The sequence below is a fragment of the Equus caballus genome, chromosome 28 (genome assembly GCF_041296265.1).
Source record: "Equus caballus isolate H_3958 breed thoroughbred chromosome 28, TB-T2T, whole genome shotgun sequence".
Taxonomy (NCBI): Eukaryota; Metazoa; Chordata; class Mammalia; order Perissodactyla; family Equidae; genus Equus; species Equus caballus.
The window spans coordinates 9,714,535-9,775,883 of record NC_091711.1 but is presented as its reverse complement, the minus strand read 5'-3'; the positions used below and the strand labels follow the sequence as shown (position 1 = coordinate 9,775,883).

At 46.4% G+C, this 61,349-nt stretch overlaps 1 long non-coding RNA gene across 2 annotated transcripts; it reads right to left on the bottom strand.

The window, feature by feature from the left end:
• Positions 1-15,851: 15,851 nt before the first annotated feature.
• Positions 15,852-18,851, bottom strand: LOC138921231 (uncharacterized). 2 transcript variants are annotated; one of them, XR_011433649.1, is made up of 2 exons: positions 17,743-18,851; positions 15,852-16,379 (listed from the first exon to the last, which is right to left on the bottom strand). It is a non-coding gene; the product is annotated as an uncharacterized lncRNA (long non-coding RNA). The 2 variants fall into 2 exon arrangements; XR_011433648.1 differs by having other exon boundaries at positions 17,757-18,433.
• Between the last annotated feature and the right edge of the window lie 42,498 nt (positions 18,852-61,349).

The window sequence follows — 61,349 nt, the reverse complement described above, 5'->3', positions numbered from 1 at the left end:
GCATAGGAGGGAGAAGAGGGCAAATGCGTATTAGCTTCTAGGCTGAGTTCTTCACATGTCAATCTACCTCCCACAGGCGTGTTTTCCCCAATAAACTTTATGAGCTTCCTCACTTTTTCTCATTGAGTCAGCATAAGCCATTTTTATCCCCTAAGCAAAAGGCAGTAAGGAGTTGAACTTGACCATTTCTGAGCTGCTTTAGCCAGGGGAGCTATGTAATCATGGAAGTATCACGGTGTCCATGTTTCAGACTAAAGGGGAGGGGGAGAGGAATACAGTTTGAGCCTGAACTTCTATCAGCAATTACCCATCTCATCCCAAAAGTAGAATGTGTCTTTCCCATCATCACAGCACAGCAGAAACCGTCCATGTATATGGTTCACGTATGTATGATATACATATATTCATTGCAGCTTTGTAATAGGAAGAGACTGATAACAGCCTAAACCCTATATGGACACACAAACGAAAGGGGTGGGGACAGTGATGGGGGGAACATACATAAGGAAGAGATGGAAAGGCGATTTCTCAGTGTGTATGTCCTTTTGATTTTTGAACCATTTGAATACTACCTATCCAAAAATTAAATAAAAATTTTAAGGTAGATTTAGAGCAGGCACACAGAGAATGCTCCCCAAGCAGTAATAAAGTAATGAGGTTCCTGATCTAAGAGAATGCGAGATCAACATGAAAGGAAAACTATGTGAGAGAGACAGTGACAAATCAATAGAATGTTGACAAAAGAAAAGAGATACAACCCAGAGGGAAGACTCTCTTGGCTATACCTAGTTTGGGATTTTCGCACCAGTCTGAAGACATTCTTCCTTAGCAGACTGCTGCAAACCAGGGATGAATGCCAGCCAGCAGCAGGGCGTGCATTTCCTCGGGGAGTTTCCACAGCCTGGCTCACTCTTATGCAGACTCACCATCAGATATTGTCAGCATATTGAGAATGGCTTTGTCTCAGGGGCTGACTCAAACCAAACTTTTGAGAGTTATCAATTTATTTACAATGAGAACTGTCCCAGGAACTAGAATATTCCACGTTTATATGACCAATCTTTCCTTGATGGGTGGACCTGTATGGAAAGTCAAATAATAATCAGGTGGTTGCCCCGTAAGCATGGAATCAGAACAAGAGAAATCAGGTGCATGATGCTCCTCTCAGTCCGTTCACGCTCCAGTTCCCCAGAACTCAGTCCTGCCCCCGTTCTCCACCTGCCCTTACTTCCTACGCGGTTGTATCCAGGTCCACGACTTGGGTGCCACCACATACTGATAAGTCCAAATTTTATATTTTTAGCCAACCTCCTCTCTGAATTCCCAACTCGTTTATCCAGCTGCCAATCCAGTCTCCACTTGGCTGCTCACTCCTAACATGTCCAAAACAGGATTGCCATTTCCCATCCCCTAAACCTGGCTCTCCCAAGCTGTCCCCGCTCAGTCAATGGTGTCACCAATCTCCCACTTGCCCAGGACAAAAACTGAGAGACGCTTTGAGTCCTCCACATCCCACAGCTGATATATCAGCGAATCCTGCTGTCTTCATAAAAAATAGACGTCAAATTCACCTGTTTCTCACCATTGCCACTCAGCCCAAACCACAGCATCTCTCCCCGACAGGAGCTTCCTGATGGTCTTTGCTTCTCTCTCCTTGTACTTCTCTAGAGTGATTTACCCCCAGCTTTTTGTTTAGAAAAATTTTAAACCCACAAAAAAGTTGAAAAAAGAGTACAACAAACACCCATAGACCCTTCATCTCAATTCGCCAACGACCATTTTACTCCCTTTGCCATGTGCACACACACACATGAACATACACTTTAGTGAACCATTTGAAAGTAAGTTGTAGACATTATACTTTACCCCTAAATACCTCAGTATGTATTTCCCATGAACAAGGACTTTCCCCTACCTTCCTGAGTGATTCTTTTTAAATGCAAATCATATCATTCCATTCCCCTGTTCGAAGTCCTTCAAAGGTTTTTCCTTCACACAGAACGAAATCTAAATTTATCAGTGTCTACAACGCTCTGCATGGACTGTCCCCTGCCTGTCCCTTAGATCAGCCCAAGTCGTTCCTGGGCCTCGGAAAACTCCGGAACTGTGAACTGGCGAGATCTCTCTCCGTCTCTCGTCTGTGATTCCATCTTCATGTCTGAGAAGGAGGTTTAATTGAAGAATCTCTATTCAGTGGCAAAGAATATGGACTACTTTGGTTCTCCCAATAACTTTGTTTTTTAGAGTCTCAGTTCACCCTGGAGCTGGAAAAAAAATTAGCAATGCCAAGTAACACCACGTGGGTCTTTTTTGGCTAAATTAAGCCCATTCCAGTGACTGCTTCTAGAGCTGATTATGAAAATCTCAGTCTCCTGTGCAGTTCACAGCCCCTCCCCCAGAGGGCAGCTCAGCTGTTGTGACGTGGAGCCATTGGCCTCTCTTCTCTTGCCTTTTCCACACCATTCTCCTACCCCTCCCGTCGGCAGCTGCTTTGGAAATCCAGAAGCAGCCCCGAACCTGCAGCGACCCAGCCTGCAACACCGCGCGGGCCCCCAGCCGCCTCTGCGTCAGCGCGAAGCCCCTTTAGGAGGCAGCACGCCGTGGCGCAGAGAACACGGCCTTTAGGGCCACACGCCGCGTTTGCATCCTGGATGTGCCGTTTACTAGTTGCATGACCTCAGACAAGTCGCTTAAACCGACTGTACTTTGCTTCCCTGGTCAGCTGCGTGTTCCTGAAATGCAGTTATCTGTTGTAACAAATTGTCCTCAAGCTCAGCAGCTGGAAGCGGCAAGCACGTTCTCTCACACAGCTCCCGGGTCGCGAGCCCGGGAGCAGCTTGGCCCTGGGCTTCTGGCTCAGGTCTGTCCTAGGGATCAGGGAAGGGTTGGCTGGGCCGCAGTCCTGGAGAACTGACTGGGGCTGAAGGGTCCGCTTCATTCGCTGACGTGGCTGTCGGCAGGAGGGCTCCGCTGCTCACTGCATGGGGCCCGCCAGAAGGCTGCTGCTGTCGCTGACCGCATGGCAGCGGGCTTCCCCCAGCGGGTGATCCAGAGGGAGCAAAGGGAAGGTTCCGTGCCTCTTACAGTACTGTCACTTCTGCCGCGTTCACTTCGTTAGGAGTGAATCCCTGAGTCAGCTCATGTTCAGGGGGAGGGGAACTAGGCTCCACACTTTGGAGCCAGGAATGTCAAAGAATTCCTAGTTTACGATCATCACGTCAGGGGCTGGGCCCACAGCCTAGTGGTTAAGTTCAGTGCACCCAGCTTTGGCAGCCCAAGTCGTTCCTGGGTGTGGACTTATACCACTGGTTGGTGGCCATGCTGTGGTGGCAACCCACATGCAAAGTGGAGGAAGATTGGCACAGATGTTAGCTCAGGGCAAATTTTACTCAGCAAAAAAAAAAAAAAGATCATCACATAAGTAATACAGCAATGAGAATATTGATCTTAACATTTCAAGGGTGATCTTCACCCTTGAAAGAATCAAAAGTAAACATCTAGAACAGTATCAGCTTCAAAGTACGTATCATTTACTGAGTCTTTATTGAGTAAATATATTCATGTACTGAGTCTTTACTACCGTGCTGTATGCTCAGCTTACGACCGTGAGCAAAACCCAGTCCCCGCCTTCATGAAGCTCACAGTTTAGTGGGACGATGGACGCTAATCAAATAACACACACACAAATGTACAATCTGTACTTTGCGTACACAACACAGCGCAGAGGGATGGAACTAGTTAGGAAAGGCTTCTCTGAGGACTTGACGTTGAGGCTGAGATCTCAGGGATAAGTAGGAGTTGGCTGGGTGCAGAAGAAAGAGAAGAGGGTCCAGGCCAAAGGGACGACGGGGTAAGGCTTATGGGTGGAAGCGAGGGGAGGACAGGGCGCCAGGCGAGGCTGTGCGGTCGGGGCGGGGGACGCACTGCGGGCGAGGGCGGGAGAAGCGGCCGGGAGCCAGCCTCTGTCTGCTTATCTGTCTCTGACAAAAGACGAGAAAAGAAGACATTTTATCCACTTTTGCGGGATTGGCAATTGCCAGGGAGTAGAGTAGGGGGCAGGAGTTGACTCCAAATGGGCGTGGAGGAACTTTCTGGAGAGATGGACTGACTGTTCTGTACCTTTATTGTGGAATTGGTGACAAGACAGTATGCATTTGTTGGAACTCATAGAACTGTGGACTAAAGAAGGTGAATTCCATTCTATGTAAATTATACCTCAATGAACCTGAGTTGAAAAAAATACACTTTGATGCAGGCACTTTTATGGAGGGGTCCCGCAACATCGTGATTCTTCCTGCAATATGGGTGTGGGATTTCTTCCAAACAGTGTTACGTCCTGAGGTATTGACGGAGAGCTGTCCTAATGACGTTTAACCTCCGCTGGGTGCGCTGCAGCTAACACCCTCGATTGATGAGCGTGAGCTGTGTGTGTGCGTGTGTTTTGTGGGGAAATACACACATCTCAAAGTAAACTAAATATACTACAAAGTAAACTTAAATAAACTAAAATTACAAAGTAAACTAAGTATACTAAATATATAAAGTTGGCATTAAAAGTAACTTGTTTCCACAACTATTTAAAGCATGAAGGGAGGGAAAGTTTCAGAGGTAATAAATCAAGTTACTTTAATGCAAATGCTGACTTTTTGGTTGCTCTATTTTTACTCTGAAAAATGCTGCTATATGAATACAGTTCTAAGATCAACAATGATGCTTAACAATGGAATTTAAGAGACTATTATTTTGTTACAAAACCACTAACAGATATGAAGCAAAACAGGTTTTCCCTGCTCAGGGGCTAATCCAGGGCCGTGGTCTCATCCTCAGGCAGACGCTGGTGCTGGTGCCGTTAAGCTTTCATGAGATCAAAGATTCGAGAACAACACTGTGTTCATTGCAGCTTGGGCTTCACCTGAAACAGCTGAGCCCCTGAGAGTCCCAATATAAGATGTGAATGAAAACACAATGGTCATGTTCCATTGTATAAATATACTCAGTTTATTTATTCTTTACAAAGCAAGAGGAAGGAACAGCCTACCACTCACACGACACTGTGGATGAATCTCACAGACGACAGAAGCCAGTACAAAAGTGCATCTTGCAGGACTCCATTTGTATAAAGTAGAAAACCTGGCAGAACTAGTCACTGGCACCTCAGTCAGTATGGCCGTCCCCTCGCAGAGGGACGGGGAGCTCATGACTGAAAGAAAGCTCACGCGATAGGGATTTCCTGGTCCAGATAATGTTCTGTTTCTTGATCTGGGAGCTGGGTACACAGGTGTGTTCAGTGTGATATTCACTGAGCTGCACATTTATGATATGTGCACTTTTATGTATGTATTTATACTTCAATAAAAAATTTTTTAATAAAAAAGAAACATATGGAACAACCACAGGAGATGTGTGCCCTAAAACAGAAAACTAGAATGTCACCACACTCGCCACGATCATGGATGGTTTGAACAGAAGGCTGCTAACACGTGAGCGCAGAACTGTCCTCCTGAGGACAGCCACTTCTTTGAGCAGGGGCTTCAGGAGGCCACACGCAGGGAGAGGTTAAGGAGCAAAGGAACCCCAAATCAAACCTCGCCCGCCATCAACGAGGTGACACACATCACAGCCCCATCACCCTTGCATTCTCGTGACAGGGTCTGAAGTTTTACAAAACAAATCCAGTTGCTTAAAAACTGCCCCACACACTAGCGTGTGAAAATGTTTGAGCATAGCATCTCTCATTGGAAGTTGGAAAATCTGTTTTCTAGTATTTCTCATGATTTCACTATTTATAAGCAAATTTACCAAATGTAATTTTATTCATGTCGATGAAAATAATCCATAACCAATCTATAAATGAAAATTTGGGTGAGTTTATTCTGAGCTTAAATCTGAGGATTATAACCTGGGGCCTTTCTTCCCAAAGGAAGAAAGGGCACCAAAGAAGTGGGGTGCACAGACTGGTTATATACCCCCAGAGAGGATGTTTCACATAGGATTGAAATGTCCCTTTTACAATAGTCGAGAGACTGCTCTGTCGGCACAGCGACTTATGGAAATAGCAGGTAGGTCTTCTGTCTCAGTGAACACAGCAGGGTGGCAGTCTGTTGTCTCCAGCTGAGTGGTCACAGGTGAGCTGGGTGGTCAAAGGTGAGTGCAGCAATCAGTTCCTAGCCTAAGGAAAGATGCTTATCCCTAAGGAAATGCTAATGTGGGGGGAAGTTGCACCTTTATCTCAAGGGCCTTTGTTCTGGCCATAGGAAATGTCTCAGCAGATATGCAATGCGTGCTCAATAGCCACAGTCAGGCCCTTTTGGAAAAAACAAAGTCAGGCTGAATTAGGTTTATACCAAAGGGCTTCCTCATATACTCCAGTATATCCTATTGCTTGCCATTTTTATTTGTCATTCAAATTCCTTTGCCAGAAGCTGTGTGGGCTAAAAAGACACATAAGACACAGTGTTTGACCTGTGATCTACTGGGGAGATAGCCCCACAGCAGGAGCAGATGAGGGTTGAATGGGGGGAGCCCGGAGGAAACGCAGCTGTGGGCATGCCAGGTGAAGCTGCCCTGCTCAGTAAGGGACGGGAAAGCTCATCAAAGCAGACAGAACTTGGGTTGGAATTGGAAGGAAGGAATTTAAAGGAATAAAGTGGACATGAAAATATGAGAGAATTTCAGGAGAGAGATTAACAGTGTAAACGAAGATGCTAAGTTTCAATACAAAAAGAGGATTTAATTGGGATTGCCTGTGGCTCTGTCTCTGAGAAGACATATTCAAAGAACTAGTCCAGCATTAAGACTGGAATCTTACAAAGGCTGTCCACAGGGATCTCTCCAATCGGCAATCTTTAGCATCACTTCTTGAAATATCCTTTTCTACATTCCTTGACATCGAATATGTCTCACATATTGCAGCTACAACTAGACTAGGGGTTGGCAAACTTTTTCGGTGAAGGGCCAGATGGTAAACATTTTAGGCTTTGCGGGCCAGAAAGTCTCTGTTGCAACCACTCAACATTGCGCTTGTTGCGGAAAAGCAGCCGTAGACAATCCAGCAATGACAGGTGTGGCTGCGTCCCAAGAGAACTCCACTTACAATAACAGGGGGCAGGCTCGATTGGGCCCCAAGGCCACACCTCGCTTACCCCTGAACAGACTCATCCAACACCCCACAAAGAGGACTCCTCCTCACGACCTAAGTACGTCCTTTTCACTTTTCTCCCTCCCCCTCCCCGTCTACATCCTCCCTCTGTAGTTAAATTTTATCCCTTAGGATGCCAATTCCTGTTCTGTGATAAGAACCGGGGTCAATCACTAGAGAGAAAACAGGAATCCCAGACATGGTGCAGAAATGGACTGTTTCTAACTAGGGAGAGTGCGTCTACCCAAGTGATATTTTAAGAAAATTAGTCTGGCAGCACTGTGTGGGATGGCTTGTCATGGGTGTAACAGAAAGCAAAGAGATGAGTTAGGAGGTTATTGCAAAGAATTTATGCAACGATGTGGAGTCTAAACTAGAACGTCAGCTAGAAAGGAAAAGAAGGGGTTGCTGTGGGACAGTGTGTGATTCAAAGACTAACTGCATTTGACAGCCGATTCGATGCAGGAGAAGGTGTTAGTGCCTACAAACGTAGGTTCTTTCCCTGCCACACAAGAGGGGCCAAACAAAAACTGGAACACCAGGCTTATGGCAAGGAAAGGGTTTTTATTTCTGATGACATCAGCCAGGAGACAAGAGTGAGCCCTCAAATTTGTCTCCTTTCATTTCATCTCCCCAAAAGAGGGGAGGGGACCGGTTTTAAAGGCTTGTGAGGAATGTGGCTGCTCGCAGATGGCGGGGAGTCAGTGGCCTTGCTGCTCGGAGCTTCCCCACCAGCCTGCGATCGGCCTTAGGAGGAGGAGGAGGTGATAAGGAATCCAAGTGGCTGTCCTTGGCCGTCTGTCTCCGAGGCAGATGGTGGATTCCGGAGCCAGGGAGCAAGCAGGAAATGAGTGCTTTGGTTTTAACCCCACATATGCTGGGTTTAATGCAGGGGAACTTATGTTGGGGCCGGCATGAAAGGCAGAGGAAGGAGTCAAAGATAATCAGTAAAAGACTACTAAGACACAGAGGCTGAGTAAGTAGGAAAAGATTTGCATCATTTTTGTCACTTTTTGAGGTCTCCTTCTCCTTGCCCCATAAATGTCAGTATTCCTCAGGTTTCTGTCCTTAGCTCTCTCTTTCTTTTCCTTCTCTTCCATTCCCACTTCATAAGATTTTCCTGGGTGACATGATTCAGAGTCATAGCTTTGACTATGACTTCTCAGCTGATGATTTCCAAATCTGTTACTCTAGCCCAAATGTCTCTGGTGAGCTTCAGACTCATTTATTCAACTCCCAATTCGGTGCTTCCAGGAGGACCCACAGACCCCCAACTCAGGGTCGGGTTTGAGTCAGTAAGTTAGCCTGTTACTGTTTCATGGATGCAGGCAAAAGAAACAAGACTTGCTTCAGAGACGAAGGTCCTTCCTTGTTACTCAGAGCACAGCAAGCAGCATGAGCACCAGCGTGCTGACATCAGTCAGCCTTGCACCCAAGTCCCGCAACGGTGAAACAGAGGCCCAGAGGGATGACTGCAGCAGTGAATTATGTTACAGGAAAGGGACACTGAGCTTGAGTAACCTGCTGTCTCATTGCAAGCAGTGAGCAAGCCTGCTCTTTGTCCTGGAAGGAGTCCCTCAAGGTTACTTGTTGCAAAAACCAGCCTGAAAAATGGCCCAGGTAAGAGCAGTCATGGCCTTGCATTCATAGTACATTCAGGAAGACGTGTAGGAGTGGAAGAAACCTATGGAAGAGTGTCTGTTCCAACAGTCAGGATTTCCAAGACTGAACTCACCGGCTTCTTCCTTGGACCTGCTTTTCTGTTTCCAGTCTTGGTGAAGGGCGCCCAGCTTCTGGAGGCTCCAGGAGCTCCCTGGTTTGTGGCCACGTTACTCCAGTCTCTGCCTCCAGCGTCACATCGCCTCCTCCTCCTCTTCAATCTAACTATCCCTCTGCCTCGCTCTTATAAGGACACTTGTCATAGGATTTAGAGCCCATGTTCGTAAGCCTGGATAAGCACCTTCTCCAAAAATCCTTGACGTAATCACATCATTTGTGATTAGAAGGTAATATTCCGTGGTTTTTGTTTTTTGCTGTCTAAGGAAATATTCACAGGTCCTGGGGTTGGAATGTGGACATATCTTTTTGGCTCAGCCTACCACAGTCACCGAGTTCTCTAAAGGTTCCAGCATAGTCATTTTCACACAAGAAATACAAGTTGAATTTAGGAGTTATCTGCATAGCAGTAGTGGTTAAAGCTATGAACAGTTATGCCAGATTCAAACCCAGGCTGTACGACTCTAAAGTTCATGCTTTTAATCACTAACCAGGGCTATTGCCTTCTTATCCCATTTTTATGTTAGTCGTCAATATACTCAAAAGTCAACAGCTACAGAAGTGAAGCACGAATTCAGTTGCACCAATTTCCCCCACGTCCTTGAGTTATCAAGGGTCTATGGACATAAAAAGCCCTTTGCACGTACCCCATCCACCCAAAAAGATTCCCTCTTCTGAAAAGTCAATGTGGTGCATGGATGCCCTACAACCGAGCAACCAGGAGGCCAAATTCCCTTCCTTGCCAATTCCTTTAGATTTGCAGTTGTTTGCTCAGAGTTTCGGCTCAACAGTCTGCCTGCCCAGTGAGTTCTCCGAGGCGGGTTGGTGCACTCTAATGAGAACCAGCCCTGATGAGGGGCGTTCACAGTCAGCTTCTCATTTCACAGAGAATCTCTGCCTGACAGGCCTAATGAGAACCCGGGAGCATCAATCCTTAAGACTTATGAAGCACTTTATATTTCGTAAGCACTTAGCTAAAATTAATTGTCCAATTAATCTCCAAAGATGATAACCAAATGATTTCTTTTAACAATTATCATTACTTATTAACAGATTAGAAAGCTGATGAAGATATTTTGCATGAGTTTCTACAGAGGAAACTGGAGTTGCTGAGGAACCAACTTCCAGTGGCTTCAAGGTCTCTCAGCGGAAAAGCTGCAGAACCTAAACTCACGGCGGCAAGCGGGGCCCCAGAGGCGGGACGCTGGAATCTGCCCGATCTCCGGGTGTGAAAGTCACGAGGCAACTAAACTCCTCGAGGCGTCTAGTTTTTTGTCAACCACAACACTAGAATTCTGCTGCTGCTTCCCTTGCTGAACTGACAAGGTGTTGAAGTCTTCATGGAAATGAAAATGTTTTCTTCTGGGAATGTCGATTGACTTGCATATTAACCTAATTTGAAATAAATCATAATTGACCAAGAATGTTTTTGAATCATGGATCCCTTAACTGTTGTTTACTATGGAACTGGCTTTGCTGGTGATATGTTGTGGGTGAGCACACAGGATCTGGAGCCGGCTGGCAAGGTTGGAATCTCACTTGCTCCCTGGGTGACTCTGGGTGAGCTACCTGCCTCAGGTTCTTAGTATGGGCCTAGTGATAGCACCTGCCAGATAGTGTCGCTCTGGGGACTGACCGAGTCAACTTAGGTAGAAGCACTTACCCTGGATCCGGGTACATGGTAGGTGCCTAATAAATGATCACATCTACACAGCCCATTAAGGACGTGGGAATTTTGTCACAACAAAAAGAGGACATGAATGTGTCCACCCACATTTCTGTTTCCACTGCCTTAACCAGATGAGTCCTGACCGAGAGTCCAGCAGACTCACTAACCCTCTCACATCCCTCTTCTCTTTCCCCGACCCCTCTGTGTCTGTCTGTCTTCCCCCATCTCTCTGTCTTTCTGTTGCTCTGTCTCCTTCTCTTCTCTCTACCTTCACTTTTCTTTTCATCCCCCTCTTCTTGTGTCCTCGCTGTCCTGGGCAATGAGGAGCCCTACAATTGGCTGGCTCTGCTTGTGGGAACTATTTTGTCTCATGAAGCAGCAGAGAAGAACAACTCGCCCCTTGAAGGTCTCTGACTTCACTTTCCTGCTGAATTGACTGTGTGCCTCCACCCTACTTTTTATATCTGCCTTTCTATCTACTTGCCTGCCTCTGTCTCCACCTCTGCCTCCCTCTCAGAAGCCCTTTGTCTCTTTCTGACTCTCTCCTTGTCTCTTGGTCTGCATGTCTTTCTCTATTTCTCACTGTGTCTATCACTATCTCTTGTTCTGTGTGTCTGTGTGTGTGTGTGAGCGTGTGCATGCGTGTGTCCCTTCAGCTGTGAGAGATGAGCTCCCGGGGCCCTCTGAAGACCTTCTTGTGGGAAAGAAGAGGGCAAAAGGCCTCAGATCCTTTGTGCCTCCTCCTATCTGGGGGTGTGATTGAAAAGACTGTTTTCTCAAACCAGAATAGCTGTCAGTACAACCTGGCAGGCAGTGCCGGGACTCCAAGGAGTCAGGTCCCTCTTGACAACCCCTGAAGTAGCAGGGACTTTAAGCAATGTGTCTCCGAGCAGGTGTCTAAGTAAAGCAGAGATGACGATTTTAATCAAGACAACTTACATGAAAGTTAACTGGGCACATATTCAATGACACACATGATTATGATTGTGCTGCATGGTAATTAAGCATAAATGGTGAGAGGCTCATGGAAATGACTGTAATTAGTATTACTCTTTCACAGCTAAGCCAAATTTCATTTCCCCGGCCTACACTGCTCATTCACCAGCATCTGTAATCAGTGTCAATGTTGATAAATTCTTGATGTCACATTCTATTTAATCATCACATCCCATGAACATACGCAGATCCAGATATGCAGACCCACTTGAATACACACACACACACAGACACACGCACACACACAAAAACAAAGCGTCAGCCAACTCTCTAAAGCAGAGCCAGCCCTCTAAAATGAGGATTCCTTGGTCCCTGGCTCGCTCACCCCCTTCTCTGCGCAGAGCTTTACTCTGCTGCACCCAGGAACCCCCACTCTGTTTCCCTCCTTACTGGCCCCAGAGCGATTGAGATGTCTTTAGAGAGGCTTGACCACTGCCTGAGGCATCCATGACTTCCCTTCTAGTTCTAAGATTCTATTTTAAAAATAATAATGGGGGGTGCAAACACATAGATGAGTAGGTTTCAGTACCTCCATGATCATCACCATCATCTTCATCATCACAAAAAAGATAACTATTGGATTTTAATATACTTTAAATACAATGATGTGTTTTTTACACGTATAATCCCTTTAAATTTTCAGGTATGTTATTCTTCATTTCCCAAATGAGAAAACAGGGGCTTACTGAGGTTAAGTAAGGTCATGGTGCCCAAGGTCATGGAGTAAGTAAGTGGGAAGTCAAGATTCAAATTCTGGGGATTTTCACTTTCAAGTTCATGATGTATAAGCAACTTGTTCTAACCGAATATAAATGATAAGGACAGATATTTCCTTCCCCTCCATCTTAATTTTTTTCACTGGTGACCATGATCTCAGGGCAGATCTGGCTTATTTTTGCAGGAAAGAAGGGGTAACGGGCACTGGATACCTGGCAGGGGTTTTGCTGCCACAAATGGGAGTGAGAAAAGAATGAAGAGGCAGGAGCACAGCCAATGTTGAGAGTTTGTTAAAGCCAAACTTGTTTATCTTCCCTAAGTGACCATGGTGAGCGTTTAGAAAGCTCTAAAGATTTTCAAAGAAGAAATCTGGGCGTTAGAGGTGTGCCCATCCTTTCAGCAGTTGGAGTTAGGGGCAGTTCCTCGAAAGAAGAGCCTTTCACCTCCGCTGGGTTTGCTCTCCACACTCTACAGGCAAAAAATTCTCTGAGTGGCCTGCTCCTAGGCAGTGTCCGCTCAAGGCAAAATTGAGCCATTCACCTGGAAGAAGGCAAAGGAGGGTTTCACGGACACCAACGGGGAGGAGGGGCGGGGCTGCCCTCAGGGCCCGGGTCTGGGTTCCTTTCAAGAGCTCCTCCTCCCCCTGCTCCAGCCTTTGAGTCCGCCTGGAAGCGGACTGCTTCCTTGACCACAGGGAGTGGCCCATGTGAACCCCCGACACGTTCCGAGTGAGACCAATTAAACCCTTCCCTGAGATTCAGCCAGCTGCATGTGGGAGAGGGTCCCTATGGTCTGAGAACCGTAGGGTGTAAGAGATGCTGAGGAACTGAAAAGTTTCCACTGTGGCCCTCCGTGTCCTTGTCCTCTGTAGCCTGCACATGACCTCAGCCCCTCACTGTTCCTCCCACTCCTCTTGGCAAAATCCAAATTGTCCAAATGATGGTTGCTAGTCAGAGTAATTCCTCCCTTCCCTGAGCACCATCTTTGAACAAATCTTCTTGAAACTAGCTGAACTTCAGCTGACCCTGCCTGCTGAAGCCCTATAAAAAATTCCACCCGCCTTCCCAAGTTAGAATGCTCCTTCTCCTGCCGACAGTTTTGAAAAAAGACTTATGCTAATGGTGCTCTTCTTTTTTTCCACAAAAGATATGAGTAAGAGATGCTGAGATGCTAGCAGCCAGTTCACAGCTTGTGAGGAGCCAGCCGGCTGGGAGGATGAAGTTAACATGGGAACAGGTGAAGAGACAAGTGCTGGAGGGCGAGGGAGAGCGAGGCGGAGGCAGAGACGGCAGGCAGGGGTAGCCCACGGTGTTCAATTTTCCATCCTGTTTCTCGAAGGCCAGCGCAACATCGTTATTACCATTTCTTCGTTATATAAGTGAACTAGTTAAAAATGTAGGATCAAAAAAGAAAAAAGGAGGATCACAGCAGTCCTCCAATTTGGCTGTGCAAACATAAGTTTTTAATAACTCTCGACAGAAATAAACTCAATCTAGAGCCTCTTTGCCCAGGAATGAGGGTAAATATTATTTTGCCTTTTTAAGTAGCTCATTCAAATAGTCTTTTCCAGGTAAATGCTCAGTCAGAAACTTGGGGTTCTCCCCTTATCCCTTTCCAAGCCCACTTTTGGGGATGAACCAGGTTGCTGGAGAATCAGGGAGCTAAAAGGTAACTTTAAAAAAATTGTGACTCTCATACAAATATAAAGTGAATATGTGTCACAGATTTTATCTCACTCGTTATTTAATGAGGAAACCAGTAGGAAGTATCAAGTGGTTCAAAGGAGAATCCACAGGAAGAACACGCATAGGAATCAGGAACGCTGAGTTGATTTTACTGACAGATGCAAAACTGGCCTCTTCCATAGGATGGAAACCGATACACCTTCACCTGACAAAGCGCATTTGCATCTCTGAGAATGGGAGTTACTTCCATCACTCTCAGCTTCCCACAAGTTAACTTCAGTCTCTACAGAATTGCAAAATAGTCAAGGACCATGAAAGACACATGCCCCCATAGAATCAGATAATCCTGAAAAGGTCCTTTCTCCAGAGATTTTGCCAAGAATTCTGTCTGCACAGTCTGATCCTCTACACAGGGTCTACAGACTGGCTTAAACAGAAGTGAGATTTGAATAACCGAATTTGAGAAACTTCCTGCCAAACATGACACATAAATTGCTGCCAAACTAAAAATATTTTTCTATTTTCATACAGGCCTGCAATCCGGTTCACAGTCACTGTGACAACCCAGTAACCATCTAAATTTCTAGTTTTCCCCATTAATTTTAATTCAGGCGGGTTATCCAGGCACCTTGGGGAACCCTGTCACAAGCCCTTGGCATCCCACCTTGAGAAGCACGGACAAATGGAGAGCTGTCTCAGAACCCGGGATTTCTGTAAGAGGAGGGAACAGGTTTAACATTTCAAAATCAGAAAAAACAGAACATCTGAATACGGACTTGTAGCCTCACTTAGGAAAGCTTGCAAATCGTGATGAAAAACTTAAAAACCAGCACCCTTGTTCTCTGGCCCCTGCCTGCCTCGGGGACACCTTGTGCTTTCATTGGGGTATTTCATCCTGACCATGGTAACCGGAAGCATGATGCACGCTTTCTGTTCAGTAAGGGGTCAAGAAGTAAAAATCCTCATGGTCTGGTGGGGCTGCTTCTCAGAGCTGCTGCTGGATTTGTTTTTTCCTCACTGGGAGAAAAAATGGTCAAACAAGGCAAATTGAACACCTCACAAGCAGGTGGAAGATCAGACTCTTAGATAGCTTCCCCCTTCACAGTTGTGAGAAAGGTGGAGCCAAGAGCTGAGAGTCAATAACTGCAAAGCCAAGGCCAAGAGAAGGTTCATTGCGAGCTCAGTCGGAGGAGCAGCAGGTAAAATTCTCGATTAAGGGTCTGAAGACTGAGAGGAGTCGCACAGCCGTGGCCTGTTTATTTTGCTTTCCTCTTGGTCTGGGACGGCCCTCTGGGGTTTAAACACCAAAGCTACTGTACCCAGTAGTACAGTGCTAGGCTCATTCTCTCATCCACCTCTTCATTCACATATATACTCAACACACACTGACTGTCATCTTGGTGTTGCTAAGTCCTCTGGTCTGTGTAGTTGCTTTTATATTTAATGTTTAAACAAAAATGGTTTGAGGACCTAGCCTGCACACTGCAGAGAGTTCAGCACCTCTCTCAAGATTTCTGCAGACCCCAAGGTGCTTGACTCTGTGCTCCCTCCTTGCTCAGACTTCCTGGTCCCACTAAACTCAATCCACTTCCCATCCCACTTCCTGTGCTTCTTCTCTTTTCTCCATCCATTGCCACCTGGCAAGGGAAAAACAACACATTTTTCTATGATTTCCTCACCTATGCAAGAAGTTTATGTGTAGCAAACATTTACTGAAGATTGAAATAACTTTTGAAATAGTTTTACGATGCCAAGCGGTACAGAAGACAGTTTAAAATAAAGCATTTCTCTTCTTAAAGCCTCTTCAAAAAAAATATGAAGTAAATGTGGTGAAAGTTGATGAAGTCTAAAACTAGATGGTTACATAGGATTATTTATTCCATTTTTGCTATTTTTATTTAAGTTATAAAGTTTTCATAACAAGAGTTTTTTAAAAAATACACTAGTCATGGGGCCATGGAAGCTATCTTGCCGTCTGTATGAGGGTAAAAGCAGAACTGCCATGATGAAGAGCCTTCAGAATACAGAGATGACCGATGTAGGCCTTTATTTCGTTCTCGCATTATTTCGCTCTTGAGGTGAGTAGCCGGACGGATGAGATGACTCCACATGGTCATGCAGGGATCCGAGCTCCTTCCATCTTGTTTCACCGCCTTCCCCCAGGGCCTTACCCTCAACTGCACCGTCAGAGCTGGGCTGCGGGTAAGTCTCAGTTCCCATTCACAGATGAGACAGAGTGGAAATGCAGGGCAGTCACATTTCTTTCTAAGCAAGTGAACAGAAGTTGCATACATCACTTCCACTCACATACCATAGTCCACGACCACCTGACCACCAAGGTGACTGGGAAATGCAGCCTCTGGCTAGGTGGCCATGTGTCCCGCTAAAGGCTATTCTTCTGGAAGAAAGGAAAAGGCTTCTGGAGCACACCTAGCAGGCCCCACCACACCGTCTCCCTCCCTCCACAGGATCCCCAGCTTCCCTCCACGGGATGGGGTTTCTGTGTTCCCTCAGCCGTGTCTTATTCCAAACTTCCCAATTTCTATGTGATACCTGTTTGTTATGGGCTGAATTGTGTCCTCCCAAAATTCCTATGTTGAAGTCCTGAGCCCCACTACCTCAGAATGTGACTGTATTTGGAGATAGAGTCTTTTTTTTAAGCAGTTTTACTGAGGTACAATTGATATACAAAAAAAACCTGCACATATTTAACGTATATAAGTTGATGGGTTTGAATATATGCATATGTGTGTGAAACCATTGTCACAATCAAGGTAATAAACCTGTCCATCACTTCCAAAAATGTCCGCCTTGTCCTCTCCTTTTGTGTGTGTGTGTGCTAAGAATACTTAACTTGAGGACTGCCCTCTTAACTAATTTCTCAGGGAACATTACGATAGTGTTAATTACAGGCACTATGCTGTACAGCGGATCTCTAGAATTTACTCATCTTTATAACTGAAACTATATACCCATTAAACAACAACTGTCCTTTTCCCCTCCCCCAGCCCCCGGTAACCACCATTCTCCGCTCTGCTTCTATGAGTGTGACTATTTTAGATGCTTTATATAAGTGGGATCATAATGAGATACCGCCTCACACCTGTTAGGATGGCTATCACCAAAAAAACACAAAAGACAAGTGTTGGCAACGATGTGGAGAAATTGAAACCCTGTATGTTGTTGATGGGAATGTAAAATGGTGCAGCTGTTATGGGAAACAGCATGGAGGTTCCCCCCAAAAATAAAAATAGAACTACCATGGGATCCAGCAACCCTACTTCTGGGTATGCACCCAAAAGAACTGATATCAGGATCTCACAGAGATATCTGCTGGCCCATATTCACTAAAGCATTATTCACAATAGTCAAAATATAGAAACAACCTAAAGGTCCACTGAGGCATGAATGCATAAAGGAAACGTGGCACATACACAGAATGGAATTATTCAGCCTGTAAAAAGAAGGAAATCATACCACACGTGACAACCAAATTCCGGTTCATATGGATGAACCCGGAGAACATCATGCTAAGTGACATCAGCCAGACACAGAAGAAGATGGGGTCTTTGAAGGAGTAATTAAGTAAACACGAGGTCACCGCAGTGGGCCCTAATCCAATATTAATGGCGTCCTTATAAGAAAAGGAGAGTAGGACACAGACACACACAAAAGAAAAGCCACGGGAAGACACAGGGAGAAGGTGGCCTCTATGAGCCAAAGAGAGGCCTCAAAAACACCCGCCGCGCCAGCACCCTGACCTCGGACTGCTAACCTCTCCAACGGTGAGAAAGTAGATCTCGGTTGATTAAGGCGCCCAGGCTGCTTTACTCGGGGTGGCAGCCCTGGCAAACGAAACCACCGCTCATTTTAATGCAGAACAGCCTTATTCTCCCCTCCACCGCGCCAGCTCCTGACAGCCCCGCTTGGTAAATCCTTAACCTCATTAAGGCTCTCCTCTGAACAAAGGGCCGTTGTCTCCGGACGTCTGCCCGTGAGCGGCACAGGGTCCCCTCAGAGGCTGGGAAATTCGTTTTTCTTTGAACAAGATCAAACTCTTTGGCGCACCAGTCTCCGTGAGCTGGAAGGTAACAGGAGAAAGGTCTATTCTTCCTTCCTAAGAAACGTCACCTCTTAGGAAGCTGGAAGCGTCTACAGCCAGATTTTCCTTTGTTCGCGTCAAACGGCGGTTTCCGCCTTCCCAGCGTCTCCGCACGCGGTCCTCGGCGGTCCCCTCGGGGTCACGGAGAGCCTCCTGCGCCGGCCCCCGGGCCGCCTTCCAGCGGGGAGACAGGCATTAAAATGTAAGCAGAATACAGTATACACTGCTAATTATAAAAGACCGTAAGGGAAGAAACAGGCACTGTGGCAGGAACAGGGCGGGCGGGATTAGGCCCCACGGTTCCCTGAGGAGGGAACGCCACGCAAACGCGCAGGCCGAGGAGCCAGCAGGCCCGGCGGCACCTCGGGCGGCGCTTCCCGCAGGGCTTCGGGGGCTTTCCGGGGCCATTTTTCTCGGTTCAAAAGAAATGAGGCCCCACGTTGGTGTGGGCCCCGGGCACACGGCGGCGGAGGGAGAAATGAAACCGCTCGGCGCGCTCACGGTCCAGCGGAAAGAGAGAGAAGCCCACGTGAAGCAGCGAAGGCCCGCGGCGGCCGCGGGAAGAGCCGCCGCGGCGGGGAGGCGCTCCTCCGTCTCGGGCAGGGAAGGCTTTGCTGAGGAAATAACATTTGAAGATGTTTTCCCTTCTTTTCCTTTTTTTAAAAAAAGACGGGCAGATATCTTCTCTCGGAGAGCCTGAGGGGAGCCGTGTGGCGTCTGCGGACGGGCGCAGCCGAGGGCGCCGCCGAGCGGCCATCGCGGGGATCCGGTCCTCCGGGAGACGGCGTGTCACTGAGGGTTCTGAGCAGAGGAGGGATGTGCTGGATTTATGTTCTACTGCGCGGAAAATAGTGTATGGGCGGCTGGCGTGGAGGCGGGGAGAGCCCCGGGAGCCTCGCGATGAGCCGGGGCAGGGGCGCGGGTGGGCGGCGTGGGGCTGCTGTGCAGGGGAAGCTGCCGGCTCTCCACACCTTCTGGCGCTGACGCTGGAAGGACTCGTCGAAGGGATGCGTGTAGGATGTGAGTGAGACGGATCCACGATGACTTCGAGGTTTGGCCTGAGTGACTAAAGGATGGAGTCGCCGTGTACGGAGCTGGACGGGGCCGCGGGTCTCCTGCAGTCTTGTGTGCGTTCAGTGCTGCTCGTCTCCGCGGGAACCACTGCGGACAGGTCCGGGCGGAAGACAGCGCCATGAACTTTGTGAAGGGTTTAGTAGGTACCACTGTATTGGGTGTTTTATATACATGATCTCATTTCTTCTCCACTAAAAAACCTACTAATTTCTTTTTCTTTAATTAAAAGAAATTATTTTTTTAGGTAATGAAACTGAGACCGAGTGGACCAAGAAGCGGTCCCAGGTCCACCGAGTCGAAAGTGGCGGAGACTTTCCAGACTCAGGGAGTCCATTCGGCTCTCAGGTGTGTACTCATCCCGTTTCTGAGAAAAGTCCGTGGAACAGGAAGCTTGAAAGGTGCCGGAAAGACTCAGGGAGGGACCCAAGGCTAAAGAAAGCACTGGGGAAAATGGGAGAAAGTCCCACGTAAACCAGGAAATTCTTTAAAACCAGTTCTTTTCAGGTTCGGTGTCTGCGCTGAGCCACATTCTTTGCCCAGCTGTGTTCTCTGTGCTTCCATGGCCCAGCCCAGCCCCTCCCTGCTGTCCCCAGATCATTGTGAGACATACGCGGAGGCACAGCCTGCTGTGGAGGAGGCAACCGCCAACTCTTCATCTCCAGGCCCTTCCGGTCTCTTGACATCTCTACCGAGTTGTAAACTCAGGTATCAGGTTAAACTTCAAGTTTAGAATTTATCAACTGTAGACTAGCTCCTCTCCCACTCTTTCCCATTTCTGCGATGGCATGATGATTGTCCCCATCAGCTGGGCTTGGCGCTTAGAAGTCTCTCTTGTCTCACACCCACGGCGGTCTAAGATCTTCGTCCCTAATGTCTTCCACAGCCTTTCCTACAATCCAAGGTCACTGCTCTGTCAGGGCCTTCATGACCTCTCTCCTCGCTCCTGGATTCCAGCAGTAACCTCCTGTTTCCCATCCCATCTCAATCACCCTCCTATCCATCCCGTGTCTCTCTCCCAGATTAATTTTTTCTAAAGCTCAGCTCTAGTCATGTCACATTACTCCTTAAAAACTGTCAGTGTTTTCCTGGTGCTGACAAAATAAATGCAAATCCTCACTCTCCCGTTGAACCCCCACCCAATTTTGCTTCTCATCCCCAGTCGCCCTGTGGAATCCATAGAAGACTCTGTGCATACGAACAGTAAAGTGCTCCTATACACTACTTCCTTTGACTTTTCCATCTCAGGAGTTTTCCGTGTCCGTGCATTTGCTGACCTGGATGCCTTACTCTTACCCCTCCACCTCTGCTGCCATTTGGAATCCTACGTATCATCCAAGATTTATCTCAAATCCTATCTCCTCCATGAAGGAATTTGCCGGGGACCCCCAGCTTGAAGGCTCTCTTCTTCTTTTCAGCCTCTTAACATATACCTCTCTTGTGGTATTTATCAGGACACTTATAGTTTGGTTATTTCTCTTCTTATGTAGTGGATATGAGTTTACAACTACAAATTCAGATGGTCAATAAATGTCAACTCAAAAACCATATATCTGACTCTGAGTCCCGGTACCTCCAGATTAGTGGAAAAGTCAATCTTCCGTAGGGATGAATGAGAATTTGAGAAGCCTACATGGTGACCCACGGGGGGATAGGAAAGAGTGTCACGAGCCTTGAGTTTCTAGCCTGTTGTTTGGTCTCATTATCCAAGCCTTCACTGTTCCTTGAAGGGAGCCCGCTGGCTGGGACGTCGCCTCTCTTCATGGTCCGCTCTTCCCGTTGAAGTTCTGTCCTCCTGTTTATGGCACTGTTGGAAGCAGGGACAAGCTCCTGCTACTCCTGGATTCAGCTGAATTCTATTCCCTTTCCATTGGGTGAAATTTTTCCCCTCTTTTGGCTCTGAAAGACACTCCTTTTTCCCTGCATCTTCTTACCAGATAACTAATATTTTCACAAAAGTCACAAAGCCTTCTGCAAAAGATAGGAGAGATTGTCGTCCTGTATTTCTGCCTTCTGCCCTGAGAGACAAACCTTCCTGGGGCAAAGGAGCCAAATGAGCCCGGCAATCTTCTTAGCCTGCAGGAGGCTGAAAAATCACGGGGAACAGAAAACAAGTTCTTATCTGGGTCAGGACTCCTGCTACACTCGTCTAAGTCACCTGATGACAGCAGGAGCTTCTCTCTTGTTCCTATCATTGCAGCCTGTGCACACTGCACAGGTGTCCGCTTTAATAAATGGGCAGAACTCAGGAGGACTCGTTCAGGAAACGTGCATTGTTTGCCTTGTTTTGTTTTTCCTCTACTGCTACCCTCAAACCTCCCGTTGGTTTTCCCTTCTCTGCCCTTGGACAGTATCTCAGGCTAATCCCTTGGCTTTACCTGTCACTTCCAAGTAGTAGAAGAACACTCTTCTCTCCAGTAATTAGGAAACGACTCACGTCAGACTTGCTCTCTCATCTGGTTCGAAGCCTCTTCCGTTTCCTTTGCTCATGCCTAACCTGTGCTCAGAACCCTGGCTTCAGGAAGGGAACTATGGTCTCTTCTTACTCCACGTCCTCTCCTGTCCCCCAGGATGCTGTTGACTCCTTCACCTTCGGAGCAAGGCGTGAAGAGGAGGAAAGATGACAGGAAAAGGAGCAAAATGTGCTTATTCCGCCCGTGCTGTCTGAACATCTTTCTTGGCTGTTGAGTGCCTCCTCTCATGGAAGAAGCCCACATGCTGGCTTGTTTTTCTTGTGAGGAATGTTGGAGGGTTCTTTGAAGGACACTCTCAATCCTGCCCCCAGACTTCCCTCTGCTCTCTGCTCTGCCGTGTGTAACGCACTCTTTGGGTAGTTCCCACGCAGCTCTTTCTCCTGTGCCCACCTTCCTTCCCTAGTGTCCACTTGTCCCGTAGAAGACACTGTGCAGGCTTGCCTCCCTCGCTCCCCACCAAAACCTAGGAAGATCAAGCCAGTGTCCTTGTCCTGCCATCAGGGGCTATCAGGGGCAGCCTCTGTCTTCACTGTGTATGCCTCCAAACTCCTGCGGCCACATGTAGATTCTCCAGTCTGGTAGGAGAACTGGTGCACCTCAGTGAACGTCTGTCTGGGGACTAGACGAGCTGTCTTTTTCCCCTCGTGGCAGACACCACACCCCTGGCTCTGAGAGGGTCTCTGGCTGCTTCCTTCACTTGGCTTGGGTAGAGGGACATTCCAGAGCCCTCTCTCCTGACTGACAACTCTCTTTGAAGAGAGCCTCTTTCTTCCACCAAATCCCCGGCCTCCACTTAGACAGGCTGGAGGTGGGTGATGTTAAGGGCCCTGTGATCAGATTTGGCCACTCCTAACAAGTCCTGGGGAGGTGTGTCCAGCATCTCTCTCTTTAGACCTCATAGTTCTCCTTAGCTGTTGTTCTCGGCTTTGGATTTCCACTGAAATTCCGAGACAACAGGAGATACCTGTTGAATTAAATAACCTCCAAACCCATTCATTTCTTCGGGCATGTAAACATGGAATCGTAATTAAAGAAAATTACTTGTAACAAAAAAAGGAAAATGGACTTCATTCTTATAAACATATTCAGAGCACCAGTTGGATCAGGCAGGTTGCTGTCTCCCACCTGCCTCAGGACTGGCAAGGGCCATTTGTATGTCTGCAGTCTCTTGAACAGCCTTTCTTTACCGATTGCGGTAGACCTTTTCTTCACCATTTTCATTTATTACATGGCGCATGTTGGTGTAAGTAATTAAATCTTGACTGCTTGGGGAAAGTATTTTTTTAATGTTTTTTAAAAGTTGTGGGGCCGGCCCCATGGCCGAGTGGTTAAGTTCGTGCGCTCTGCTGCGGTGGCCCAGGGTTTCGCTGGTTCAGATCCTGGGTGTGGATATGGCATCACTCTTCAGGCCATGCTGAGGTGGCGTCCCACAGGCCACAGCTAGAAGGACTCACAACTAAAATGCACAACTATGCACCAGGGGGCTTTGGGGAGAAAAAGGAAAAATAAAATCTTTAAAAAAGTTGCAGCGCACGTGCAGAAATGAAGCTGCTTCTTATACTCAAGTGCTGGTCAACTGCTTTCTTCCTTCCGAAACCCAGAAAAGGGACTACCACATTCACTATTTCCTACTCCTCCATGGAAAAAACAGTTACACAGTCTTCTAGAACTGTCTACATGATAGAAAATAACCTTTGGATTCAGACACAGGCTTTCTTACCATCCAAGCAGCTTGTGGGCTTGGGAAGCCCATAAAAGGAGAGGGTCGAGACTTCAGTTTGCAGGGATGGGCAGAGAGTTATGGATGGAACTGAAAGGTGGGCTCTGCAGAGGCCTGGAATTTAGCCTTGTGACCTGTGACCCGGAGGAAGTGCTCGTGCTGCGTTTGCAACGTGTTTTTCTTTTGATCATTAAAAAAGAATCTTGACTTTATGCCTGTGTTTCTCAGAGTGTGGTCTAAAGGCCCTCTGTATCAGGGTCAGCTGGAGAACTGTTCCAGCGCAGATGCCTGGGCCCCAGGTAAGACTACCAGGCAGGACCGATGCTTCGGGAAGCTGGAATTTACCTTTTCAACAAGCCACTCACCTCTCAAGTTTGAGAATCCCTGTAGGCTGTGCTCTCCTCATTGGCACAGACACTCCAGAAAGGTATCGGGCCAAGGGTGTTCCTCCCCTTGTAACACAACCACCGAAGCTCCCAATTTCAACTTCCTGCCCTTTCTAACAACCTGTCTTCCCAAAATATGGGCATGTTTCATCTTCTATGAATCCCTCATTTTTTTCTCTCCTTCTCCCTCATTTTCTTCTGCCTTCTATTCTTTCCACTTCCTACTCATTGAGATCATAAATAGTTTTATTCAGTCAATCAGAGTCCTTAGGTTTCCATTTTTAGGGGAATTTTGCAATTTGTCTCTCACGTCTCTCTCCAAATCAGTTGTACTCTGGCCAAGATTGATGTAAGATATACTCCACAACTTGAATATTTTCTATGCAAAATTCCAGAATTCTTTTTGCCCCAAACTTGAGGTATACTTCTTGAGTCCTACGATGTCATCTGGAAAATGTGGTCTGTTTAGTTCAATAATTCTTTATCCAGCCGGTTAGGTAGACTTTCCTCTGCCTTCCTTCTTTCTTGGGAATAACATGATTGTGGAAGAGCAGAACTAGAAGGTAGGCCACCCCGAGTATGCGTGGGGCCCCGTCTGTATAAAAATTGGAGCCTCCCCAAATCAGCTTGTCAGTATCACTCTGGTGGACCAATCTCATGTGATCCCTTGAAAGAACATCTACTCACCAAGCTGCCCTTTTGGCATCGAGGCCTGGCAAGAAGGTGCCAGGATGTCCCCAGAAGTATGAGTCTAGTCCAGGCTTGCTGCAGCCTGCCCAGATGGCATTGCTAGCCCTGGCTCATCTTAGTCACCACAAGGAGACTTAAAGAAATTCAAGGAAGATGCTCCAAACCCCAGGCCACCCTGAGGCACAGGCCCCGTTGGTCAAGGTCTAAGGGCAATACCGCCAGAATACCAGGTATATCTTCCCACCATGGTGCCCAGGTGAATCCAGTGTGTCACACCCACAGGCAGCTGGGAGGTGTGGTTTTTTTAACCTTTATGGAGTTGTTGTTTTATTTTGTTTTGAAAGCTTCTACTGCTTCTAGTGATAATGAAAAAAGTCCTATTCTAATGCTAGGTCCTATATAAATTGTGCCTTTTCCCCTCCCTTCCCCCTCCTCCTTTCCTTCCTTCCTTCTTCCCTTCCTTCCTTCCTCTCTAACTTTCTGTTTCTCTCTTTGTCTCTGACACAACTCAGTTTGTCTTTGGTTCTCATGCAAGCTGCCTCTCTCAGTTCCAAGCTGACTCGTTCTTCTCTCTCACACACACCCTCACATTTGTTCTCAGCCTCTCTTCCACACTCTGTATTCTTCCTTTCAAAAACATTTGATAGGCAAGGTGTCATCTTGAATACTTTTTTTACTCTACCTGAGCTGTGAAAAAAGAGAGAAAGTCCCTCTCAACAGGTCCATGTGTATTTGATCCTGAAAGTCAGTGGCCTGGTCTTCCTCCTCCTCCCTCCCTGCCTCTTTCTCACTCTCTTTGTTTCATTAATATTATTATTATTATTATTTTATGTTTGCTGAGGAAGATTCACCCTGAGCTAACATCTCTGCCAGTCTTCCTCTGTTTTGTATATGGGTCACTGCCACAGCATGGCTACAAGTGGTGTAGGTCTGTACCTGGGATCTGAACCCATGAACCTGGGCCGCTGAAGCAGAATGTGCTGAACTTAACCACTAGGTCAGATGGCCGGCCGCTCATTAATATTATTTTTAATCTCCACGATCCTAGGACCAGGGCAGCAGGTCATAAAATTAGAGTGATCACCACACCTGATCTTGGTGCTCTGGACTCCTGTGCCCTGCAGGGTCTCAGCTTGTGAAGGCTGAAGTACAAGGTGTAGAAAGCCTGTTCTTTGGGACGCTACACGCAGTGTTTCTTCATTTATTCAACAGACATTTATTAAATGTACACTATATGTATGCAAAATACTGGGGTACAATGATCTCAGCTCTCAAGGGCCAAGTGTCACGGAAAAAGGAAAATACATAAACAAAGAGAGTAAAACGTGTTGAGCTACACAGGAGCGTGTCCAAAGTACAAGGCTGGTTCAGTGTAAAGCCTGGACTGGAGATCCATGTACCTGGCCAACCCACCTGGACCACTCAGAGTGAGGTTAAAATGCCTGTAGTTTCCTTACAACCTCTTGTCCCGGCTGCCAAGGCTACATGCACAGCGGTGAAAATGGGCCTGGCCTAATACAATCTCTACGACCCACCAAAGCCGAAGACCCTCACCGCACATCGAGGCCAGACCCCAAGTGACAGGTCATGGCATCGCCCATCCTCCCACGGAGGAGGATTGTAAGACGTACATTAAATATAATTTTTCTCAACTGAAATTCCCCTGTTTTAATTTCTTGATGTTCCCAGCCAGGGACTAACACTGGAATCTCAAAGGAGTCGGGCCTCTTCTCTGAGTTTTTAACCCATCAAGAAACAAAACAAAGGGTGGCAGGTGGACGCCAAAATATCATCATCAATAAAAATAATCATCATAAATTCTGAGGCTGAAATAGGGGTGGTGACTTCATTAGGTGGAGGTCCCAAGCAAAGCAGAACACATGCCCCCTCCCAAGAGCACAATGGGCGGAGCTGAGTGGAGCAGCCCGAGTTATTTTTCCCAGTTACCCATCAGGCTTGCTCCCGCACACGCCCCCATCCACGCGCACCACACACGCACGCCGAGGCTGAGTGTGGGGCCCTAGGGAAAGAGGCCAGAAGTGGAACTAGCAGGACTCCATTCATTTGGAAGGACACATAAAATGGAAGAGTTGTTTCCCCTGCAAATTATTTTATGAACCAAATTGTTATTACAAGTCCATAATCCTACATCAGCAATTCTAAAGTCAAAAAAGCTGTGAAACATTTTCTTCTAAATTTGTGGAAAACTCATGTGATGGGACCTGAAATGACATGAGATTATTTATGGTCTTTATTTATTATTGTTAAGTATTCATATGTCTTGATACTAAAATATAAATGTCTTTAATTATGGGTGTGTTATTTAAAATACAGTATATGTGCCATCATACCTTCTAAAATCCAGACAATTCTGAATTCTGAAACATATTAGACCTCAAAAGCTTTAGGTGCAGAATTCTGTTCGGTGTGGGAGACAATGAGCCGGCTGAAGAGAAATCCGCAGACGTCTTGGGCACGTGAGGAAAGCACGGGCTGGAGGAAGAGGCCTCGCTCCCCTTCTAAGCTCTTGGTCGGGGCCCTGCAACAAATGACAGCGTAACACGAGGAAAGCAGACGCACTCCCTTAATGCGAGTTTTACGTGTCATGGGAGCCTCCGTAAGGAAATGGAGACCTGAAGAAGCGGCCAGACCTGAATGTTTTATGCTGGGTTTGAAGAAGAGTGGAGAGTCGTGGGAATGTGGTGGGATGAAAAGGGGTCTGAGCTGAGGGTAGGAAAGGCGGGAACGAGCAAGGCCTGTTTGCTCAGACCCCTCTCGGTGTCTTAGAAATGAGGGTGCTCCTGTCCTCCAGGTCTAGGGAGGGCACCTCTCGCAAGAGCGTTTTATGTTCTGCTTCGGGGGAAGGTCAGAAAATCGTTCTGTACCTGCTGTTTCTCAAACTCCTTCAGCTTAAAATAGTCAGTGTGTCAAGGTGCTGTGCTTGGGGTAGTGTGTCCTGAACCCTGTCAGCAGGGAGGGGAGAGTTTGTCTAGGCTCTGGGCTGTGAAAGACAAGGTGAGGGTTTATAGTAAATAGTATTTCCTTGATACGGGATTATATAGAATTTATTTATTTTTGGACAATTATACAAAAAAGGGCACCTAAATAAGAGGGAGTGGTTCCATCAGGAACGGCAGACGCTAATGCAGGAGTGCTGCTGGCCGTGGCGCAAGGGAGTCACAGCGCTGGGGCGTCGCCAGTCCCCTGGAGTGAGTCGGAGGCCAAGCAAGACCATTCCAGTTTTCTATAGAAGGGCCCAGATTGGAGTGTGCAAATTGCAAGGCTATGAAAAGAAGGATTTGAATTCTCTTTTCTCTGGCTGAAAATGTCCTGATTCAGTGCTGATGACATAGTTCCTCAGCTGGTTGGTTCCGTGTGAATAGCCAGAACCATCTGGCCGTAGTCAGGGTGTTCGTGAACCTGCCCTCCTGGGGCACAGACAATATTCAATGCGTCTTCTAATGGCTGACCGTGCCTGAGTGCGCAGTGCCTGTGAAGTTATTCCAGCAGCAATGGAAAAGTGTAGCTTACAATCGCCTGAGAATGTTTTCTTCTGAAGGGAATCTCTGATAGCACGCCAGTTTCTGGCGTCACAAGGCGTGGAAATATGTCCGCCTTAGAGCGGCAGCATTCTTGAGTTAGTAGATAGAGGTCATTTGTTTTCACTTCTTAATCAGTGAAGGATTTTCTAGAAGCTGTCAATAATAGTAACAATAACCACTAAATAATAATGAGGTGCCTTGCAAGGATGATGTCATTTAATCATGTCTTGAGCACCTTCTCTATGCCAGGCACTTAGTTTACACGCTCGCATTTAATCCTCACATCACGTCAGCAAGCTGGGGAGCATTTTCATCCCTCGTTTCACTGAGAAGGAGACTGAAGCCGGAAGTTAAGCAGTTTATCTCCAAGCCAACATAGCGGGCAGTGGGAGAGCCAAGGCCGAGATTAACATATTTAAGCACAAGTGTGGCCAGGCCCCAGCCAATGAGGACAGACACTGGCTCGAGAGGTCCCCTGTGTGCCAGGCATTGACTCTCCAGGAACTGGCCTTGGGGAGGCGGAGGATGGGGAGAGTTCCTGGGGCAGATCTGGGACGTCCACGTTTGCTGAAAGTGAGGATGGGGCACACCTGGGCACTCAGAGGAGGGGTTATTTACCAGCCAATATGGACAGTTTTCTATATTTAAATAATTAACTTAATATTTAATATTCCACAAAATATTTTATTTAATATCCAATAAAATATTTTCATCAAATCAAGATGCCTGAACATCACCCTTTGGCAGAACGGAAGATTTAAGCCCACATCTATTTGATGCCAATGCCTCTGTGCTCACGTGCCTGTGTATGTGTGTGTGTGTGTGTGTCTTGTTTCAGCCTTTTTGTTGTGTGCAGCCTCCCGAGGTGCCCTCTTCTGAATTACTTCCACTAAGGAGCTCCCACCTCATGGAGCAAGGCTGAATAACCTGACATTGCTCCTTTATGTAAACCTGAACAGAGCTCTTTTTAATGCCCACTCCTGGTCCTGGTGGAACCTTCTGGAGCAATACTGAACACTTCCTTCCTCCTCCATGTATTGCCCTTATACTTTTCCAAATTCTCTTCTTTTCATCAAAACATGTTCCTATCATGAGCAAGGCACATTTGAATTCTCCTGTCTTCCTTTCGTTTATTTTTATAGTAAGCTTCTACAACAGACCATTCTGATCTTACTTAGAAATGATCTTTTTTATTTTCAATAAGCAAGAAATCATCTCTGCCAAGGGAGGAGATTCCCACAGAAGTAGGGTACCCTATTCTGGGACTCCAAAGTCAAAAGGCCTTGGTTTCAGACTCCTCTTCCTTCAAATACAGGTTGTGGGAAAAGTACATTAATCTCATTTCACACATCTGTAAGATGAGGGATATGATGTTTGATTTTATGTGTCAACTTGACTGGGTCATAGGGTGCCCAGATATTTGGTCAAACAGTATTCTGAGTGTTTTGTGATGAGATTAGCATTTGCATGGTGGACTAAGTAGAGCAGATTGCCCTCCCTATTGTGGGTGGGCCTCATCCCATCAGTCAACGGCCTGAACAGAACAGAAAGGCTGACCCTACCCTGAGCAAGAGAGAACTCTTCCTGCCTCATGACCTTCAAACTGAGATAGTGGCTTTTCCTGCCTTTGGAGTCAAATTGGACCTTAGCTCTTCCTGGATCTCAAGCCCGCCAGTCTTTGCATCATAACGACCCCGCCAGCTCCTCTGGTCTCCAGCTCGCCAACTCGCCCTGCAGATCTTACAACTTCTCAGCCTCTGTAATCGCATGAACCAATTCCTTATGATATACGTATAGACACACACACACGTCCTGTCGGTTCTGTTTTGCTGGAGAAGCCTAATACGGAGGATAACACTAGTGATCGTCTTGTGAGGCTGTTGAGATTAAAATCCATGTTCAGTACTTAGTACACGCAGTAGGCGCTCAATGATTGTTAGATTAAAAGATGTCCCCTGATTTACACACCTGATGGTAGCAAACATAGTTCTCACAAAAGCCCAAAGCAAAATATCTGAGGAAAACTCCACTTATTCCCCCAAGCAGGATTCTCTAGCTCACCTGAGAGGTTATGTGGTCAACCCCACTGTGTTTGGATGAGGAAGCTCGGGACCAAAGGGCTGAGCGCCTTGCCCGGGGACTAAAACCCCTGGGGTGTTCCTGGCTACTGTCGGCCTTCACAGTAGAACCTCGCAGCACCACCACCCCAACCAAGCAGAATGAAGCGCTTCTCTTTTCTCGCTCCCATTGCATGTGCCAATCGTATAGCAACTGAATTTAATTTGTAATTGTTCATTTGCACGTCCATCTTCCCATGACGTTTTAGGAGGAGGACCAGATCCTTTCTCCTTAGTGTCCCTCAGAGCCAGCACAGTTCTCCACGTATAGTGGGTGCTTGGTAACTAAACAGTGAACAAGTGAATGGATGGACAGTTTGAAGCCACTGCTTCTGCAGCCTTGACTCAGGCTACCTAGAGTACCTCCTCTCTCAGTTCCACCTTCCCCACCCCCTGACCTCAGGACATCACGTGGACTCTCAGGACAGAACAGACAGACGTGCTCCAAAACAAACCTCTATGACACACGCATCACAGAAGATGCGAGAACACGTTCCTCTGAAATGTGGATGGGTCTCATCTGAGTTCTCTGTGTATCAAGCCTTCCTATGACCTGTTCCTTTAGGTCAAGTGAGAGAGAGAGAGAGGCAGGAAAGGAGGAAAGAAAGAAGAAGAGAGAATTTAATTCTGGGTCTACTTTCACCTTCTTACAGGCAGTAAGAACTATTAAAAACTGCTTCCAGAACAAAAGGATGCATCAGAAAGGAGAGGAACTTTGACTTAAAAATCAGGCATCAGCGGAGCCCAGAGAGCAGAAGAAACTTTTCACTTATTCTGAGTGTCTTGGGAGATTGCCAAGGATGGAGGAATGATGCCGAGGGGATGTGCCGACAAGAAATCCCACCGGATTCCTTGTTCATATCTGCTACAGTGGTGATGCTTAATTTTTTTTGAGTCTGAGATTGTTTTAAGGATCTGATGAAGGGACTAGACTATCTTGCTAGAAAATATGCGTTGATGTATACATATGCATGAAACATACATGAAACATAATTTTGATTTCAGAGACCCCTAGAATTAGGAATGAACTCTCCACATGGGTGAGCCCAAATATCCTGACCCTCTCCTTGCTGTTTTCCCGCTCTTTCCAGCCCTGGCCCGGCGGGCATAGCCTTAGGCCTCTAGGACATAACGGCTAAGGAAGGCGGGAACACAGGAAGAACGCCAGCACAGCTGTTCCTCCTGTCCCCAGCTGAGCTGAAGTCCTGGACGCAGTCCTCCAGGGAAGCGTGCTTGTCCCTGCTGATCGCTCCCCAGGTTTTCCTGAGGCCCATATTCCGCCACCTTGTGGGCTAACAGGCTGTGAGCTCGCCTGGGGACAGAACCACTCATCTTGTTTCTTGGGAAAAATGTATTTAATCTGTTCCAACCAAAAAGCTTCTGAATGAAGCTTTGGAATTTAGTGAGTTGGGGACAGCCCATGCTCCATTTGTGAAAAAGGAGAGAATATCCTATTAGACAGCCATGGAATTAAACTGCAACCCGGAGGCTGAAAAGAAGCCACATGGTGGGAGAGCATCAGTTTCAATTTTAACAGTTGAAACGTAGACATTAGGACCGCTTGTCTCGAAGCCCTCCCTCCCTGTGGCCTCCTGCACCGCCTCTGTGGCGTCGGTAAGTCGAGGGCAGGCTGCACTTCTCCCAGCTGGTGAGAATTGTTACGTAAACACAGATTTTTTAAAAAATCTTTCTGCAAGGCTGAATAACCAGCTATTTTAATGATCTGAAACCACCTACGGTTTCAGTACTTTGGATTCAATTTTGACGCATAACGTTCTATAGAAAGCACAAGCAAAAATGAATAATTCATGGATGATGTGGTACATTTATGATTTATTTACAGCCCAGAACTCACGGTAACTCAGAGAACCTCAAACACCCCACACCCTGGCTTGCCATTTAAAGCAGCATTTAGGGGAAAAAAGGACAAGACAGAGCACAGGAGATGTACTGTTAACATTATATAAGGCAACGAACAAGAAACATAAATATTTGCTGAGAAATAAATTGAAAGGTGATGAAATAAAAGGCAGCTTTGAGAAAACCAGAAGTATCAAGAGATTGACTCTTGATGCCACGAGAGAAATTGTATGTGCTGTTATTTGTTACGACCTTCTTTCTGTGCTTTTTCCTAGTTAATTCTTCCTGATATCTTGTGAATTTTTTCAGTCTTTCTGAGCATTCCTGTCTCCTAATAAAATGTTAGCAATGAACAAAACCCTAAAATCCCTATGACGGTCATGAGAGGGACATAGTTTTGTCAGCTTTCCAGCACACTAGTTCGTGGTTTGCAAACATTCTGTTACATGCCACAGCTCCCAACCTCCCTCTGCAGCCATTGTCTGGTCCTTACCCCCAGCTCCTCAGTGGGAGGCTGTTTCAGGCGTGGCTCCTTCTGGGTGGCGCACTCCACGAATCTGGCGTCACTCTCTTGTCAATCAAACGAAGAGTTGGGGGTGGGTAGATGGGACTAAGGCTGACATAGTATCTTTCTTTGGTAAAATTACATTTTCTTCTCAAATTGGGCAAAATGGTTAATAAAAAATAAAAATTTATTTTCAAATGCTTCATGAGTTTTCATGAAATGCAACTCCATGTGCACTCAGCACGCCTTCCCCCTGGACCTCGGGCCCAGGGGACAGTGCAGGTACCCTGAGCCGGGCAGGGATCAGGTGGGAGGTCTAGCCTCCCAGGCCTGGGCTGACCCCAGTGTCGCTGTTGAGGTGAATTCCCAATGATAAACCAGCTTTTGGTGGAAGATGGGGGATTCTGAGGGTTCATTTCCCCGGGAGTCATCAAGTCCTGCCTTCTCCATGAAGCTCCCCGGTTACACTGTCTTTGTCTTTATTAAAGATAAAAATCCGACTTTGACGCATTCCTGTTCCGCAGGGGCCTCCCCCCATGCAACGCCTCCCTCCACCTTTTCTATAAGTGGGCCAGATGGAAACGAATCTTCACCCTGGGAGAAACTTTGGCGAGGGGTCCTTAGCATGGACTTGGCCTCTTTCCTCCTCTTCACATATAACTCATTCCTGTGGGAGGTTGTCTTCGTCAGCTCAGGCTGCTGTAACCAATTAGCTCAGACTGGCTGGGTGATAAACAGCAGACATTTTCTCCTCACAGCTCTGGAGGCTGGGAGTCTGAGGTGAAGCTGCCGGCACAGTCAGCGTCTGGCGAGGGCCCTCCTCCTGGCTGGGAGATGGTTGTCTGCTTGCTGCGTCCTGCCATGGCAGAGAGGGAGAGATTCCCTCTCTCATGTCTCTTCTTGTAAGGGCAACAATCCCATCATGAGGGCTTGACTGTCACGACCTAATCACCTCCCAAAGGCCTCCAGACACCATCACTGGGGCTGAAGGCTTCAACACGCGGATTTGGGGGGACACAAACATTCAATTCATAGCAGAGTTAATTCCCAAATTAAAAATAATCAAAACAAAACAAACAGGAACTCTGAACAGACAAAAGGCACTCTGTGGCCTGGGCCATGGTCGGTGCGGGTGCATGAGGTCCAGGCTCCAGGCTACAGCTGGACCACCCACACGTCCGCTCCACACCTGCTGCCTCACTCCCCATCATTGTAGGGGTTGCAGGAGGCGTGTTAACCTGCCAGGCCATCGGAGTGGCATTAGGGGGACATGGGAAGCAGGCCTCCTTTCTCATGTCAAATTTTTCTGTATCTAAGCCTGTGTTAGGGCACAGTGTCTGCACGGAGCAGGTGTGATGTCCACAGAGCAGGTGCTGGGCTGACGGCCTCTCAAGAGGACCATAAACGAAGACAAACTGGTTCCACTGAGTTTGTTGTAAAATGAACGCTTCTTCTCCTTCCCCTCCCTTGGGCTTTTGAGTTGGTCTGTGTGATATTATGAGCATCTGTCTTACTTTCTCCTTTAAGACAAAGAATAAAGTCAGTTGCTTTAGAAGAAAGTAAGAAGAAGAAAGCCAAACAAAGAGGAAACTGGGCTCTTTAGAATGTGCAGGGCTCAATTAAAGAGGACAAAGTGACGCAGACCCTGAATCATGGAAGCGATAGTTACAGAATGGAATAAACTCTGCAATGGGGAAACGTGGGACTCTGGTGTGGGCCTTGTAGCATAAACATCTCCCACAAGCCACACACACTACGGAGCCAAATCCAACTGGCAGCCTAGATTATGAGGCTTCCAGGGAGCTTGAATCTACGTACACAACATTAACAAAGGACCTATGGACAGACTGAGCACTGTGGACCAGCTGTGCCGTGAGCAAGTCCGTCTAAACCGCAGGATCAGCAGGATGGGGTCCCTCTGAGATCACTGGCCACTCCAAGGGTCATGGTGGGCACAGGGATGGGAGACTTTTCAAGAAATCTGCTTTTGCTAAGACGGCATCCTCACCTAAGCCTCTCTCTGGAGCAAACTACCAGAGTCAGGATCAGTTTCCTGCCACGACCTATAGTGGACCAGTGGAGCAACTCACCTAAAAGGGGATGGAGCCTAGAGCACAGCAGCCTATGATGTAACCCAGAGTGTGGGCCAGAGAAGAGCAGCTAACCCAGGCAGCTCGCTTCAAAATGCTGAAACTCTCTGGTCTGCTTGAAAGCACAGTATAGTGAATCTAGACAATTTGGCCTGGGCTAGAACTGATCAGATGGGAGATACGCACAATGGCAAATAGGTTTCAACTGGCACACTGAGCCCACCAGCTCATAGTTGCTCTCTGCAGTGTTGTGTTGAGGAGAATCCTGAGGCTGTGTCTGAGCCCATAGGAAAGAGGGTCGTGATCAGTGGCAATCTCTGCCATGGACCAACGATGAAGGAGTAATGGCCACGTGCCACATACATACCATCTCTGAACTACACATTGACATGGAAAACTCTGAGTCCAAAAAAGTAGGTTAGAATCTAGTTGTGGAAAGCTTTGACTCTTAGACTGAAGAGTCTGGCCTTTATTTTCCAGAATTTTATGGTTCATTTGGTCAGAAACAGGAGTTCCAAAGATATGGAATGTAAATTCCTTTAGCAGGCTCCATTGTCTCACTTTCCAGCAGGCTTCCACTGCTCCTGTTGTCCTCAACAGTACCATCTCACACTTAAATCACCTGAAGGTATTTGAGCTTGCAACCATGTTGTAGGAATTAGAAAATCACTGATAGATTGTGAGCTGGAAAGTGACATGCTCAGAGCACATAATAGGAGGATTATCCCCGTAGGGATGTGAAAGATGGATTGCAGGAAGAGAAAAGCAAGCTGCCATACCAGCTGGAGAAGTCCCTGGAAGTCTCTATGGAAGTGTTATATGTGCCTAAACGAGAACCGTAGGGGTAGAGAGTGAAGCTGAGAGAGGTTGCAGAAGTGCCATCAAGGTGTAGACTGGGTGTGGGGGACGGAGAGAAGAGAGGCTCCGAAATGATGTCAGTGTTTAAACCTGAGAGACTGGGTGCAGCCTGGTGATCCCACTAACAGAAATGGAGAATTCAAAGAGGGAGAAATTCAGGCTGGGATGTGGGGAGGAAGGAGTTGAGTGGATGAATCTTAGAAGCCAGTTATTTTCTGGATGATGCCACTGTTGTAGACGGACTCACTCACAACACAGCACTGAGAAACGCTGTGACGTGGACATGGTGGCTTGCCCTATTTTTCCCGAGACTAATGGAGGGAATCCAATTTGGACAGCTGGCTGGGGTTGAAGGTTCTGTGGCTGTGGAATAAAGCCAAATGAACAGGGATGGAATCTACGCCCTTGACTGGAAGAGCAAAGGACTGACTGGAAATGAGCTCCAGCCGTTTCTGTTATAACATCTAATCGGGTATTGGCTTCCTGCCCTCAGCTTCCTGCCAGCTGGATGGTCACCTTGTCTTATCGCCTGGCACAGCTACGGATGGACGTCACCCTGAACTTGTTTGGTGCCTCATCTCTCTTGATCAAGTGTGGGAGTGACGGAGTGAGCGTGATCGAGAGTGGAAAAGTGTGGCGAGGTCAACGACAAGTGTGGATAGAGTCTTGCTGGATGCCCAGTGTTGCACCCAGCCTGCCCATCTGATCTCTGAGCCCTGCTTCATGATGCCAGATGAGGGCTTTGCTAAAGGTATTGGTCTCACATCCCCACCCAACACCCTGTCATCAATGCATGATGCCAAGACCCATTCCCAGCCGTTGAGTTCTGATTCAGTTATCAGTTAACTTACCGGCTTGGTATAACCTTTTTGTTGTTTTTCCTGATTCCATAGGTTGACTGGGGCTCAGGTGGACGTCTCGCAGGACCCTCACACAGCTGGGGATGGGGTCGCAACATTGAAGATGCTTCATTCGCACATCTGGCCCCTTGGGAAGGCTAGCCAGAAGCTGGACTCAGCTGGGCTACTGCTCTCAGCACGTAGTCTCAGGCCTGTCCCTTTCCATGCCACCTCCTCACGCGGTCTCTCCAGCAGGGTGGCTGAACATCTTACCCAGCGCCTAGGGATTTCCAAAGCACAAAAGCAGAAGCGGCCATATCTTCTGATGACTTAGGCCCAGAAACGGCACAGTGTTGCTTCTGCCTGGTTGTACTGGTTAAACTGAGTCATACAGAGTCATACTGAGTCCCCCAGATTCAGAGTGGGAAAGGGCTACATAAGGATGTGAATATTAGGAGGTACGGTTCTCTGGGGGCATCCAATGTCTTCACATCTCTCTCAGAATAAAACCCTCTGAGGATGTCTGTGAAATGCACCCCACACCCTCTGACCCCAACTCCATCCTCCCTCTCTTGCCCATTCCCCTCTAGCCAATCAGGCCCCCTGCCTTTCTTTAGCCTGGAAGAAGAGGGCTGGAGGGAGGGACTCAGGGCGGTGGGGGCGGGAGGCTGAGTGAGCCTTGCTGGACTTGTGGAAATCATTTAGGAAGACAATTAACGGTAAGGGAATCCCAAGAGAGGGTAGCACACTTAAGGATTTTGGAAATTGCCAGCTGTGTGGTTAAAACATGGAGCAGCTATTGGGGTTTGTAAGAGAGCTGGTGGCGCAGCGGTTAAGTTCGTGCACTCCACGTTGGAGGCCCGGGGTTCACAGGTTCGGATCCTGGGCGAAGACCTACGCACCTCTCATCAAGCCACGCTGTGGTGGCATCCCACATACAAAATAGAGGAAGATTGGCACAGATGTCAGCTCAGGGACAGTCTTCCTCACCAAAAAAACACACAAAAAACCCAAAAAGACAAAGTGAGGCTAAAAGAGACAAGGAAGGGCAAGATTGTGAAGGAAATTATGTGCCAAGCCAAAAAATTTAAGTTTAGTTCCCTAGATATTGAAGGGTTGTAAGCAGGAAAACTTGATCCAATTTTAGAAAGAGCATTCTTTGGCAATTTGGAAGATGTACTAGAAAGTGTACAGATTAAAAAAACCAGAGAGGCCAATTAGGAGGTTGTCACAAAAGATCAGGCAACACACGGTGAGGATCTTAGCAGGGCTGTCCCTAGGGTGTGAGAGTCCCTGGGCAAAATATTTGGGGCGATGCCCTGTCTATATTAAAAAATTTGATTAAAAATGTATTACAGAGTTTAAGGGCCCATGAAAGAGGATTAACTGATGATTTAGAAAATGAGTGGGGTGGGGATATTCATAACTGTTTTCTATCCAATCAGTGCATGGCAAGACCCTTCATACTATCCAGGCGCCATCTGTTAGCTGCAAGGGCGCGTCTTCTACCTGCCCCGAAGCTTCCAGAGGCTATCAGCTGATGACCTACAAAAGTGACTTCACTAAAGAGGTAGAAATGAAGCCCAAACGTGTTGTAACGATGTCAGATCAACCCTGACCCCGAGGAAAACCTGCAGCAGCCGAGAGGAATCTCTATTGCAGTGGCCTGCAAACCCGGGCCTGGCTGGAAGCCGTGGAGAGCGAGAGCCAGAACAGGGCGGGGTGTGCTCCGCTGGTGGATGGAGCAACTGCCCTTTGACCGCTTCTCTTGGTGTGCTTGCACAGTGACCCTGAGATACTTAGTCCCACGACTTCCTGTCATTGACAAGGGGCACTTCTGCTCAGACTTGCTCCTGTGTCCTCCTTCCCCTTCCACCACCTACAGTGCCACCCACAAGGCCCCTTCCAGCGGGGGGGCACACACCCAGCCATGCCCTGATCATCCGTCGGGCACGGCTCAGTGTCACTCCTCTGAAGCCCCCTTGTCCCGTTTATTCAGAATTAAGCGATGTTACCGCCCTGAGTGTAATCCCTGCCTCCACACATTCTGCCACCACTCTTTTGTGTTGTGTATGTGATTAAGACGATCCTTGCAGACCCGAGTCCTGTCTTACTTACACTCATTTCTCTGACAACATCAGCACAGCACTTGACTTTTCTGCATTTTCACGTCCTTGGATGTTAACTGAGAATTCCACATGCTTAAAAGACTTAAAAACAAGTAAGCATGCATTCACTGGCCGCTTCGATGGCCTCTTTGGTGAAGGGCCTATGTCTTTGTCTTTTGTCCCCTTTCCTGTTGGGTCACCTGACTTTTTCTTATGGATTTGTAGAGGCCTTCACATATTCTGAATAAGAACCCATAGTCAGTTCTAAGTATTGCAAATAACTTCTTCCACTCTGGGACTTCCTTTGTAATTCCCTTAAGAGTATCTTCTGGTGAAAAGAAATTCCTAATTTTAGATAGCCCAACTTATCCTTTTATTTATGACTGGTGTTCTTTGTGTCTTAAGAAATCTTTGCCTAGCCCCAAATTGTAGTCTCCTAAATTTTCTTCTAGAAGCATTATTTTCCCTTTCATGTTTAGATAGTCAATGCATCATAGAAAAAACTGATCAACTTTTTCTAGACACTGTGTAAATATCCATGGCTCTCAAGATCACCATCATTCAGGCTGGTTCTATTTACAAATACGAAAAAAATCCTGTGTAAGTTCTTAAAACACTGACCTGTGATATCTTGAGAGAGACGACAAGGCGGTTTGCGGCAGTTTCCTGGGCTGCAGCCACCTCTGCAGGCCCCGTGCGCACAGCGCTGGACCGAGACAGGGAGAGAAGCGGGTGCGGTCAGAAACATCCCTGGTGTGCAACAGTGCCAGACGTAAACGCCAGCGCTGCTCCTGAGCTGTCCGTGACCTTGGGCAGGTACTTACTTGCCTTCAGCCTGGGTTTCCTGATCTGGAGGATGGGGACAGCAGTAGCTAAAATGCTGGAACGACCGCCCCCGCGATCTCGCGTGAGCCTCAAAGCGACTCCATGGGTTACGGACGATTCATCCCGACTCACACCCTCCGCACAGTAGACTCGACGAGTCAGAGGCCGCGCCAGGATTTAAAGCTGAGCGGCTGACCCCAGGCTCACACAGGTAAACCCCGAGCGTACTCCCTCCCCATTCAGATCCAAGCCCTGTGGTGGCAATCAAATGGGACAAGCCGCGTAAAGTGCTTAACTCCGTGCCGGGACCCTGCTAAGTGCTGAATAAAGGTGAGGATTTGTGAGCACAACGGTAGTCAAAGAAGTAGTCCGCATTGTCGCATCCCCGGGCACGTGGGAAGTAGCGCCGGAGGCCCTATCCCCCCAGGAAGCAACAGAGGAAAGCTTTGGAGCTCCAGACGGGACAGTCGTGAGCGTCATGGGTCGGGGTGGTGGGGGCTGGAAGCACTCACTGCTGGCACAGCCAGCATCATGACCCCCCGAGGGGAGTCCTGTAGTCTCTCTCACCGTTTGCCTGTCCGCCTTGCTCGCTCACCTGGTAGATAATAAAGTGCTAGGAGGGGCCAGGCCTGTTCTAGGAGCCAGGACACACAGTGAACACAGCAGTCAAATTCTCTGCCCTGCGGAGCTCACATGCTGGTTGGGGAAGCCAGACAGAAAGAAATGAATCAGTAACTATGTAATATTTAATCAGCGCTGTGAAGATAAGGAACGCAGGTTAGGACAATAGAGAGCGGAGAGGCAGGGGGCAAAAGGGATTCGTTTATGGAGAGGGAGGTCAGGGAAGGCAGCTTTGTTGAGGTGACATTTGAAGAGACGCCAAAAAAAGTGAGGACGAGAGTACAGAGGACCCTTGGGGACAGAGGGTTGTGAGTAGAGGGTCAGTAGTTTCAGAGGCCCTGAGGTGGGACTGTGCTAGAAGCATTCAAGGAGCAGCAAGGAGGCCGGTGAGCCTGGAGTGGCGTGAGCATGGCAGTAAATGAGACCAGAGGGGTGTGTGGGGCCAGATCATGGAAGGCCTTATGGCCTTGGTAAGGGAGGCAGCTTTATATAGCGGTTAAGAACATCATTCTGTCAGCAAATTCTCTAAGTTCATATGCTGGCTTTACAATTTATGTGACCATGCGCATTTTATGGCACCTTTATGTGCCTCATCTGTACAATAGGTACACCTCTTTGTGCCTCATCTATACAATTTTTCCTCATCTGTAAAATGGGAGTAATAAACCAAATTAGGCTTGAGCAATTTCTGGCAAATATTTTGGCATCTAGGTAAAGAACTGATATTAAAGCCTTTCTTTCTTGAACTTATAATTCTTGGAAGGTATTAAGCCTTTACTCGCATAAATACCAAAAATAGATTTTGTATTAACCACACAGAGGGTGGTGGTTGAGGCTACTATCATGAGATAATTGAAAAAAGAGTCTCGGTGATGGTATTTCGCTCATCAGTGACGGTACTGACCACTAATTACAGTGGCTGGTCGTGGTGGTGTTTCAGTGGACAGATGACTTTGCGTGTCGCAGCTCAGCTTCCACCGAGGCATGGGGGTAGGTCTGGATCTGACCGCTCATCAGACCTCATGGTGGAACGAACTTCGTCCCGCACAGATTCGGGGCACTGCCTCAAGATGACTCAAGTCCCGTGAAGGAAGACGAATCTAGGCCAAGGATAGAGGCTGCAGAGGACGATGAGCCTTGATGGGAGGACATCAATATTAGTGCCCTAACATGCAACGTAATTAGATTTCAGGTCTAGACTCTTCTGCAAACAACACGAGCAGACAAGGACATCAGGTCAAGATTTTAGTACAGAGAGTGGGATGACACTAAATCTCTCGTGGGTGTGTTCTCGCTTATCGAAGGTGACTTCTGCTACAGGGTGCGGGTCAAGGGCTCATGTTCATTTGGCAGGGCCAACATCCTCAGGGTAGCAAGTGAGCAAAAGGCTTGGGCGGCGTCTCTAGGCTGCCTTCTGTAGTAGGGGTGATTGTGACGATGAGAAGCCTTGTTCCACTGTCGTTTTTCAGTCGTCACTTTGTGAAGCGTCCGCCACGCTGGCCATGAGGAGCTCAGGGCTCCGCCGCCTGCAGCCTTTGGTCTTCCCTCCAGAACAGGATCAGGGCAGGAAGAGTCACAGAGGCGGTTCTGAGGCGTGCAGTCTTGTTGGAAGGGTTTAAACTAATCTGTTTTGAGGAAAATGTTCTGCTGACACTGACTCTTTGGGTACTTTTTATCCCAAAAGGCCAGATAAGATGGGCCTAGAAGTTAAGTCTGTGGGATAATAGGTCCAAGAATAAAAATCAGAGATGCTACTGACCACAAGATATACGCAGCTCCTCCCCTCCCCCACACCCCCTCCTTTCACCCCAGCAGGGGAGAGTGTGGCCAAGCTGTAGGCTCCAGATGCCTTCCACTTGACAAGGTGGGAGCCGAAGACAGAAGGCCTCAGAGCTCAGACTAGTCGGAGCAAATGCAGTCGCGAAGTTGCATGTGGTCTACCCCACGCCCCAGGGTGTGCACATGGCCGTGAGCCCGGGCCCAACTGCATATAACATGGCCGCTGCCCAGCATCATTTTCTGGGCTGGCACCTCACTCTAGAATAGAACTCAGGTGTGCAGGGCTCCTTGGCATCAATCCCTCCATCGCCTTATATCCTTAACAGGGGGCATAGATTTGGTGGACCAAGAAAGCATGCTCACTGGGGACCAGCATTTGGGGAACTGAGACCCTCGGAGAGTGAGGGATGCTTTTGTAGGATTTGGTATTAGCAGAAAAAGGGATTTCTTTTGGGTGCCAGCTTGTCCAGGACGTAAAATGCTGGATGAGCAAAGCGCCGTGCGAGCCAAGGCCAGCTCCTCCGTCAGCATCCTGATGGGTCCGGGGGCTCTCACCCTGGGATGCTCAGCCAAGGAAGTCAGGTCAGAGGGAGAGAGCACCATCGCCTCGTTAACGTCCCATGCATAACAAAAGTGGGTGGCAGGGAGAGTCCTGTTTTCAGAGAACACTCTGTCTTACAGCTTAGTCAACAAGAACAAGCACATTTCAAAATGTGTGACATTTCAGCAGGAGGCATGTACAGGTCCACAATCATTTCTCTCCAATTGCAAAATCCTGAAACCTCTGAGAAACAGAAGGTGATTTGTAAGTGCAGGGACAAAACTCATCTGGTGGCAAAACAGTTCTGACCATCAGTCATGTCTCAGAGTCCCCAGCCATCACTCCTGCATCTGCTGTGTGCGTTTTTGTTATTTTGAAATTTGGGTTTAATTTCACTCTTTGAAGAGAGTTAAAGCTGCCCCCGGAGGTAACAGGGAAGAGAAGGGAAGGAAGGAAAGGAAGTAGCTGTTGTGATCAGTAATTCAGCAGAAAAGTTGCACAGAAGACAGATCATGTTGTCTGTCTTAACAAAAAATAGAATATTGGAATCAAAACAATCTATGACTGAAACCAGAAGGACAAGCAGTGGGAGATTTCCTGTGTGTGATGACCAAGAACCAATGAACGGCAGGAAACGCTGCAAAGGGAGGCAGCGCAGGTCATGACCACGCATTGATAATGGACTTGACAGCAGACAAGTGAATGTATACCACTAGTCTGTTGGTCACGAAGTAAGCTGTAACATACTACAAACAGTGAGCATTGAAAGCAATGTGAATATTCAGAAGGCTGCTGGATTCATCAGGGTTCTCCCGAGAAACAGAATCAATAGGATATTATTTTTTGTGTACTATATTTATGCATGAAAGAGATTTATTTTAAGGAATTGGCCCACATGCCTGTGGGGCTGGCAATTCCGAAATCTGTAGGGCAGTTCGACAGGCTGGAAACTTCAGACAAGATTTCTGTGTTAGAGTCTTGAGGCAGAATTCCTTCTTCTCCAGGAAATCTCAGTTTATGCTCAAGGTCTTCAACGGCTTGGATGAGGCCCATCGACATTATCGAGAGAATCTTCTTAAAGTCAACCAACTGTAGATGTTAGTCACATCTACAAAACACCTTCACAACATCATCTACACTGATGTTTGACCGAATGACTGGCCACTGTAGTCTAACCGAAGTGACACATAAATTTAACTGTCCCAGCTGCCTACAGAACTTAAGAGCATCATTATGTAAATATCTAAAAAATCTGTAATGAAAGCACTCCTGCTGATGTGGAAGCAACTAAAACCTTGATAAACTTGTTAAAATCATGTCTGATACAAACCTTAGCCTTGAACATATTTATAATTTTGATAATCAAGTTCTATGTCAGTAATAATGTTGCCCCCACACCACCTGCAAAGATAATCATTAACGATGGCTGATGAGATAGCACCTACAGGTTTTGGGGACACTGAACACAGGGGGACTGCTCCTGGCTGTGCAGCGCTGCAGGAACACACAGATAAACTCAGTAGTGCTTAGGAAAAGCCTGCACCCAAGAAACTTGAAAGATGCGTGCAATTTACCTGTACCATAGTGTGCAAACAAGAAAGTATGAGAAATTAGAGAGCTATCTCATGATGATTCAATAGCCACTTCGTGCCAGCAGTGTAGGCCGTTTCAGGCAAGCTGGCCTGGGAGAAAATTGTAAGGCTGTGCTGCTCTGGGACCATGGCTTTGCGTGTCCTCTTCCAGAACTCCTTACGTAAGATTTTCAGTTTTTCTTTTCCTCACAAGGTGACATCAGTAGCACAGCTTCAGGACCAAACAATTTTATACATGGTGAAGAGCAAGTATAAACACTTCTTTCCAAACTGTACGTTTGCTTCAGGAGTCAGAAGCCCACGGATCTAAGGCTTCCTAAAAGAGCTTAGTCCTAAGAATGCCATTTATGGTGCTGCCAGTGCTCGGGAGGATACTGTTAACCAACACTGAGGGTGGGCCGGACTACGGCCTCTCAGATGCTGGAAAATAAAATGGCCGAAAAAGACTCAGAGAAATCGGGGGTCATTAATGAGAAAATAATTCTGTTAATCTTTGTTATTCATACCAAATATTTACTGGCTGGATATGTTAGCAGAAGCTGATAGCAAAGAAATATTGATCATTGACAGTAATGCAGTTGTATTTCTTGAGTAAAAGGGAAATTGCTAGACAGAAATCCTTTTAATGAAATAAATCACACTGGAGCAAATTTCTTCTTGTATTTTATTTATTTGTTTTTTAATTAACGTCATTTCTCACGATTCTGTGGTTGCCTGGGAAGTTCTGCGGGTCTCACTTGGGCTCACTGGTGCATTGCAGCCACCGAGAGCTTGGTGGGGCAGAAATGTCCAGACAGTGTCCTTCACACGTCAGGGTGGGCGGTGCTGGCTCTAAACTAGGGGTTCTCAGTCTTCCCCCACGTGCCTCCCATCCTCCTGCAGGCAAGATTGAGCTTCCCCGCAGGACTGGGGTCTCAGGCTTCCAAGACGCTGAAGGAAAGGCCTCTTAAACCATTGCCTCAGGAGTTACACAGAATCACTCTTACCACATTCTACTGAACAGAGCAAGTCACCAGACCAGCCAAAACTCGAGGCCGTTGAAAGAGGTTCTACACTGTGACAGGAGGAGAAGAATCGTGGCTGTATTTGAAAATAATCTGCCACAGTGTCCTCAATTCCAGGACTCTTCATTCCTTCATGGAGCTCCAAGTTTTTACCTGGTACCATTTTCATTCTGTCTGAAGAATGTTAATACTTTTTGTGGTTCAAGTCCTCTGGAAATTAATTCTCTCAGCCTTTGTTTGTCTAAAAGAGTCTTTATTTTGCCTTCTGTTTTGAATGATATTTTAACTAGATATAAAATTCTAGGCTGAGAACTTCTTTCTTTAAAAATATCATGCATTATCTTCTGCTTAGCACAGTTTGTGACAGGAAGTCGGTAGTAATTCTTATCTTGTTCCTCTGTGTGTGATGTGTCCTTTTTTCTCCAACTCCTCTTAAGATTTTGTCCTTATCACTGGTTTTCAGCAATGTGATCATGATACTCCTTGGTGAGGTGTGTGTATGCATCCTGCTTGGAATTCACTGGGCTTCTTTGATTCTCACAGTACAGTAGAAAGAATTCTCAGATGGCTCCCAAGATTCCCGCCCCCTGGTGTAGACAGTCTGTATAATCTCCTCCCCTTGAGGTGTGAACTATGAATGCAATGGGATAGTCACTCCTGTAATTACATCATGTTCAGTAGCAGTAAGCTTTAAGAAAAAGAGATTATCTGTGCTGGGTCTGACCTAACCAGGTGAGCATTCAAAGGGAGAGGCTCTTTCTGATGAGAGAGATTTGCAGTGTGAGAGGGGTTCCATGCCAGGGGCATTCTCTGCTGCTGGCTTTGAAGATGGCGGGCCACATGGCAAGGACCTCAGAGCAGTCTCTAGAAGCTGACAGCCGCCCCTAGCCAACAGTCCAAAGAAAATGAGGACTTCAGCCTCATAATCTCAACAAACTGAATTCTGCCAACCTAAATGCACTCGGAAGAAGACCATTCCCCAAAAGCCCCAGCTGAGAGTGCACCCAGGCCACACCCTGAACGGGAGATGCCAGCCCGCTAATCCATGCCGGGCCTCTGACCTACAGAAATTCCGAGACAACAGACAGTTGTTTGGGGATGCTGTTTGTGATAAATTACTACACAGTGATGGTAAATTAGTACACATGGATTATAGCTTTCATTAAATTTGGAAATATTTCAGCCGTTAATTCTTCAAACATTTTCCTGTGCTTCCCCTCCTCCTCTGGGACATCAATTACACGCCTGTTAGCTGGATACTGCCCCACAGGCACTGAGGCTCTCTCCTGTCTTTCTTCAGTCCCCTTTTCTCTCTGCTTCACTTTGGATAGTTTTTATTACTGTGTCTTTAAGTTCACTGATTTTCTCTTCTATAGTGTCCAATCTTTTGTTAGTCCCTTCTGGTGAATTTTTTCATTGCTTTCCTCATTATATTGTAAGGTTTTAAGTTAGTTTTAACCTGTATATAATTGGAATTTTATTGATTATTTCTCTTAGAAGTAAGAAGTAATATTTGGTCTATACCTATTCCACTATTTCATTTGCCAATTTATTACTATATAAATAAATGATAACACTATTTATAGCTTTTAGCATGCTTAGTTTGAACAGTGCTCTGTTTTACTACAGAAATATAATGTTTGATTTGGGGTTCTGCTCAGGCTGCCATAATAAAATGCCACAGACTCCGGGCTGAAACAGCAGACATAACTCCTCACAGTTCTGGAGGCTGAAAGTCCAAGGTCAAGGGGCTGGCTGATTCGGTGTCTGCTGAGGGCTTCCTCCTGGCTTGCAGACAGACACCTTCTCATGGGGTCCTCACAAAGCAGAGAGAGGGGGAGAGAGAGAGAGAGAGAGGGAGGGAGGGAGGGAGGGAGGGAGGGAGGGAGGGAGGGAGGGCGAGAGAGAGGGAGGGAGGGAGGGAGGGAGGGAGGGAGAGAGAGAGAGAGAGAGAGAGAGAGAGATAGCTGGTGTCTTCCTCTTTATAAGCACACCCGTTCCACCAGATCAGGGCTTCACCTTATGACTTCATTTAACCTTAATGACCCCTTAGAGGCCCTCTCTCCAATACTGTCACATGAGTGGTTAGAGCTCCAACATGTCAATTTTAGGGGGACACAATTTGGTCCATTGCATCTGCAGGCTCCACTGAGATATTATGTAAAATATGGTATATACATGTATAACCTGTCTAAAAATCTCTAAAATTCTAAATTACGAACTATCCAGCCACAAGGTTTCTGATAAGAGGTTGCTGACCTATAGAAAAATATCTTATAACTTATTTATTTAAAAGAGTTTGGATTATAGAACCATTGACTTAGAAAAGACTAAAATTTCAGGAAAATAAAAGGATACTTCAGGGCTTGTTCCCCCTGGAGCCTCCTTTTTCTGAAGAGGGCTGGGGCCAGTGGGAGTTCAATGGAAGGAGTCTAGCGTGTCTCAGCTCTGTCTGCACGTCAGCCTCAGCCCTCTTTGCTTTTGTCTAAAGCCGCGCTGGTCCCTGGGGTCTCCGCTTACTAGGCAGGAACAAGGCAGGACTGCGGCCTTGCACGTGGGCACACGCCCCTACCCGCTCTGGCTCTGCCACTTCCTGGGGGTCCCTGGGCGGGCCTCTCCTCCAGATGGCGTCGTAGCAGCGCCTTCCCTCGAGGGGGGTTGTGAGGATTCAGTGGAAAGATCCCCAGGAAGTGCTCAGCAGGGTGTGTGAGCACAGTGGGTCCTCAACGAATGTCTGGCTATTGCCATCACTGCTTTTGTTATTACCACTGAAGGCTGAGAAGAGTGAAAATTGCTTTCTCTTTCCCATTGAAGTGCAGGCGGCTGTGAGAAGGAAACTCGGCAAAGGCCCGCTCCGGCCCCCTCAGCCACTCTGGGGCCGTCCGGGCCGCTGCTTGTGCCCTCTCAGAGATGAATGAGCACTTTCCTCTTCCAGCTTCTCCCGCATCTGGAGTGCCCAAGGGACTTCACATTCGCCACCTCCAGGAAGGAAAGCTCAGGAGGAAAGAGCCCCACTTCCCAGAGGCGGCCTGTTAGGACACTGCTTTTCTGATGACGCCTGGAGAACCCCAGAAAATTCACCATCGGGCGTCACCTCCGCCTAGCACCGCACCCTCCGCTGTGCCCCATCTTTGTTTTCCTCCAGCTAAACAGTTCAGGTGGGCCCTGCAGGCAGTGTTCACCTCAGGCACTGGCCTGCAGGGCCCCTACTGGGCAAACTGGCCCCAGGAAGATGCCGTTCCCAAAGTCAGTTCCTCATCTGCTCACGAGCGCCTTAAATGTCTTGAATTGCACTAAGCCATCCAGTTCTCAATCACGGTTACTGTCTATACGCAAACACTCCTAAGTGTCTAAATCCACACTGAGTGCAAACAAACTGTAACATCCCATGTCCAGGGCAGAGTTTCTTAGGGGTCGTCCGGGGGTTTCATCAACTGTTTTCCTAGAGCTCTGGGTGGTTCTCTCCTGTCTGTTATAGGACTGATCTATGCAACACAGTTCTGTAAAAATGCAAGCCACAAACTGCCGACTCTTCTGGAAACAGAACGCTGCACCTAGGAGTCAGGTGGGCCGCCGGGCGTGCTGAGCGCTGCCTGGAAGGACCTCGGCCGCCGCTCCTGGCCCGCTGGCTTACAGCCCGTGTCACGCCGTCACTTGTGTCCCTGCTTCACTGGCGGCCTGTGTCGGGCTCTCCTCTTACGTCTTGCACAGCCCTTTGTGAGGGCTGCATGGGATTTTCAGGTGGATTACGCAGAAGGGGCTGTAGCGTGGAAATACAATATTAAGGTTAATTTCACTGTTTTCTTTTTACTTGTCTAATGTGGCTACTCTAAAATTCGATGTGTGGCTCACACTGTTTCCGTTCCACAGAGCTGCCTTAGGGTCTTCCTGTCATTTTTATTTAACGAAACATCCATATGCAATTAAAAGGTACTTAAACCTTGGGGGTTTCTAGCAACCTATTTGCTTTCCCCTAAGCCTCAAGTTCGTTCTGTAACAGCTTAAATCATTTACCGAAGACAAAACCCTCACATGTTTTGAGGAGTAAAGATAACAAAAGAGGATCAAAGAAAGGGAGCATCCTTGTCACACGCTGGGAAGTGAGCTGGAAACGGCGCTTACAGTCGCCATGTGGAAGGGGAGGAACAAGCCGCCGTTTGATCTCCATTCTCTAAGCTCTCCATTCTCTGTGGTCTGGAGGGCGGAGGACTGCGGGCTGGGAGGCTGAGCGGCCAGGGGGCAGGAAAGCGGGCTCCTCAGAACAAATAGGAAAGACAAACACAGGTCCACCCAGGGGACGCGCTTGTTCACACCCAGCGAGCGGCCGCGTTAGTGGGAGCCAGTAATCGCAGTTTGAGTCAACAGTCCCAAGAAAGTCGAGGTGGTGAGAACGAAGTGATGGGACCCTCCATCCGCGGAGAATAAAGAGTAAACAGGCACTGGCCAGGTGGCCCAGCAGTTGAGTTCACACGGTTCTGCTTCTCGGTGGCCCGGGGTTCCCTGGTTTGGATCCGGGGTGTGGACATGGCACTGCTCAGCAAGCCATGCTGTGGTAGGCATCCCACATATAAAGTAGAGGAAGATGGGCACAGACATTACCTCAGGGCCAGTCTTCCTCAGCAAAAAGAGGAGGACTGGCAGCAGATGTTAGCTCAGGGCTAATCTTCCTCCAAACAAAAACCAAAAAGAATAAACAGATTCTGGCAGCCATCTTCTGCGGGAGGACAGCCAGCTTCTCCTCCAGGACGCTCCCTGGGGACAACGTGGCAGGACCAGAATTCTTTTTCTTTAAGCAGTGAGTCTTCGGTTTTCACTCTTGTTGACATGTTGTCATTTTGCCTTTCAGAAGTGAATGATGTGTAAAGTAGAGACTGATGCGGGGTCGGTGAGCCGAGGAGTCGAAAGAAAGATTTCTTGGAGTCTCAAGATCTGGCAATAGTGCTCTTTTATTTAGAAAATAGTGTGGAATAGCATGGGGACAGGACCCATGGGCAGTCAGGCTGCTGCGTGGGGACAGGGCCCACGGGCAGGAGGAGCTGCTGCTGCTGCCCTGAGTTGAGGGTTAGGGCTAATTTTATAAGGCATGGGTATGTGAGTCATCTCTTTACAAGACAAAGGGAAGAACATGGAAAAAGTTAAAATGGTATCAGTGCAGGTGAGGTCTGGTCATTGGGTGATCCCATGACTTTTAGACAAGAATCAAATCGGATTAAGTAAAGGTCAGAAGCCACCACCCTAAATCAGTTACATGAGATTGCCAGACAGCAACCAACTTAAGTTCTTGCCTTCCCCATTAAGGGTTTCTAGGGACAAGGTCATCTCTCTTCTTCTTCCTGGTACAGAGAGGGAGGCACCTTTTACAGATAGAGATTTACCTTATAAATGTAAATGTGTCCCAACAAGGGCAAGTTCCATTCCCTAGAGCCTCCTTCCCTGTCCCAGTTTATCAAAAGCAATCAGCCCCAAACAATCCCGATGCCAAAGAGACATATCTTGGGGTGGCCAATTTCAGGTCCCTACAAGGTCATCCCCCCTTCCTTCACAAATGCAAATATCTCTCAAAGAGCAAGCAAATTCCACTCCTCAGAGCCTGCTTCTCATCTGCAGTTCTAAAAGTAACCAGCCTAAAATCCTCATGAGAGACTACGAAGATTCTTCTCGTCCTCTCAGTGGCAATGTGAGGAGAGCAGCATCTAAAAGTGTGTCCCTCATTCATTGCTGCAGATGCAATGTTCTGAGTGTTGCCTCAGTGACAAGTCTTGGGAATTAATATAACTAATTGTTTATATAAAGAGTTCTTCCTAGGTAAACTATAGATTCTGAGTTAACTATTTTACGAGTCTCTTGGAACATTTTGGGGGACATGCACATTTTTTAAATATCTTGATTTGAATATAGGGTCTGTCCTTTACACTTGATGTATCTAAGCACAATATAAATGTGGAATCAGAAATTAGAAGAAAACGTCTAGACTATTTTAACTTACTGGATATATCATTGAAAATTTATTATATTAGGATTTTAAGAGTACAGTTACGTGCTGCCCGATCAAGTTGCAGTCAACAACGGACCCCACACACAATGGTGGTGCCGTAAGATTAGTGCCATACAGCCTAGGTGTGTAGTAGGCTATACCATCCAGGTTTGTGTAAGTGCACTCTTTGATGTTTGCACAATCATGAAATTGCCTAAAAATGCATTTCTCAGGTGTCCCCATCATTAAGCGATGCCTGATCGTGTATTATTTTCTTGGTATCTGATTTACTTTTTCTTTCTGTGGTTTCTTTGTTACTTGAGGGTAAGACAATTGCGTATTTTTTCTGACACCAAATACATCATTCCAATACATTCTCCAATTCTCTGACACCAACTGGGTGTCCAAGAAGTCAATTCAATTCTGACCCTAACTACCCAGCGTTAGCACAGACCCCACAGGTTAGGGCTCAGTCTCACAGGACGGCCCCCACTTCAGACAAGAGCTGCAAATGAGGTCCCCATGCACCTCTGCCAGGCTGATTACTAGTTCTGGGGCTCCCCATCACCCCCTCACATTTAATAATTCACCAGAACAACTTACAGAACTGAGGAAAGTGCTTTACATGCAATTACTGGTTTATTATAAAGGATGTAACTCAGGAACAGAGGAACGGAAGAGAGGCCTAGGGCCAGGTACGGGGGAGGGGCGGTGTGCAGCTTCTGTGCCCTCTCCTGGCACATCAGCCTCCCGGCGCCTTGATGTGCTCACCAACCAGGACGCTCTCCATTTAGGGTTTTCATGGAGGTCTCATTATGTAGGCACATGATGAACTCATTGGCCATCGTAATTGAACTCAATCTCCAGCCCCTTCCCCCTTCCCAGAGTTAGAGGTGGGGGTGGGGCTGAAAGTTCTAACCAACGAATCACACGGCTGGTTCTTCTGGCAACCAGCCCCACCCTGAAGCCATCTGGGGCCCCTCCTTGAGTCATCCTATTAGCATACAAAAGACAGTCCAGTCCAAGAGTTTTAGGAGCTCTATGCTGAGAATCAGGGACAAAGACCAAATATTTATTTTTTATTACAGCCCCAAATGGTCCTGATAATAGTATCAGTCGTCGCCGTTTGCTGGGTGTCAGACGGCGTGAGAGCCGCACAGGGGCCGGCTCCCCGCGCGCGCGGCCGACGGTGAAGGCGGGGACGTGGGATCCGCAGAGAGGCTCACGCCGCGCGCACAGACGGGGCACCGGAATCAGCGTTTTAATAAACGCTCCAGGTGATTCTAAGCCCTGTGGTCACAGGCGACTCCTTGAAGAGACGAAATAAACCCTTTGGAGCAGCTTCGACAGTGTTCTACCGTGGTTAGTCCAACACTGCAGTAAGACAGAAGGGATGCTTCTATCCACGTTCAGAAACATCCACATCGATAGGTCTGGTGTTGAACAAAGATTTTACTGATGCTGATCCGGCGTCACAGAACGCAGCAGGCGCTCCGGGCCGTGTGGCTTCCGCGGGGAGCAGGGAGGCCCGGGGCAGCGCTCGGCTCGCGGGGGGTTCGCGGGGGGCTCGCAGCGCCTCTGGCCTCGGGGGCGCCGCGAGCACGCACCCCTCCTCCCTCCAGTCGCGACAACCAAAACTGTCTCGGGACGCCGCCCCTGCTCTCGGGGGGCAGAGCGGCCCCGGCGGAGAACCGCTGCTCTGGAGGTGAGCGCAGCGTCCGCGGACGACCCCCGTCCTTGCTTCCCGCCCTCCGGGTCACCTTGCGGGGACACGCGCAGCGGCAGCGCGCAGCGAGGAGAGCGGAAGGCAACGCTGAGTCCGCGCGAGGACGCCCGACGCCTGCATCTCCTCGGGCCCGTCGCTCCCTCCCGGACCTCCAGGGAGAGGCGGGGTCGGGGCGGGTACAGGGACCCGAAGTGGAGCCCGAATCGGGACGCCGCCCCTGCTCTCGGGGGGCAGAGCGGCCCCGGCGGAGAACCGCTGCTCTGGAGGTGAGCGCAGCGTCCGCGGACGACCCCCGTCCTTGCTTCCCGCCCTCCGGGTCACCTTGCGGGGACACGCGCAGCGGCAGCGCGCAGCGAGGAGAGCGGAAGGCAACGCTGAGTCCGCGCGAGGACGCCCGACGCCTGCATCTCCTCGGGCCCGTCGCTCCCTCCCGGACCTCCAGGGAGAGGCGGGGTCGGGGCGGGTACAGGGACCCGAAGTGGAGCCCGAATTACCGCCCGAACTTCGCCCCGACTGCAGGTGCCCGCGCTGGAGCCCTGGCCGCTGGCGCGATCCGGGGGCGCGCTGAGCGCGCCTCCCCGACGGCGAGCGGCAGAGGCGGGACGCGACCCCCGGACCCCGGGGAGGCGCGTGGGGCTGACAGCGTGGGAGGCTTCGCCCACGGTATTGAGAGTTCGCCTCCTGTTGTTGACGCTGGTCCAAGAACTCTCTCCATGCATATAAATCCGGGCGACCAGGCCGCCGGGAGAAGGTCAAATACTGCAAATGATCATGATTTCTCTGTGGATTCAGGAATTTTATGTGTAGCAAGGAGGAAGAAAACAGAAATAAAATTCTCTCCTCAGTTTTGCTGTGCGGAAAATGAAATATGTCCTCTGAGAACCTGTGTGGATGACCCAGTTTTCAAAGGATGATGTAACTGGGAAAAGCCTTTTCAATGTAAAATAAAAAAGACCTTCCTGAAACTGTCGTTGTAGGAAGCTGTACAGCGGCCCTCTCGACCTGCCTGGGCCTGGGCACATGTCGTGAGTGATCTGTGATGGGTCCAGGAGTGAGGACTACCAGAAAGACTTCTTTCCCTAAAGCTGCTTCCCCGGTTGTCCCACTGCTGTCTGAAATTAGAAAAGCATTCAGATGAATAAATTATAGCTTCCGGCCCATCCACAGCCCTAAATTCAAACATCCCTGGAAAGAGTAAAGTTAAGATGACATCAGCCATTCACACTTTAGTGTGAATTAGTTTATTCTCTGGCACAAAAATGAGGAATTAGCATAGACTTTGAGACTTTGAGGGACATTTTTTTGAGGGAGGTGGGAAGGGAGGGATTGTTTGGGAGTGGGGTTTTTTTGTTTGTTTTTTTGTGTGTCTGTGAGGAAGATTGGCCTTGAGCTAACATCTGTTGCCAATCTTCCTCTCTTGGCTGAGGAAAATTGTCCCTGAGCTAACATCCCTGCCAGTCTTCCTCCATTTTGTATGTGAGACACCTGCCACAGCATGGCCTGATGAACCGAGCGTAGGTCCATGCCCAGGGTCCAAACCCCTGCAACTCTGGGCCACCAAAGTGGAACACATGAACTTAACCACTACACCATGGGGTGTGCCCCAGGAGATAGTATTTTAACACCATCATCTAGAAAGAAGAGTCTGAAGCAAAAATTAACAGCTAACAGTTTCTTTTTTTTTTAATGCTTTAGTTTTGTTGCTGTTTTAAACTATGAAAGTAACAATGCTAAATCAAACAATGCAGAAACATATAAAATAAAAATGTATAGTCTCTTCCCCCCTCCAGTTCCGCTGCCACGTAAATCCGTGTTAACACTTTGTTCATTGGGGTCTCTGCATTGGCTTTGTTTGATATATTTTCCATGTCTGTACAAACTCACATATGCGTGTAAAGTATATATGCAGGGTTTTAAATTTTTTTTTTTTTTTTTGCAGAACAAGATTATTTTATACACTTAGTAATTTACCATGGAAATCGCTCTAAGTTAATGCCTTTCTCTCATTTTTATAAGCGCTGGCATACGTTCTGTAATACGGATATATTATTATGTATTCAACAATTTCTCTGTTTGTGGATATGCTCTTTGTTTCTGGTTCTTTACTATTAAAGATAATGCTTCACAATATGGGAATAAATAAATAAACTGTGATGTGGTCATGTAATGGAATATCGTAGTTAAAATGAATGGACCAGATGTAATCTAACAACATGTTTAGATCTTAAAAACAATCTTGAATGGAAAAAATATTCAGAAAAAAATTACCAATTACATAAAATGCTAAGCATATAAAATTATATATTGATGATGGAAATGTATAGATGTAATCAAAGTTTTAACAGAAGTAAAAATGCTTCAAAAAATATCCTAGTATGTATATCTGCATGTGCCAGTCCTTTCATTTCTGTAAGAAAGATTTATAGGAAGCCGGCCCGTGGGGAGTGGTTAAGTTCACATGCTCCACTTTGTCGGCCCAGGGTTTCACTGGTTCAGATCCTGGACAGGGACATGGCACCACTCATCAGGTCATGCTGAGGTGGCATCCCACCTGGCACAACCAGAGGGACCTACAGCCAAGGATATACAGCTGTGTAGTGGGGGGCTTTGGGGAGAAGAAGAAGAAGAAGATGAAGAAAAGATTGACAACAGATGTTAGCTCAGGGCCAATCTTAAAAAAAAGATAAAAAGATTTATAGGATATACTGCCTTGGGCAGAAATAGCAAATTCCTGTTCCTTTTATACATGACATGGTTTGGAGTGAATTCACTATCGTGTTTACTAGCTTTTAAACATGTTTCAGTTTGTCTAATTACTTGAATCCTATTTGGAAAAGATAGAGAAAGGAGAAAAATAATAGTAATTTAAAATTCATCTTCAATTCATCTAGTACTCAAACTGAACACAAAATTCTAGGGGAGTTTGAACAGGACGTGTTTAACCTGACTATTCACTTTCCTTGTTCTAGAACCTATGCTTTTTTTTTTTTCTGAGGAAGATTCATCCTGAGCACACATCTATGCCAATCTTCCTCTATTTTGTATGTGAGTGACAGTCAACAAGTGGTATAGGTTCTTCCCCAGGAACCGAACCCAGGCCAGCAACGCAGAGTGTGCTGAACTTAACCACTAGGGCACAGGGCCAGCCCCCAGATATATATTTTTTTAATTATTTTTTAATTATTTTAATTATTTTATTGATCATATCGGCCTATAAGATTGTATAAATTTATTATATTTCACTATCTTTATAGACTGCACCATGTTCACAACCAATAGTCTAGTTTTTATTTGTCATGATACGTATGTGCCCCTGTAACATTTTCACCTTCCCCCTCCCCCTTCCCCTCTGGTAACCACTAATCTGTTCTCCTTATCGATGTGTTTGTTTGTCTTCCACATAGGAGTGAAGTCATACGGTGTTTGTCCTTCTCTGTCTGGCTTATCTCACTTAGCATAATACCCTCAAGGTCCATCCATGTTGTTGCAAATGGCACAATTCTGTCCTTTTTTATGGCCGAGTAGTATTCCATATGTGCCACATCTTCTTTATCCATTCATCAGTTGACAGGCACTTGGATTGCTTCCACGTTTGGCTATTGTGAATAATGCTGCAATGAACGTAGGGGTGCATATATCTCTTTGAATTGCTGATTTCAAGTTCTTTGGATGGATACCCAGTAGTGGGATAGCTGGATCGTACGGTGTTTGTATTTTTAATTTTTTGAGGAATCTCCATACTGTTTTCCATAGTGGCTGCAGCAGTTTCCATTCCCACTGGCAGTGTATGAGGGTTCCCTTTTCTCCACATCCTCTCCAACACTTGTTATTTCTTGTCTTCTTAATTATAGCCATTCTGACCAGTGTGAGGTGCTATCTCATTGTAGTTTTGATTTGCATTTCTCTAATAGTTACAGATGTTGAGCATCTTTTCATGTGCCTGTGGGCCATCTGTATAGCTTCTTTGGGAAAATGTCTGTCATACCCTCTCCTCATATTTTGATTGGGTTGTTCATTTCTTTGTTGTTGAGTTGTATGAGTTCTGTATATGTTTTGGAAATTAACCCCTTGTCAGACATATAATTTCAAATATTTTCTCCCAATTAGTAAGTTGTCTTTTTGTTTTGCTGATGGTTTCTTTTGCCACGTGGCAGCTCTTTAGTCTGATGTCATCCCATTTGTTTATTTTTTCTTTTGTTTCCCTTGCCTGAGTAGACATAGTATTCAAAAACATGCTGCTAAGACTGATGTCAAAGAGTGTACTGCCTACATTTTCTTCTAAGAGTTTTATGGTTTCAGGTCTTACATTCAAGTCTTTAATCCATTTTGAGTTGATTTTTGTGCATGGTGTAAGATAATGGTCTACTTTCATTCTTTTGTATGTGGCTGTCCAGTTTTCCCAACACCACTTATTGAAGAGACTTTCCTTTCTCTGTTATATGTTCTTGGCTCCTTTGTCGAAGATTAGGTGTCCATAGATGTGTGGTTTTATTTCTGGGCTCTCAGTTCTGTTCCATTGATCTGTGTGTCTGCTTTTCTGCCAGTGCCATGCTGTTTTGGTTACTATGGCTTTGTAGCATATTTTGAATTCGGGAAGTGTGAAACCTCCAACTTTGTGTTTTTTTTCCTCTCAGGATTGGTTTGGCTATTCAGGATCTTTTGTTGTTCCATATAAATTGTAGGATTCTTTGTTCTATTTCTGTGATGAAAGTCATTGGGATTCTGATTGGGATTGCACTGAATCTATAGATTGCTTTAGGTAATATGGACTTTTTAACTATGTTTATTCTCTCAATCCATGAGCATTTCTTTATGTCTTCTTCGATTTCCTTCAATAATGTCTGATGGTTTTCAGTGTATAGGTCTTTCACCTCCTTGGTTAAATTCATTCCCAGGTATTTGTTCTTTATATTGTGATTGTAATGGAATTGTGTTCTTGACTTCTCTTGCTGCCGTTTGTTATTAGTGTATAGCAATGCAACTGATTTTTGTATGTTCATTTTGTCCGCTGCAACTTTACTGTATTTGTTAACTACTTCTAATAGTTTTTTGTATATTATTTATGGTTTTCTATATATAGAATCATGTCACCCACAAATAGTGAGAGTTTTGCTTCATGCTTTCCAATTTGGATACTTTTTGTTTCTTTTTCTTGCCTAATTACTCTGGCTAAAACTTTCAGTACTATGTTGAATAAGAATAGAGAGAGTGTGCATCCTTATCTTGTTCCCATTCTCAGAGGAATGGCTTTCAGTTTTTCACCGTTAATTATGATGTTGGTGTGGGTTTGTCATATGTGGCCTTTATTATGTTGAGGTAATTTGCTTATATATTAATTTTATTGAGAGTTTTTATCATAAATGGATGTTGGATCTTGTCAAATGCTTTCTCTGCATCTATGGAGACGATCGTGTGATTTTTATTCTTCATTTTGTTAATGTGGTGGATCACATGGATTGATTTTCGGACGTTCAACCGTCCCTGCATCCCTGGAATAAATCCCACTTGATCATGGGGTATGATCCTTTTAATGTATTGTTGTATTCAATTTGCTAATATTTTGGTCAGGATTTTTGCATCTATGTTCATCAGTGGTATTGGCCCGTAAGTTTCCTTTCTTGTGTTGTCCTTGTCTGGTTTTGGTATCAGGGTAATGTTCGCCTTGTAAAATGAGTTAGGAAGCACTATGTCCTCTTCAATTTTTTGGCATTGTTTGAGAGGGATAGGAATTAAATCTTCTTTGAATGCTTGGTAGAATTCATCAGAGAGGCCATCTGGTCCCGGACTTTTGTTTTTTGAGAGGTTTTTGATTACTGTTTCAATCTCTTCTCTATTTCTTCTTGATTCAGTTGGGGAGGTTGTATGATTCTAAGAATTTATCCATTTCTTCTAGGTTATCCAGTTTGTTGGCATATAGCTTTACATAGTTTTCTCTTATAATACTTCATATTTCTGTGTGTTCATTGTAATTTCTCCTCTTTCATTTCTGATTTTATTTATTTGAGTCTTCTCTCTTTTTTTCTTAGTGAGTCTGGCTAAGGGTTTGTCAATTTTGTGTATCTTCTCAAAGAACCAGCTCTTAGTTTCATTGATCTTTTCTATTGTTGTCTTAGTCTCTATTTTTTTAATTTCTGCTCTGACTTTATTATTTCCTTCCTTCTACAGACTTTGGGCTTTGTTTGCTCTTCTTTTTTCCAGTTCTTTTAGGTATGGTGTAAGATTGTTTATTTGAGATTTTTCTTGTTTGTTGAGGTAGGCCTGTACTGCTATAAATTTCCCTCTCAGTACCTCTTTTGCTGCATCCCATAGGTTTTGGTATGTTGTGTTTTCATTTTCGTTTGTTTTTAGGTATTTTTCTATTTCTCCTTTAATTTCTTCAATGATCCAATAGTTTTTCAGTAGCAGATTGTTTAGTCTCTACATATTTGTGACTTTTCCAGCATTTTTCTTGTGGCTAATTTCTAGTTTCATAGCATTGTAGTTGGAAAAGATGATTGTTTTTATTTCAATCTTCTTAAATTTATTGAGGCTTGCTTTGTTTCCCAACATATGGTCTATCTTTGAGAATGTTCTATGTGCACTTGAGGAGAGTGTGTATTCTGCTGTTTAGGATGCAATGTTCTCTCTCTCTCTATATATATCAATCTATTAAGTCCATCTGGTCTAGTATTTCATTTAAGGCCTCTATTTCCTTGTTGACTTCCTGTCTGGGTGATCTATCCCTTGACATAAGTAGGGTGTGGAGGTCCCCTACTATTATTGTGTTGCTGTCAGGTTCTCCCTTCAGGTCTTTTAGTAGTTACTTTATATACTTTGGTGCTGCTGTGTTAGGTACAAGTATATTAATAAGTGCTATGTCTTCTTGGTGGAATGTCCCTTCTATCATTATATAATGCCCACTTTGTCTCCTGTTATCCTTTTTATCTTGAAGTCTACTTTGTCTGATATAAGTATGGCTATACTCACTTTCTTTAGCTTGCTTTTTTCTTTGAGTATCATCTTCCATCCCTTCACTCTAAGCCTATGTTTGTCTGTAGAACCAAGATGTGTTTCCTGGAAGCAGCATATCATTACGTCTTATTTTTTAATCCATCCTGCCACTCTGTGTCTTTTGATTGGTGAATTCAATCCATTTACATTTAAAGTGATTATAGATATAGGAGGGCTTAATATTGCCATTTTATTTCTTGTTTTCTGGTTGTTCTATATTTCCATTGTTTATTTTTCCTTGTATTTCTGTTTGCCATTTCATTTTAGTGGTTTTCTGTGGTGGCTTTCTCAGTTTTCTCTCTATTTATGATTTGTGACTTTGCTCTGATTTTTGGTTTTGTGGTGTGAGGTTTGTATAAAAGATCTCATAGGTGAGATAGTCCATTTTCTGATAGCTTCTTATCTCCATTAGCTTATGTAAGTTCCATCCCTTACCTCTTCCCTTTCTATGTTTTTTTGGTCAGAAATTATTTTGTGTGTTTGTGTATTTGTGAGCAAATTGAAGTGTTTATAGTTATTTTTGATGCCTTCTTTCCCTTTATCCTTCGCATTATAATTGTTTGCTAGCCTATTCTGCTATAGAGCTGCAATTTTCTGATTCTGTCTATTTATCTCCTCGCTCAGTGCTTTGTAAACCTTTGCCTTTTTGTTTCAAGTAGAAGGACTCCCTTCAACATTTCTTGTAAGGCAGGTCTAGTGGCAATGAACTCCCTCAGCTTTTGTTTGTCTGGGAAAACTTTTATTTCTCCGTCATATCTGAGGGATAATTTCACTGGGTAGAGTATTCTTGGCTAATAGTTTTTGTTTTTCAGTATTTTGAATGTGTCATTCCCTCTCTCCTAGACTGTAAGATTTCTGCTCAAAATCCACTGAAAGCCTGATGGGGGTTCCCTTATAGGTATTTTCTTCTTTCTTGCTGCCCTTAATATTTTTTCTTTGTCCTTGACTTTGGACAGTTTTAATATGTACCTTGGAGAAGGTCTTTTTGCATTGATGTAATTATAACTTCACGTACTTGCTTATCCAGTTCCTTTCCCAGTTTGGGAAGTTCTCAGCTATTATTTCTTTGAATAAACTCTGCAACTTTCTCTCACCCGTCTCTTCTGTTAATCCTTATGTTACTTTTCCTGAGTTGGATATTTCTCAAAGAATTTCTTCCTTTTAAAAAAAATCTTAGTTCTCTTTCCTCCTCCATCATTTCTGGGTTTCTGTCTTCAAGCTAATTAATTCTTTCTTCCATAAGATCTACTCTATTTTTAGTACTTTCTACATTAATTTTTTACCTCATTTATTGTGTTCTTCATATCCAGAATTTCCGTTTGATTTTCTTTTAGATTGGCAGTCTCTTTGGTGAAGTAATCCTTCTGTTTATTAATTTTATTCCTGAGTTCATTTAACTATCTTTCTGAATTTTCTTGTAACTCATTGAATTTCTTTGTGACAACTATTTTGAATTCTTTCTCAGTTAGATTATAATCTTCTGTGACTTCAGGTTTGATTTCTGGTGAGCTGTCATTTTCCTTCTGTTCTGCCATGTTACTGTAGTTCTTCATGCCGTTTGATGAATTGATCGTTTGCTGGTGCATTTGAGCTAGTAATCATCTTTTCTTATTTGGGGTATGGCTTTGGTTACTTTGGTTCTGAGCTACTTCAGACTGTATTTGAGAGTTTGCACTTTCCACTCTCCACTGCCTCTGCCACAAGTGTCATTAGTGCCCTGCTTGTCCCACTTGTGCCTCTGGGGTTGCTGGTGCCTTGCTGCTTATGATGTTGCTGCAGTCTCAGATGTTGCCACCGGGGTCACTAGGTTGCTAGCACTTCTGCTGCTTCTGGGGTCACCTGTGTCTCACATTCCTCCACTGGCTCTCCACGTTCTTGGATGCTGCTGTCTTGTATACCAGTTGTGCTGGTGTTCCCAAGTTGTCTGTGGGTGCTTGTTGCACCACTGCCAAGG